The 71,422-nt window shown below is 45.3% G+C and overlaps 2 protein-coding genes across 2 annotated transcripts; both read right to left on the bottom strand.

The window, feature by feature from the left end:
- Positions 1 to 18,470: 18,470 nt before the first annotated feature.
- LOC123170667 (very-long-chain 3-oxoacyl-CoA reductase 1-like) lies at positions 18,471 to 27,361 on the bottom strand. Its single transcript, XM_044588479.1, has 5 exons — positions 27,343 to 27,361; positions 26,916 to 27,204; positions 26,759 to 26,828; positions 21,337 to 21,359; positions 18,471 to 18,582 (listed from the first exon to the last, which is right to left on the bottom strand). The coding sequence occupies exons 1-5, from the start codon at positions 27,359 to 27,361 to the stop codon at positions 18,471 to 18,473; spliced, it is 513 nt and encodes a 170-aa protein (XP_044444414.1).
- A 9,080-nt stretch (positions 27,362 to 36,441) lies between these two features.
- LOC123164097 (bisdemethoxycurcumin synthase-like) lies at positions 36,442 to 37,638 on the bottom strand. The gene is made up of 2 exons (XM_044581509.1): positions 36,898 to 37,638; positions 36,442 to 36,570 (listed from the first exon to the last, which is right to left on the bottom strand). Exons 1-2 carry the CDS (start codon positions 37,636 to 37,638, stop codon positions 36,442 to 36,444), a joined length of 870 nt encoding a protein of 289 aa, XP_044437444.1.
- Positions 37,639 to 71,422: the final 33,784 nt, after the last annotated feature.

The following is a 71,422-nucleotide window of genomic DNA, read 5'->3' as shown; positions in this document are numbered from 1 at the left end:
CTCCTGGCCCCATAATATGATGGAACTTTTTATTACTCGCATTATCCTTATTTTTTTTTATATTTCCTTGAAATGCTCCGATTGCTTTTGCCTCACAAATTCTGGCCAATCATCTTTCAGTTTCTCATGTTGTCCATTGAAATCCGGAGTCTTGCCCTTGTTGACATAGTCACGGGTTAAATTTTTCTTGAAGTTCCGGAATGCTTCGCCCATCTTCTGAAGAGCGAACTCTTTAACTAGCCTCCTCCTCTAACGTCCACCCGGAACCTCGTTACCGAATTCATCGGCTTTGTTGTATTCCGGAGGTAGAATGAAATGTTCCATAAGCTTTCTCCAGCAATCCTTTTTCGTTCTCTTGTCGACAAAACTGAAACCAATACGTGCCTTCTTTGGCTCCTTCCATTCCTGGACGGTGATCGGGACGTTGTCTCTAACAACGACTCCGCATTGGTTGATAAACTTTGAGGTGTGCTGTAGGGGCTTGCCGGTTTCACTGACAAACTCAATGGCATATGTTTCTCCTGTTTTCATCGCCTTGGATTTGCCACGCTTTGTCGTACTCGATCCGGAGGGCTAAAAAAAGAAAGAGAGTTGCGCGCGTTAATACATATGTATTCACATTTCAGTAAGTTTGTATCACGAGAGGCTCAATGTATATATATACCTCGCCGGAGGTGGTTGCTACTTGCAATTCGAGATCGTCGTTTGTTGACGGTTGACCTCCGTCGACAATGTCCGTTCCTTCACCTTCTTGATCATCGACAATCTCTGTTCCACCTTCAAGGTTCAGAAAAGAAAAGACTACATCCTCTTCTTGCTCATATTCTGAGCCCGACACATAAGGAATCTCGTTGTTGATGATGCCCATTAGATAACGTTCAGCCTCCGGATCCCTAAGCGGCTCGGCTCTATCGTCCGCCATATGTCACTCCTGCATGTAGTAAAAATTCTTTAAGTATAAAGGAATTAAAAATAAGATTAAGGGGACATACAGGAGGAGGAATTAAAAAATAAGATTATTGAGCACTGCCAAGTATTTTGTTTTGTTTTCTTTGTTTTTCTTTTTGGTTTTCATTTGGTTTCTTTCTTCTTCCTTTTTTTCTTCTTTTTTTCTTCTTCTTCCTTTCTTCTTCACTTTCTTCTTTCTTTCTTCTTCTTCCTTTTTCTTTCTTCTTTCTTTCTTCTTCTTCATTTCTTCTTCCTTTCTTCTTCTTTTTTTCTTCTTCCTTTTTCTTTCTTCTTTCTTTTGGTTTTCATTTTTTTTCTTCTTCCTTTTTCTTTCTTCTTTTTTTCTTCTTCCTTTTCTTTCTTCTTTTTTCTTCTTCCTTTTCTTTCTTCTTTCTTCTTCTTCTTTTTTCTTCTTCTTTTTCTTCTTTCTTTCTTCTTTCTTTTTTTCTTCTTCCTTTTTTCTTCTTTTTCTTTCTTCTTTCTTTTTCTTCTTCCTTTTTTTCTTCTTTTCTTTCTTCTTTCTTTTTTCTTCTTCCTTTTTTTTCTTCTTTTTCTTTCTTCTTTCTTTTTTTCTTCTTCCTTTTTTTTCTTCTTTTTCTTTCTTTCTTCTTTCTTTCTTCTTTCTTTTTTTCTTCTTCCTTTTTCTTCTTTCTTCTTTCTTTCTTCTTTCTTTTTTTTCTTCTTCCTTTTTTCTTCTTCCTTTTTCTTTCTTCTTTCTTTCTTCTTCTTCCTTTCTTCTTCTTCTTTTTTTCTTCTTCCTTTTTCTTTCTTCTTTCTTTTGGTTTTCATTTTTTTCTTATTCCTTTTTCTTTCTTCTTTTTTTCTTCTTCCTTTTTCTTCTGTTTTCTTTTGTTTCTCTTCTGTTTTTTTCTTCCTTTTTTCCTTTTTCCTTTTTTCTTCTGTTTTTTTCTTCTGTTTGTTTTTCTTTTGTTTTCTTTTTTCTTTCTTCTTCCTTTTTCTTTTGTTTTCTTTTTTTTCTTCCTTTTTCCTTTTTTCTTCCTTTTTCTTGTTTTTCTTCTGTTTTTCTTTTGTTTTCTTCTTCCTTCTTTCTTCTTCTTCCTTTTTTCCTTTTTCTTTCTTCTTCTTCTTCCTTTTCCTTCTTCCTTCTTCTTCTTCTGCCGGCGCGCGGAGGACGGCAGGCAGGGGCAGCGGGCGGCGGGCGGCAGGGCGGCGGGCGGCGGGCAAGGGCAGGGGCTGCGGCGGGCAAGGGCCAGGGGCACGCTGCGGCGGCGGCGGAGCGCTAAGGGCAGGGCACGGGCGGCGGTGGCGCTCACTGGGGACGGGGGCGGCGGCGCGTAGGGCTTCGGCGTCGGCGTCGGGGCAGGGCGTCGGGCGGCGATCGGCGTCGGGGCAGGGCTTCGGCGTCGAGAGAGGAGAATGGGAAGTGGCGGAAACTGCTAAGTGCAGTATATATAGACGTACCTTTAGTCCCGGTTGGGGAGGCGGACCGCGACTAAAGGTACCCTTTAGTCGCGGTTGGCCACACCAACCGCGACTAAAGGGTACCTTTAGTCGCGGTCCGCCTCCCCAATCGGGACTAAAGGGTTTTGGCGCCGCTTTCGTTCCCGCGCAGAAAGAGCCTTTAGTCCTCTCCATTGCAGGCTTACGGGCCTAATTGTGACTGCTATGCCTGATGGGCCTACTGGGCCTTCTGCGGGCCTGAATCCTGGCCCATCGATGGGTTTCTAGTCGTATTCAGGCCGTGGTGGCCCAGTAGGTGGCATATTTTTTATTTTTTGCCTGTTTTTTGTTTTCTTTTTTGCTTTATTTATTTTGTTTTGTTTCTACTTACAACAAAAAACTTATTTATTTTATTTTATTTTATTTTGTTTCTAATTACTTATTTATTTTACTTTATGATAATTATTTTTGCTATTAAAGTTTCTAACAAAAAAAGTTCTTTATGAAAATTCTTTTCGCTTTCAATGATTTTGAACAGAAAATACTTCGATAATTTTAGTTGAATCAATTTTATATAATTTTAGTTTCAAAAATACTAGAGGTTGCTTATAATGTTTTGAACAGAAAATACTTTGATAATTTTAGTTTCATAAATTTTATTTATGTTATTAAAATTTATTTTATTTTGTTTGTACTTATATATTTTATTAAAGTTTATATTATTTTGTTTCTAATCATTTTAAAATCTTAAAAATACAATTATATATCAAAAAAATCAGAAAAATAAAACTAATTCATTTTGTTTGGTACAATAAATTATTACACATCAATTCTTGCCTTGTGTCCCTGCTTGCTTACGATTGTGTCGTATCCATGGAGCATTCTCAACATTTAACTTAATGCTTGGGTCAGTATTCACTTTGAAGGGCGGAATTTCACCAAACATATTATAATTTTCTGACATGTCTGTCTTGTCCTCCACTCCCACGATGTTTCTTTTCCCTGAAAAAACAATGTGGCGCTTTGGATCATCGCATGATGTACTGATCGCTTTCTTATCTTTCCGTTTCCTCGGTTTGCTACTCATGTCCTTCAAATAAAAAACCTGAGCGACATCTTTGGCAAGGACGAATGGTTCGTCAAGGTAACCAAGATTGTTGAAATCCACCATTGTCATTCCGTATTGCTCGTCCACCTTTACCCCACCTCTTGTTAGCTTGAACCATTTGCACCGGAACAAAGGGACCTTAAAGGAGGGTCCATAGTCAAGTTCCCATATCTCCTCTATGTAACCATAATATGTGACCTTTCGCCCATTCTCGGTTGCTGCATCAAAGCGGACACCACTGTTTTGGTTGGTGCTCTTTTTATCTTGGGCGATGGTGTAAAATGTATTCCCATTTATCTCGTACCCTTGGAAAATCGTTATAGTCGAAGATGGTTTCTTGGCCAACATGTACAGCTGATCTCCAACATCATTGTCATTCATTAAATGTTTTCGCAACCAACTGCCGAAAGTCTCCATGTGGGCCTTTCTTGGGTTGTCCGAGCGTAATATATTCTTGTGTTGCTCGAAGTACGGAGCCACAAAGCTGGAATTTTGCAGAACTGTGTGGTGTGCTTCAGTCATAGAATGACCGTCCATACATATCGTGGATTTCCTTCCGATCTTGCCTTTTCCACTTAGTCTCCCCTCGTGCCGCGATTGAGGAATACCAATCGGCTTAAGGTCAGGAACATAGTCAATACGGAACTCAATTACCTCCTCATTTCCATAGCCCTTGACGATGCTTCCTTCTGGCCTAGCACGGTTACGAACATATTTCTTTAATACTCCCATGAACCTCTCAAAGGGGAACATATTGTGTAGAAATACAGGACCGAGAATGGAAATCTCTTCGACTAGGTGGAGCAGGAGGTGCGTCATAATATCGAAGAAGGATGGTGGGAACACCAACTCGAAACTGACAAGGCATTGGACCACATCGTTCTGTAACCGTGGTAGATCTTCCGGATTGATTACCTTCTGAGAGATTGCATTGAGGAATGCACGTAGCTTCACAATGGCTACTCGAACATTTTCCGGTAGGAGCCCCCTCAAAGCAATCGGAAGCAATTGCGTCATAATCATGTGGCAGTCGTGAGACTTCAGGTTTTGGAACTTTTTCTCCGCCATGTTTATTATTCCCTTTATATTCGACGAGAAGCCAGACGGGACCTTCATACTGCTCAGGCATTCAAAAAAATGACCTTCTCTTCTTTGGTAAGAGCGTAGCTGGCACGACCTTGAAACCATTCCGGATGCCGGTCATCTGGGTCTTTCAAAAGTTGTTGGTCCTGCCGTGCTTCCTTTGTATCATTTGTCTTCCCATACACGCCCAAGAAGCTTAGCAGGTTCACGCAAATATTCTTCGTAACATGCATCACGTCGATTGCAGAGCGGACATCTAGGACTTTCCAATATTCTAGCTCCCAAAATATAGATTTCTTCTTCCACATGGGTGCATGCCCGTCAACTCCCCGCGGAATTGATTGTCCGCCAGGACCCTTTCCAAAGATGACTTTCAAATCCTTGACCATATCAAATATCTCAGCACCAGTACGTTCCGCAGGCTTCGGCCGGTGATCTGCCTTGCCGTTGAAATGCTTGCCTTTCTTTCTTACGTTATGATTTCGGGGAAGAAATCGACGATGACCCAGGTACACGTTCTTCTTACAATTAACCAAACGTACACTTTCAGTCTCATGTAAGCAGTGCGTGCATGCATTGTATCCCTTATTTGTCTGTCCCGAAAGGTTACTGAGAGCAGGCCAATCGTTGATGGTTACAAAAAGCAACGCTCGTAGGTCAAATTCCTCTCCTTTGTGCTCATCCCAGACACGTACACCAGGTCTGGCCCACAACTGTAAAAGTTCATCAACTAATGGCCTTAGGTACACATCGATGTCGTTCCCGGGTTGCTTTGGACCTTGGATGAGCACTGGCATCATAATGAACTTCCGCTTCATGCACAACCAAGGAGGAAGGTTGTAGATGCATAGAGTCACGGGCCAGGTGCTATGGCTGGAGCTCTGCTCGCCAAAAGGATTCATGCCATCAGTACTTAGACCAAATCTTATGTTCCTTGCGTCAGCTGCAAAATCTTTGAACACTCTGTCGATCTTTCTCCATTGCGTTCCATCAGCGGGGTGTCTCAACTCCCCGTCGGACTTACGGTCCTCTTTGTGCCATCGCAACGACTTGGCATGCTTTTTGTTCATGAACAGACGTTTCAACCGTGGTATTATAGGAGCATACCACATCACCTTGGCGGGAACCCTCTTCCTGGGTTTCTCGCCCTCAACATCGTCACCAGGGTCATCGCCTCTGATCTTATAACGCAATGCAGTGCATACAGGGCATTCATTCAAATTCTCGTATTCACCGCGGTAGAGGATGCAGTCGTTAATGCATGCATGTATCTTCAGAACCTCTAAACCTAGAGGGCAGACAACCTTCTTTGCTTCGTACGTACTGGCGGGCAACTCGTTATTCTTCGGAAACATATTCTCCAACATTTTCAGCAAATTTTCAAATGATGAGTCACCTACACCTTCCTGTGCCTTCCATTTTAGCAAATCCAGTGTGCAGCCCAGCTTTTTCAGACTATTGTCGCATCCTGGATACAACGACTTTTTGTGATCCTCTAACATGCGATCCAAATTCTCCCTATCCTTGTCAGTTTCGCAGCGTCTCCGTGCATCAGCAATGGTCCGACCAAGATCATCAGCGGGCTCATCATGTGCCTCTTCTTCACCTTCACCTAACCCTTCCCCACCTTCAGCATCATCCTCCATGAAAGTATCACCGAAATGATCATGATAGTTGTCATCGATATCATCCCCTTCTTCATCTTCTTCCATTCTAACCCCTCTTTCTCCATGCTTGGTCCAACAATTATAGCTTGGCATGAAACCGTGCCGAAGCAGGTGCATGTGAACGTCTCTTGAGGAGGAGTAACCCTTCTGATTCTTACAGACAGCACATGGACAGATAATAAAACCTTGCTGCTTGTTCGCATTTGCCACTACGAGGAAATCTTTCAAACCCGTAGTGAACTCGCCGGAGAGTCGGGGACCGTACATCCATTGCCGATTCATCTGCATTATTATTATATAAAGTATATAATTAACCATCATGCATTTGTTAAACTAACTAGCTAGAAATAATACAAATTAAACAATGAACTACACACATGCATATTTTATCAATGACACATGAAAGGTTCAAGTTACTAACCGCGATCGCGGAGGAAAAATAAATGAGAAAGCTCAAGTGTGGCTCGGACACTTCATATCATGTTTGTTTCAGGCTCTCGGGCATTTCATCGAACACCTTGTGTGCATAGGAGGAACCAAAAGCAAACCCACCACCCCCTTCTGAAAATTGTGAAGTGAGCTGAGTGAAGTGAAGTGAGCTGAGTCCTATATATAGGGATGGGCCTTTAGTCCCGGTTGGCCTGGCCAACCGCGACTAAAGCCCCTCCCGTCCGCCAGCTGGATGGGCCTTTAGTCCCGGTTGGCCTGGCCAACCGCGACTAAAGGCCTTCGGGGACCTTTAGTCCCGGTTGGCCAGGCCAACCGGGACTAAAGCCCCTCCCGTCCGCCAGCTGTCGACCGAGCGCGCTGGGCCCAGATAGTTGGTCGCGGGTCTCCTCCCGAACCGCGACTAAAGGCCCCTTTAGTCGCGGTTCGATTGTTTTGGGGACTAATGGGGGCGTATGGAAGCCTCTTTTTCTACTAGTGTCGATTCCATGTCCTGAAACCAGTTACAAATATCTTTTGCCGGTCCGTCTCTAGTTATCGTCTCAGGACATGTACAACGGCATCTAATTAGCAGACTATAACGTATGCCACTCAAAATTTTCATTATGGGGAGGAGAGAGAGCTAGAAGAGAGAAGTAGGGTGTCTGGAATTCGGCACACGGTCGATATTTCAATAATCTCGCTGCTTACCTATAGCCTTGTCCCCGTTGTACGCTCAAGCGTCGTTAATTTGCGGTTCACATGCAGCAGCCTGCCCACGATTTGGCCAAGAAGTGCAGGAGAATGGACGTTCGCATGCAGCGGCCCGTCCACAATCGAACGTGCTACAAATAGCAAAATAGCAGACAATTGTAGATGATGTTTTCATTGCGATCTATAGATGACGTGGATGATAATTACACACTGCAAGTGTCTAAACTGATGTACATGCCCTCATAATCGCCCGCGAGAGCATTGCCTAGATGCCGACACGGATGGCTGACGCTGTGTTAGGTTCCAACTCGCGAATCACTCTATTACAAGGAAATCAAGCTCCGTTGCCGTTTCGTGATCTAAGCCCGGATCCTTTGCTCGTTGCCTCCTCCCAGGCATTTGTAGTCTGTAGCGCTGGGTGGTTCGCAGATGGGCCGGCCCATGTAATGGCCGAAGGTTGCAAGCCCATGTACACAATAGGCTCCTGACACGCTGGCGACGAACGGAGAAACAAGCACCCGGGCCGGCGGCAGCGCAGGTCGTTCACCATACTCGCCAACGACCTCCTCGTCATCATCTATGGCTTGTTGGCCGATGCCCCTAGCAGCCGTGCGCGCTTCGCCGCGGTCTGCAGGTCGTGGCAGGCCGCCGTCACCACGGAGCCGCGGGCGCCCGTCCTGCCATGGCTGCTCCTCTCGCTATGTGAAGTCGGTGGAAACAGGACGAGGCGCGTGCACTGCCCGGAGGATGGCGCTGTAGGGTGGCCTCGTCCAGCCACCACCAATCAGGATCGTCAACCTCTTCTTAGGGCCTGCAGTGGCGCTTTCCAAGAAGCAGATGAAGATTGTATGCCCGCACCGAGGTCATGGCCGTGGTGATACCCGTGGTCCGATAGTCGTCACAAAAGTCACGTTCTCCGAGTCGCCCAGCTCGGAAGGCTGTATCATGGCCGCCATGACCGAGAACTGCGGCGCCACACTATGCAAGGTTGGTTCGAGACATTCATCGACATTGCCTTCTGCAACGGTGAGCTTTATGGCCTCACACACAATGGTGAGAAACTCGTCAAGTTTGCAATCAGCGACAACAAACGTGGCTCTCCAATGGTCATCGCAGACACCCGAGTAGCGTTGCAAATTGTTTGCCATGCTGGATCGAGAAACTCTTGCAAAGAGTATGCCGTTTACATAGTCGATTTGCATGACAAGCTTGCAATAGCGATGATGAACTTGTGGTGGGGCGACCGTGAGCCTTTCTTCAAGGTGTACAACCTTGTTGACCACATGAAAAGTGAGACGACAACGTGTTACATGGATAAATAGGAGGAGGTAACGAGCTTAGGCCACCATGCCTTGTTTTTGGGACATACATTTTCGGAAGCGGTGTACGTGCCTACTAACAGGCGCGGTGATGTGGAGAGAAACTGCATCTACTATGCCAACAATTGTTGTCGAAGTTTAAACACCATAGTCCACAGTGATGCTGTGGTCTTGACGGTCCCAAACCATGATGGTGACCTGAAGTGTGAAAGAAAAGACAAGACGAGCATCACCTATAATGACGAGAAAATCAAGTCGGTAGGGTACTTCATGAAGTGTGCTAGTCATGATATCATGTGGCTTCTTCCCCCCGGTATCTAGCTAGCTAGTTAGTTATGATGATATGCATAAGAAGTTTTGGCTTTCTGTGCTTTGGGGGATGAATCATTCAATGATGATAATAATAATGGTAATAACAATGATAATAATTCTAGTAATACTGATAATAATAATTATTAGGATGATGATATCATATTATGATGTTTCAAAAAACGAAAATTTTATTTTGGTTGGTTATTAAAAATGCCAAATATTTATATCATTCCAAATAATATTGTGAACTTTTGGAAGAGAAAGATCAAAAGGTGTGGTATTTAGAACGTGCATCCACCGCGGACGTAAGACCCTCGGGTGTAAGGCTACTAAACATGGCTTGAACTTTGGTTCTCACAAAAATAAAGGGCCACCCTTTATTTTTAATTTTTTTGCTAAAACATACGAGATTGTGTGTGCGGTAATTTTCAACACACGCCTGTTCCTCGCAAGCCGCCCTAGCGCGGTCCACTCGCTTTTGAGCCAAAATCCCATGTCCGTTGTGGTGTCGTCCATCTCGGCCTGTGGGGATTCTGCCCTTCGCCTGGGAGAATCCTGACGCCGCCGAGGCGGGTCATTACGCCTGCGAGACTGCTCATTATACTTCTCCAATGAATTTATAAATTATAATTTATGAAGTATTCATGATATATTTACATCAATTATATATATTTTCTGAGTTGTCCAGTGTGTAGACAAATAGCTGTGTCCTAGTAGGACACTTGTATCCTAATAGGACATAAAGAATAGCAGACCATAATATCCGAGCAAGCCTTGTATCCTTCATCTAGTGGTAGTGGGGCCTTTCATCTAGTAAATACAAGACGCGAGACCTTCATGCATCAACTTACTTAGTGGTTATGCAACATTCTTGTTTTGAAAATGTTCTGTTGAAGAGAATGAATGATCTGTAGGTTTTCCAAGATGCAAGCGTGAAATCCATTTTCTCCATTCAGATATGGATCATACAAAAGTAGAAAAGACTTTCCAATCACAAACAATTGTTGAAAACAGGCGCATAATCAAACCATGAACTGGATAGCTAGTGCGACAAGGTAGTGAACTCAATAGAACAACAATTAACTCTGTACATAACCATGCGAGGGAATAGAGAACAAGCAAAGCATGCACCCAATGTATGGTAGGTAGCACAGAATACAATAATTAGCTAGGCTTAACCGCTGGCTGATCAAATGGTTGGTTCGGATAACACCGGTGGGAAGCTGAAGTATGGCAGGGCACGCTTGCGATCAAGGAAGCGCTCTGTCTTTGTACAGACTTTGGTAATTTCATAAGTCTTGACCTCCATTGAGTAACAATCCACATTCTGAATAGGAATACCTTGTTGTGGAGCGGCTCGGAAGAACAAGAATCCCTCGGCGGCACCCACCATGGAAATGGAATAGTCACGATACTGCCCAGGCAGCTGTACGATCTTCTCCAGCTTCCACTCGTGGGAATTATTCTGCAGGGAAGTATGGTGGAGAGCAAAGGAGCCGTGTCGACGGACGAGAGAAACCATCTCGATGGCTCCTTCTCGGCCCATAACAACAGCATTTGGGCGACGATGGCCAAGGCTCTGGTGAGCCAGATTATCCCTCAGCTCCTTATGGTAGCCGGTGAGAAGGTTGACGGTGGAGAAGCTCATGGTGCGCGTGTCCAGCACCATCAGATGGTTGCTCAAACCCCAAGGTTCAGTCCAGTAGAAGCAGCTACCCACGCAGTCGAAACAGGACATGTGATCTAGAGAAGGGGAGACGGGAGAGTTGACCATGCACCACTCCCTGGTTGCGGAGGTAAAGATAAAGAGGACGAGCTTTGTCTGGTACCTTGCTATGCATATCACCTTGAAGTGCTGGTCGTCGTTGTCGTCGTCGCCGGTATTGGGAGCGAGCAGGGGCTTGAATGCCCAAAGGAGGTCTTGTGGCTGGGCGGCGAGGTCCTCGGGTATGGTTGGAAGCAGCATGTATCTTCGAAACAAAGGGTCGTAGACGACGAGGTTGAAGTCGGCGACGTTGCAGCAACGCTCCTCCTGTTTGTTGAGCTCCCCGCCGGGGTGGAGGGAGAACCAGTCGAGGAGGACGCCGGCCGCCGCGGACTGTAACGGACCCTCTCTTCTCTCTTGGTCAGATCTGGGGAGGAGGTAGGTGAAGGCAAGGAGGAAGGCGAGGTAGGAGGTAGCAGAGGAGGGTTCGAGGGAGGTCAGTGTTCCGCAACTCCGCCAGCGAGTCCGGTCCGAGGTTGCGGAGCGAGGGCGAGCGTCGTAGACGAAGTAGTCGAAACACGCGAAAGTAAATGACATAGAGAGATGGAGGAGACCAGCTTTATTAATCAATGATCAGAGATTACAATGATGGCTCCTCGTTGCTTTATATAGGGACTAGGGGTCAAGGGATAAGTACCCACTTAACGTAAAGAGGGGAAACGGGAGGGGCTATCCCTAGCGATGCGTACGCTAGCCGCCGCCACCATCGTGGTGGCCCCGGTTTCCCAACACTCCCCCTTGGGTAATTATCCGTATATCCATGCCTCAAAACTCCGAAAAACCCAGTGGGAAAAAATATGAAGAAAGAGCACATGGTATACATTGTTGTATTGCACAAATTGCCTCGTCAAAAACCTCGTGTGAGAAACATCAGGAAAACTCACTCAAGGGAAAAAGAGTACAATCCACTCAACCATCAAGTTGAGTACTCGATCATCAGGATTGAGATTTTAGCGACGAGTTTGTGAAGTTTCTCTCCTGAGCCTTGCATCTCTCTAAGTCTCATCATACCGATTCCACGCACACACCTCTCTAAGGTTGATGCCGGTAATGATTTAGTGAATATATCAGCAAGATTGTCACAGGACTTAGTATGCAAAACTCTCACCTCGTTCAACTGTTGCAGCTCATGTGCATAGAAGAACTTGGGACTAATATGCTTTGTGAGGTTACTCTTCACATAACCCATCTGGACTTGTGCAACACAAGCAGCATTATCTTCATAGATAATAGTAGGGGTTTGTACGGTGTTCAGCCCACATGTCTGCTGAATGTGGCCGATCATCCGCCGAAGCGATACACACTCTTTTGACGCTTCGAATAGTGCCATGATTTCGAGTGGTTCGTGGAAGTCGACACAAGTGTTTGCTTGGACGATTTCCAGGAAAACGCAGTTCCACCACAAAGGAAAACATATCCAGTCTGCGATTTGCAATCATGCGGGTCCGACAGGTACCCAGCATCGGCATAGCCTATAATAGATAGGTCTTGATTCCTCTTATAAAATAGACCAAGATCTTTGGTCCCTTGCAGGTAACGGAAGACGTCCTTGACACCTTTCCAATGTCTTTTGGTAGGTTCAGAACTGTACCGAGCAAGCAAACTGACGGCGAACGCAACGTCTGGCCGTGTACAATTTGCGAGGTACATGAGTGCTCCAACTGCACTCAGGTAAGGAACCTCTGGTCCTAGAGTTTCCTCCCCCTCTTCCTTTGGCCTGAACGGGTCCTTGTCTGGCTGTAAAGATCTTCCGACCATCGGGGTCTTAGAAGGATATGCCTTATCAAATCCAAATCTTTCCAACACCTTCTGGGTGTAGGCCGACTGGTGCACTAGAATCCCATCAGGGGAATGTTCAAGTTGCAGACCTAGACAGAACTTGGTTTTACCCAAATCCTTCATCTCGAATTCCGACATCAGGTAGGAACTCGCTTCCTCAATATCCTCAGGTGTACCGATTATGTTTAAATCGTCCACGTACACCGAGATTATACAGAATCCATCTTGGGATCGCCGTATAAAAACACATGGGCAATCTTTATTGCTCGTGTAGCCCTTCTCATGAAGGAAATCACTTAAGCGATTGTACCACATTCTACCAGACTGTCTGAGTCCGTACAGTGCCTTTTGAAGTTGAACACTGTATAGACCCCTATTTGCTCTATCATGGTTCGGAACAGGGATACCTTCTGGAACCTTCATGTATATGTTCGAATCCAAGTTACCATATAGGTAAGCAGTGACAACATCCATTAGTTTCATTTTCAAGCCCATGTTTACTGCCATCGAGATCAAGTATCTAAAGGTAACTCCATCCATGACTGGGGAATAAGTCTCCTCAAAATCGACACCTGGTCGTTGAGTGAACCCTTGAGCAACGAGCCTTGCTTTGTACCGTACTACCTTATTATTTTCATCTCTCTTTCGAACAAAAACCCACCTATGGCCAACAGGGCGAATGTGGGGAGGAGTTCGACAAACTGGTCCGAACACCTTCCTTTTGTTGAGAGATAATAATTCGGCAGTAATTGCCTGCTGCCAATCTTTCCAATCCGACCTTTTCTTGCAATCAGCGAGCGTGTTAGGCTCAGGGTCAAGATCTATGATTGAGGCAATTTTCGTAGCAAAGTTGATGTCGACAATCACCGTTGCTCGGTTCAGGGACTCCCCCGTATAAATATAATTTATGGCCATTTCGTCATGGAGCGCATCCGGCGCAAACACTTGCTCTACCAAATTTCCCATTATGGGAGCAAGGTCCTTTAGATTTCCCGCGCCGATGTGTGCGCTCACATCTCCGCTGGGTGTTTCCCCTATGGGAAAGTTTAAGTCCGGAATTTCGTGCACTGAATTTTCCGTACTTGTGCCAGGTCTCGACTGGCTCCCCGTTTCAATTTGGGGTACTTTGGCGACAGGCTGTGATAAATCTCTCTTATCCTTTTCGTCGGCGTCCCGAGTACTTGGGATTTGAGAAGCCGGATTTCTCGTCCTTTTAGGCCTTTGGACGGGAGCGGGCATACCATCATTTTTCTTCGGTATTTCAACCCTTTCCGGTGCATTGCGCGCGTGCACATGCGATTTTGTCACAGTCTTTAAGTCACTAAAGTGGTCGGGCAGTTGATTTGCTAAAGACTGCAAATCTATTATCTTTTGGACTTCTCTCTCAGTCTCAGCAGTGCGCGGGTCATGAGCGTGGATCCCCGTGGCTTGCCACGTGATTTCTCGACTTTTAGCATCAAGGGGTTGATTCTCTCCCCCTAAAGTCGGGAAAAGATCCTCATCAAAAATGCAATCAGCAAAACGAGCCGTGTGACAGTCACCTGTCATGGGGTCCAGATACCTGATTATGGACACAGTCTCATAACCAACGTATATCCCCGACTTACGGAGCGGGCCCATCGCCGATCGCTGAGGGGGTGGTATTGGTACATATACCTGGCAACCGAACCTAAGAAGGTGGGAAATTTTCGGTGCCGACCCTTGCGCAAGTGGAATAGGAGAGTGGATGTTGTAGGCCGACGGTCGAAAATTGATGATATTAGCCGCGTGTAACACCGCGTGGCCCCAACATGTAGTTGGTAAATTACAACCCTGAAGGAGCGGTCGGGCAATGAATTTAATTCTTTTAATCAATGCCTCGGCAAGTCCATTTTGTGTATGAACATGTGGTACCGAGTGCTCAACTTTGATTCCCATTGCCATGCAATAATCATCGAACGCCTTTGAGGTAAATTCTCCGGCGTTGTCCATTCGAATAGACTTTATACGATAATCCGGGAAATTATTCCTCATTTGTATGATCTGTGAGATCAATTTTGCAAAGGCATGGTTCCTTGTTGACAGCAGGCAAACATTGGACCATTTAGAGGAAGCATCAATGAGCACCATGAAGTACCGAAACGGCCCCGTGAGGGGCTGAATTGGACCGCATATGTCCCCTTGGATACGTTCCAAGAACGCGGGGATTTCATCCCTCACCTTGAGGGGCGATGGCCTAATGACTAACTTCCCCTTAGCGCATGCGGAGCACACGAAATCATCAGGATTCGGGAAGTTCTTCACGTTAACATTATGGCCATGCGAGTTGTTAATTATATTTCTCATCATCCTAAGTCCGGGGTGGCCTAACCTATCGTGCCAGAGGCAGAAGAGTTCAGAGCTTCTAAAGACGGTCTTGAGGGTAGTGTACACGGGCGGTGCTACTATCTTAGTGTAGTATAGCCCTGTGTCAAACGAAGGAAGCCTTTCGATAACATGTTTACCACCTGCATCCCGCTTTGTGATGAGTAGGCACTCCTTGCCGTTTTCATCATCGGTCTCAACATGGAAACCATTAGCGCGGATGTCTCTAAAGCTCAAAAGAGTACGAGTCGACTCCGGGTACAACAACGCATCATTAATGATCAAAGTTGTTCCCATGGGGAGTATAATAGTGGCTCGTCCGGAGCCAACTATGTGAGAACCGCAGCCGGCGATTGTCATAATACTTCCCGGAGATTTTTTAATGGACTCAAAGTACTTAGTTTCTCGTAAAATGGTATGAGTGGTGGCGCTATCGGCAAGGCACGTTTCCTCCATTCGGGCGCCACACGCGTTCTAAAATATGACATCTAATTAATGTAATGAGGAAGAAAATACATTAAAAATAAATGCACACATCTCAGAACATAACATGCTATCATGTATAAATAATGGAATAAATGAATAAATGTCATCCAATCGCCAAAGTAAAGAATAAGTTTATGCTCTCATAGAGCTTACAACCAAATCGAATTTATTCAATTTTATTGTATCAAATCACGGAATCATGATAACCAAAAAGGTATGCTAAGTGGACTCGGTGAAGAAGCCATTCACTTCCGCCGCAATCTCCATACTAGTGAGCCGATCCTCCTCAGAAATCATCTTGGAGGCAGCATCAATGTCTAGTGGCGGTGCCGCCGAGGCGACCATGTGGTCAACCTCCATGGCGACGTGGGCGTCGGTAGAGACCGCCAAAGCTGCCGCGATGGGCACCACGGGGGTCGCCTCTATGGGCGCAGCAGGGGGAGTAGCAATCATCACGGGTGCCGCCATGGGCGCCGGTGGAGCTCCCTCCTGAACCAAGGCGAGGTGTGTCTCACGCGCCTTCCGAGCCTTATATGCATCAACGACCTCCTGTGGTGCGCGGCACTGGCGGGAGAAATGCTCCACCGAGCCACAACGGAAGCAGTCCTGAGGCCTTTGCCCTCCCTTGCCCGGCTTGTTCTGCTTAGCCGGGGCGGGGGGTGAGGGCCCTTCTTCTTGCCCTTCCGGCCCCTCTTCTTCTGTTGAGGCTTGCAGACTTTGAGAGCGTTCACCTCCTGGCGAGAACTCCCCCCAAGTGGTTGCGCGACAAAGTTCTTTTTGAGAACCTCGTCCTGCGCCTCCGCCACCTGGAGGACGTCAATCAACTCTGAATACCTCGTGTAGTTCCCCTGGCGGTAGTTCCGTGAGGACTGGACCGCGTCGGGGTGGAAAGTGGATAGGGTTTTCTCAATCTTCTGGGAGTCGGTAATCTCAGTACCACACAACCGAAGAGTCGTACAAATCCGGTGCAGAGCCGAATTGTACTCCCCAACCGTCTTGAAGTCCGCAAACCTCAGACGGATCCACTCTGCCTCTGCACGTGGCTTCACAGTGTACTTCAGCCGCTCAAACCGCTGCTTAAGAGCGGTCCAAAGGCCAGAAGCACTGCGCTCAGCCATATACTCATCTTTCAGAGTAGGTGACAGGTGATGACGGAGAAAGTGCAGAGCCTGCGCATTCTCAGTTTCGAACTTGGGATCAGTGACGGCCAGCTGGGCCCCCTTACCGATCGCCCTCAGGAGGGTTTTGCCCTGGAGAAAGATCTCGCAGTCCGAAGACCATGACAGGTAGTTCAGCCCTGTCTGGGCCAGCTCAGGAAACTCCTTGTGGACAATTCCGGCCATCTGCGATTTATGCAAAAAGCATGAGATTACAGCAGGTAATCTTTTGCACAAAGCGATGTTGATAAACTTATTCAATAAAATGGTGTTTCAATATTTAAAACATGCTATTATATGACTTACTAAATGATTAAGAGGGCTAAACAATTAATCTACAGCAGTAAAATCATACAATAATATCATGTTACAAAAGATAGCATGTTAAGCGCATCTAGTATGTGAAAACTAGCCAAAAAATGAATTCCCGAGGTATTTTTTAGCTCAAATACGCATTTTCAGCGAAAACAGACAGTTTCATGGACTTATACGCAAAATATTACAGCAGGAATATAGTCGCATAAATTTACGGTACTGCGGGGGCTAAAATATAAATAACCGCACGCGCGCGCTCTCTGGCCTGGTCCTAGTTCGGCTGCAGGCCGAAAACTGGGCCGTCGGCCCGTGTAGCCAGCCCCACCGCCCTCCTCTTTTTTTTTATGGAGGAAATGAGAGGCCCATTGCACACAGCCCGCTGGGCCGGCCCGCTTGCCAGCTCAGGGTCGCTAGGGTTTCCAACCCTAGCGCCCGAGCGGCGGCAGCCTCGACAGGGCCTGTGCGACGGCGGCCTCGACAGGCCCGAGCTGCGGCGGCCTCGACGTGGCGCGTGCGACGGCGGCCTCGACAGGCCCGAGCTGCGGTGGCCTCGACGGGGCGGGGCGGCGTGGCCCGGCCAGTGGCGCAGCGCGGCCACGCCGCGGCGCGCAGCCATGGCGCGGCGGCGCGGCCAGGACGCGGCCACGGCACGGCCAGGCACGGCACGGCCACGGCATGGTGCGGCCGGCACGGCGCGGCTACGGCCACGGGCTCGCAGCGCGCGCGGCCACGGCCACGGCGGGCGGTGCGCTGCCACGGCTATGGCCAGCACGGCGGCGCCGGCGACCAGCGGGGTCGCGGCCAGCAGGGCAGCGCGTGCAGCAGGCACGCGGGCGCGGCGATGGCAGTCGGGCGCTTGGCGACGGGGACGTCGTCATCTGCCTCGGGATGGCAAGATCGTGCGTCTTCGGGACGTCACGACGCGTGTACGTCGGGTACAACGCGGCGGTACCGTGATCATCTGGATCACGATCTGTACCGACTCCCGTATAGTGTAGTCAACAAGTCTCTCTTGATCCAAAAACATCGACATTGGTCGGCGACGTGTTCGTCCGCTCGGTTTTTGGGAGAGAAATCCACACCATAGGTAGATGTATCCGAAAAATAATCTAATCGCAAAAACGGAATCGTAGTAACGAGAGGAATCCATTTTTGCAAAAGTGGGGATCGGATCTTATACCTCCGCGGGATCGACGAAAGCCTGCGTGATGCAGGCTTGACGCAGCCTTGACGGAGAGTTGATGGAGCGAAGCGTGCTGATAACGTGTTCCGCAACTCCGCCGGCGAGTCCGGTCCGAGGTTGCGGAGCGAGGGCGAGCGTCGTAAACGAAGTAGTCGAAGTAGTCGAAACACGCAAAAGTAAATGACACAGAGAGATGGAGAAGACCAGCTTTATTAATCAATGATCAGAGATTACAATGATGGCTCCTCGTTGCTTTATATAGGGACTAGAGGTCAAGGGATAAGTACCCACTTAACCTAAAGAGGGGAAACGGGAGGGGCCGCCGCCACCATCGTGGTGGCCCCGGTTTCCCAACAGTCAGCTCCTCTCGCCGGTTTACTTCTTCAGATAATTCATGATACTCTCACACGCACACCACCACTACCCTTATAACTGAACCACGCCACCAACTCAGCAAAGACAGATCACACACGCCGTCTAACACACGCTACCAGCGTCCGGATGGCCACCCATGCAACCCTTGCTCGGCTGATCACTGGGCCCCTCCTTGTTGACACTCTGTTCCTGTAGATCAGCCTTGTCAGTCGTGACACGAACGTCGCGGGGGTGCCAGCGGGGGCCCTGCTCGTCGTCGATGCTGCGGTCTTGGACGTTGGGCGGCAGTGGCGAAGCCACGCTATAACTGTGTAGTCGCTTGACTACACATGTTTCTCGTACGACATCGGCCCCCACGTCTGCATACCACGTCGTTGAACCAGGCAACCAGGAATATTTAACTACACAGGCTCATCTATTCTCTTATTTTTCTTCTTGTGTAACAATTAGTTGGGCCACTACTGGGCCATATCGCAAGAAGAAATCCAAAATCCCTTAACTGATCGCACTAGTTGATCTTGATCCCCAAATTACGTGATCTCGTTGGCTCCTTCACGCATGCCTCTCCAATGACCGTGGGCGGCCGCCGCAGCGCATCGCCTTCAGACTTGCTGTCCCGGACTCCCGGCGCCGGTGATCTTTGGCTGGACTCTGAACGTGAGACGTGAGTAACGACCACGTTAGGCCGTCAGGCGAGCCGCGAGCGGCGCACCTGTGGCTGCACACGAATTGTCCGTCTGAAACTCTGAATCAATCGATCAATACTACTGCACTAGTCTGCACTCTGTATCTGATCCAACACAACTACACAAGGCAAGGCCCTCCACTTTTCTACTTCTACTTGTTTGTTTTATGTGCAAAAACAGCAATACAGTTCATTATTTTCCAGATTTTCTCTCACTAGCAATATTAAGATTTAGGATGTAGGAGATTATTTTTATTAAGAATAAGAATTGCATATTTCCCTTTTCTTAGCAATAGATTTATTTTGTCAGGTCATTGGTTTGATAAATGGATAAATTTGTGAAGAAGTGGCAGTCCAACTCAAATGTTGCAAATACCACACAGTAGCAATCACCTGCGAATGAGGAAGAACAGACTCCTATTGATTCTCGAGCCGCTTTGGAACATGTGTTAATTAATAGCAATGCAAGGCCGCGCCCAGCTAAAGAAAAAGAGGAAGTTGATACATCTAATCTTCCGCCAGATCCTGCAAATCGCATACCAATTTTCCAGTACAGTGCCAAAGTACGTGATGATGTGCGAAGAGCATACCTCCTGAGAGGCCCGTTCCAACCAACAGGACATGCTTTCCTTCAAACAGATTTCAGTGGAGTTCAACGTCGTTTTAATGAAGAGTGGTTCAAGGATCACAAGTCTTGGTTGGAGTACAGTACAAAGGAAAATGCAGCATTTTGTCTTTGTTGCTATTTGTTTCAGAATGAAAGTCTAGGCCATGGTGGTGGAGATGTATTTTCAACAAAGGGGTGGAAAAGTTGGAATAATGTAAAGAGATTGGATATTCATGTTGGGGGTCCTTCAAGTACTCATAATCAGAACATGAAGAGATGTGATGATCTAATGAACCAGAAGCAATCCATTGGAGCTGTCTTACACAAGGGAACAAAGAAATCCAATATAGAGTACCAAACTCGGCTGATTGCGTCAATAGATATTGCAAGGTTGCTTCTTGTTTTGGGCTTGCCATTTCGAGGTCATGATGAAAGCGAGTCTTCTTTGAGGAAGGGGAATTTTCTAACTTTTTATGAGTGGTATGTTGCACGTTGTCCTGATGTGGCTGCTGTTGCTTTGAAGAATGCTCCTCAGAATTTAAAGTTGGTTTCTTCGACTATCCAGAAACATATTGTGAAAGCTTGTGCGATAGAAACAGTGAAAGCAATCATAGAAGATCTGGGAGATGAATACTTTGCTATATTGGTTGATGAATCTCGTGATGTATCTCACAAGGAACAAATGGCTCTTGCTATAAGATATGTTGACAAAAGGGGGTTTTCAGTGGAGCGTGTTATTGGCCTTTCTCATGTTACTCAAACAACTTCTCTTGCTCTCCAACAAGCTATTTATGCAGTGCTTAAAAAACATAACCTTAGCCCTTCTCGAATTTGTGGCCAAGGCTATGATGGAGCTAGTAATATGCAAGGGCATTTGAATGGTTTGAAAACTTTAGTAATGGAAGATTCTAGGTCTGCTCATAGCATCCATTGTTTTGCTCATCAACTTCAGCTCACACTAGTTGCAGTCGCAAAAAACCGTGAAGATGTGGTATGGATTTTTGAGTGGATGAGTGTTCTTCTCTCCACAGTGGGAAATTCTTTTAAGAACAGAGATATGCTTAGAGAGAAACAAGCAAAAAGAGTCCAGATGGCACTGCAGAATGGAGAACTGGAAACTGGTAGAGGTTTGAATCAAGAACTTGGACTTAAACGAGCTGGGGATACTCGTTGGGGTTCTCATTTCAGCTCTCTCTTGAATATGATTGTTATGTTCCCCTCGGTAATTGAAGTTGTAGATGATAATGCACAAAACGCCAGCAAAGCTCTCGATAGGATTAAAGCAAAGGGTGTTCTGGACGCTATTCAAACATTTGACTTTGTTTTCATGATGCACTTGATGAAGGCTATACTTGGGATTACTAATGATCTAAGCGTTGCTTTGCAAAGGAAGGATCAGGACATTGTGAATGCTGTGTCGTATCTTCACACAACCAAAAGAAGGCTACAGGAAATGAGAAACCAAGGTTGGGAAGGTATGATTAAAAAGGTTACTGATTTTTGCATTGAACAAGATATTGAACTTTCTGATATGGATGCTATGCATATTCCCCGAGGATCGAAATCAAAGCGTAAGGTTCAGACTGATGGCATATCAAATAAGAATTACTACCAAAGTGTGATGTACGCCATTATTGATATGTTACGTGTAGAGATTGATGACCGCTTTAGTGAAAGCAGCACAACCTTGCTTCTTGGGATGGCTTCTTTGGATCCTTCTGATTTGTTTGCTAATTTTGACAAAGAAAAAGTGTTAGCAATGGCTCGTTTGTATCCAGATGATTTTGGGAGTGAAAGCAAGATTGAAGATCTTAGTGTCCAACTTGATAACTTCCTTGAAAATGTTCGTGATGATTCAAGAATCTCCAATTTGAAAGGGGTTAGTGATCTTTGCAGAAAACTGGTCGAGACAAAGAAGTACAATACCTTTCCTCTAGTATTCCTTTTGGTAAAGCTAGCATTGATCTTGCCGGTGGCGATGGCAACAGTTGAGAGAGCATTTTCCGCAATGAAATATATCAAGTCTGATTTGCGCAATAGAATAGGCGATGATTTCTTGTACCATTGTCTCGTAACTTATGTTGAAACCGATGTATTTCAGTCTATTATTACTGATGCTATTATGCATATATATCAATGTATGCATCTTCGCAAAGTACTACTGCCATAGATATTTTGGTTTGTAATAAAGGTACGATGTTTTTATTCCTGTTTATGATCTATTTTTTTTATTAGTGAAGCTTGACATCACATGGTTTTGATCCTGGCACCGCCACTGTTGGGCGGGATGTAGCAGCCTAGAGAAGAGACGATTGACTGGACGAAGGAGAAATCCGTGGCGCTAGGGGAGAGTGCAGCGGAGGGGTGCGGCGCCTGGGTGGGGTGGAACCCGGCCGCGTCCATGAAGCCGAGGAGGGGAGGCCGGTGCAGCCGCGCGGAAGCGGCGGCGGAATGCGCGGCCTTTGATGACGCGGCGAAATGAGGCACTCGTGATGGCGGCAGCCGCGGCGCGAGCGAGCGCGTCCAGCGTGGGCGGACCGAGGAAGATCTCCTCGAGGAGCTCGTCGGGGATGGTCGCCATGGCTTCCGGATAGGAGCAATGGGACGGTTGGGGATAGGATTTATGCGTAGCCGTATGAGGCTCCCAGTGAATGGCTCGGATTTGTTCGTAGCTAAATGGCTTCGTAGAGCCACAACAGAGCCATCGACGCCCGCTGTCTCATTTTCTTTGGCCTACTGTGGAGCCTCGGACAGTATGAGGGCCATGGATCACATGCAGATCGCAGCTTGCCTGTGTCCTCTCCTCCCGACTTGTGGACCTTCCAGCGTGGGGCATGGAACAGATGTGTGCTCGTCGTCTAGTTGCCGACGCCCGCCTGCTGCCAAGAAAGATCGTTGTCCTGCTTTCTCACTCCGTTCTCCGTCCTCCGTCCTTGGGTGCACTCTGCCTGCTCGCACTAGTTCTCTTTGGCTGAAGAAGATGCTCTTTACCTCTGTAAAACATAACGAGGCAGCTAGAGCACCCGTGTTCTCATGCGGTGCTGCTCGTCCAATCATAATTAAGTCCTAAGTCGCTAACCAATCTATGACACCAAGGTTCAAATCCTGATGTTCGCATTTATTCCTGGATTTATTTCAGGATTTCCGACGATGCGCATTCAGTGGGAGGAGACGTTCCCGTCGACGACGAGGTGCCTATGGTGACTTCGTAAATTTCAAGATGATATGCCGGCTCAGTCTTTTGGAGATGCTCATAAGAGTAGGGTGTGCATGTGTGCGATCATAGGGGTGAGTGTATGCGCGTATATATGAGCGCTTGTGTCTGTACTGATGTTCAAAAAAAATTGAAGTCGCAAGTCTTTTTTTTTGAATGCCATGATTAAGTCGCAAGTCTATGTTTTCACTATCCGATCCATGGTCTGCGTGGTTATCAATGGCCGCAGTCATTTTAAAAGCGTTGACGGTACCTGCCAGTACATCTGCCACGATCCGTAGGGCCCACTGTGGTTCTATTGCACGCCCCATCTTTTTATGCATTTGAGAGTCAAATTACTATGCGGGTCCTATTTCATTTTTTTATATATATTTGAACTCCTTGCGCCAAGTCCTATAGAGCAAGATCAATCTTGGATACATTTAAAACACGTTCAAACTCAAATATGTTGTTTGAAACGAGTGATATCATTTTTTGTATAAATGATCAAAATTATTTGATTGGATTCGGAAAAATTGGTGAAATCTATTTTTGAAACGAGTGAAATATATCACTTTCCAACGAGTGAAATCGTTCTTTCTGAAAATGATTGAAATTATTTGTTTGGATTGGGTGGAATCTGTTTTTTGAAACTAGTGAAATAAACGAGTGAAATATGTTGTTTTAAACAAGTCAAAATATTCTTTTTGAAAACTATTGTGATTATTTGATTGATTGAGTGAAATGAGTGAAATCTCTTTTTTAAAACTAGCGAAGTAAACGAGTGAAATCATTTTTTAAATGATTGACATTATTTGTTTGGATCGAGTAAAATGAGTGAATTCTATTTTCTCAAGTTGGGATCACGAGGTGCACAGGTGGAACGCCTCACAATTTGTTACGGAGAGAGTACGACCCAAATTACTTTATTTTCTTGCCCATCTTTTTCCACTGTCCCACAAACCTAAACATCATTATTTTTCTTTATCGTGCATATTGCCCGCCAAGCCCGACAAATTATGCAGTACCAACACATAGTTCATGCCAATTAGATAACTTCGTTGGCGGTTGAGGCGGCCACTAACGGCGTGTGACGGTTCCCTCCCTCCGCTGACGACCTCAGCCGCTGGAAGACGGCCCGCTGGCGAAGGGTCTCGTGGAGGCGGTGCGCCACGATGAAGCGGTCTGGGATAAAGTGGATGAAGCACCACTGGGGCCGGTGGCTCAGGTTGGGCTTGTAGATCGGGCAGCGGTGCCCGATCCGGTGCGCCGCCGCGACGGCGTAGGCATCCGGCGTCGACATGGTCAGCCACGAGAAGAGGCCTCCCCGGGTTACCATGTTCGTCACCATTCTCGTGTCCACATACAGCGGGGACTGCACCAGACAAATTAATGGCATATCAGCATGATTTGTATGGTTTCTCTGGCACAAGAATTGCATCCCACTCTAAATGATGCCTGAAAAAACTATTCGTATCAGCCATTTTCTTTCCTGTCTTTCCGATCCGCATCCAACCGCTAATAGGTCATCTTCTTCCTCTCATTTGTCTTCTTCCTCAAGGCATCATCCGATCCACCAACGGCCCGCATGCCCCGGCCTATCCGTCTTCCTCCACCCCATGCGCCCGGGGGGCGCTACCGCGCACCGCCTCGCCTTCCCATCAACCTTCCCCACATCCCTGGCCATCCCTCTAAGCCCGACACCACCGATGAAAACCTCAGGCGATCCCATGCATCCCCACCCCTAAGATAGATAATCGGGCGGTGCCTTCCTCCTAATATAGATAAGGGGGCCATGGCTTCACCCTAAGATAGATGCTGTGGCTAGTTCTTCTCCGGCGAGGTCCGGCCAAGAGGGGAGGAAGAAGAAAAAAAGTGATCGAGAGACAGCAAAATTTCAGGCACACTTGAGAAATAGAGAAAAAGCAAAGCCATCAAAGTTATGGTTTGTCCGCACGGTTGCAGATGTACTTTACCTGACTTTGGACAACGATTCCTTTGCCCCTGTACTCAATGTGTAGGCTCCTGGAGAACTGAGCAACGTACCTGCTCCAAAATCCACATGTACTATATGAAAAAAAAAAGTCAATCTCACAGTCTCAGTGTGTGTTCGTGTAACACGACACGTACCGCTTGGTGGCGGCGTAGATGGAGTAGAGGGGGTAGGAGGGTAGCGCCTCCGTGGAGCCAGAGCCGATGTTGATGACGGCGCCCCTCCCTCGCTCCACCATCCCGGGCAGCACGGCCGCCGTCACCTCAGTCACGGCCCACAGGTTCACCCGTATCATTTTGACCCATGCCTCCACGTCGACCTCGTGCAGGTATGCCGCGTGCGGCGTTGCCAAGCCGGCGTTGTTCACCAGCACCCCGACCTCTAGCCCCTCCACGGCCTCCCGGAGCCGCCCCATCGCCTCCTCCCAAATTGTAAATTAGCCACAGGGCAATTGTGTCTTTTCACGTGGAGAAAGAAAGGATAGAAATTCGGCAATGATTATAGTAATTGAATAGGGAAAATCGTCAAAAGAAAAATGAAAAGTGGGGCAAATGATATACTTCTATGTAAAGTGGAGCAAATCATCTAATGCCCAAATATAGTGGGGCAAATAATCTAATCTCCAACTGGACGCTGAGGCGCTCGGCAACGCTGCCTGAGGAAGATGTGTTGGTGTGGGGTGGCAACACGCTGGGCCTGAGGAAGACGCGCTGGTGCAGCGGCATGGCGAGGTGCAAGGCGTCGGGAGGAAGAAGCTGGGATTGTGACAAATTTGATTTTCAAGTTGAGATCACGAGGTACAGGGGTAGAACAGACCAGGAAATCTCAAATGCGTCTTATAATTTGTTACGGAGAGAATATGACCCAAATTACTTCATTTTCTTTCCCATCTTTTTCCAATGTCCCACAAAGCTAAACATCCTTATTTTCTTTATCATGCAGATTGCCGGCCAAGCCCCACAAATTATGCAGTACCAAGACATAGTTCGTGCAAATTAGCTAACTTCATTGACGGTTGAGGCAGCCGCTGACGGCATGCGACGATTCGCACCCTCAGTTGATGCCCTCAGCCGCTGGAAGACAGCCCGCTGCCGTAGAGTCTCGCGGAGGCGGTGCGCCACAATGAAGCGGTCTGGGACAAAGTGGATGAGGCACCACTGGAGCCGGTGGCTCAGGTTGGGCATGCAGATCGGGCTGCGGTGCCCGATCCAGCACGTAGCTGCGTTGGCGTAGGCATCCGACGTCGGCATGGTTAGCCAAGAGAAGAGGCCTTCCCGGGTCACCATGTTCGTCACCATCTTCGTGTCCACATACAATGGGGCTTGCACCGGACAAATTAATGGCATATCAGTGTGATTTCTATGGTTTCTCTGGCACAAGAATTGCATCCCAGTCTAAATGATGGTTGAAAAAACTATTCGTATGAGTCATTTTTTTTCTGTCTTTCCGATCCGCACCCAACCGCTAACAGGTCATCTTCTTCCTCTAATTTGTCTTCTTCCTCAAGGCATCATACGATCCATCAACGGCCCGCATTCCCCGCCCAATCCGTCTTCCTCCATCCCATGCGCCCGGGGGGCACCGCCTCACCTTCACCTCAACCTTTCCCACAGCCTTGGCCATCCCTCTAAGCCCGACATCACCGATGAAAACCTCGGGCGGTCCCCTGCATCCCCACCCCTAAGATAGATAATCGGGCTGTGCCTTCCTCCTAATATAGGTAATAGGGCCATGGCTTCACCCTAAGATAGATGTTGTCCGGCGAGGTCCGGCCAAGAGGGGCGGAAGAAGAAGAAAAGTGACCGAGAGAGAGCACAATTTCAGGCACACTTGAGAAATAGAGAAAAAGCAAAGCCATCGAAGTTATGGTTTGTCCGCACGGTTGCAGATGTACTTTACCTGACATTGGACATCCATTCCTTTGCCCCTATACTCAATGTATAGGCTCCTGGAGAACTGAGCAACGTACCTGCTCCAAAATCCACATGTATATATATATGAAAAAGAAAAGTCAATCTCACAGTCTCAGCGTGTGTTCCTGTAACACGACACGTACCGCTTGGTGGCGGCGTAGACGGAGTAGAGGGGGTAGGAGGGTAGCGCCTCCGTGGAGCCAGAGCCGATGTTGGTGACGGCGCCCCTCCCTCGCTCCACCATCCCGGGCAACACGGCCGCCGTCACCTCAGTCACGGCCCACAGGTTCACCCGTATCATCTTGACCCATGCCTCCACGTCGACCTCGTGCAGGTATGCCGCGTGCGGCGTTGCCAAGCCGGCGTTGTTCACCAGCACCCCGACCTCCAGCCCCTCCACGGCCTCCCGGAGTCGCCCCATCGCCTCCTCCCCTGTCAAAAGTCAAAACACGATACATCAGCACGTACGCGGTGTCGGTGTGTGTGTCTGTCTGTGTGGTGACTGGCCACGAACGAGCTCGGCTGCTCGATCGAGCTTCACGTTGTCGTAGGGGTGGCTAGCAATGTCACCAAACGTCCCTGATTGCATCGCTGAAGACATGAAGTCATGCCGTTGCCGGCTGCGTCGACGAGGGCGACGACCTGGCCTGAGGCTATGCTGAGTACGGTGGTGATGTCTTGGATATATCAAGTGAGAAGATGGACGTAACATGTGGGTCCACTTAGTCAGCGAGAGTAGAAAGTTATCCCAGTGGATTGTCTTTTTCTCGGTGTGCCAAATTGGTCTAAACTGATGCATAGGGTCGGGATAAGACCGGGATGATAAATACAGGGTACAAACTTCAGAGATTTTGAGGTGAGGGTTTATTTCCGACGAGCTCTATAATTTCAAGGTTTAAAACAGACTTCACTCGACCGGCAGTGCTACGTGTGAGAATACTCCTTCGCAGTCACGCTGGATGTTGTGCTATGTGCATCGGACAGGATAGCGACCCTAGTGTACGTGCGCATGCAGTTCCACGCAGGAAGAAAGCACGATCGAAGCTGCTCCTCTCCAATTTTCATACTATCAGTCAATCCGACCCATGTGTGGCTGTTTGTAATCGTCCTATTGGAATGGTACGAATTTGTTCGTACGTATAGCAAGATTCAACAAACAATCGTTGGTGTGTTGTCGCGAGCCATAGCTCTCGTCTGTGGTCACTAGTGCAAAACCGGGCTTTAGTCCCGGTTCGTAATGGTCTTTAGTGCCGGATTCGTAACCGGCACTAAAGGGTGGGGACTAAAGGTCACCCCTTTAGCACCGGTTCGGCATGAACCGGCGCTAACGTGCCACCACGTGGCACGAGCCAGGCCCGGGTGCGTGTAGGACATTAGTACCGGTTGGTAACACCAACCGGTACTAAATGTTTGGGGTGTTTTGGTTTTTTTTTTCCTTTATTTTTGTGTTTTTAATTTAATTTAGTGATTGTTTTACATTATAATGAGTTGTTAAATCATTAGGTGAAAGTACCGCAGATTAGTTTCGACTGGATGCATGTGGATCCTAGCTAAGTGATCAAGTATATGCCGTATCCATATTATACTTGATCATCCAGTTGAAACTAATTTACGATTTCTTTCATAAATAATATAATAACTCATCATCATCATCATCATCATATTAATATAAAAACTCTTGCATCATATCATCACCAACAACAGTATACTAGCTAGCTAAAAATCATCATAGTCGTCATTACCACGATTTAATCATCATAGTCATTACCGCTATCTAATCACCACCAACACTAGCTTAAAGAACAAACATTCACTTGTACCAGAAGCAAAGATATCATCGAGTTCAACATGGTCATGATATTATAAGCGTTCATACCACAAAAGCAAATCACTCTTTGAGATTAAGTTCAGGACGAAGAACACGAACATGAGAGGACAAGTACTAAGAGCATCAACTAGCTAAATCACACCTGCTGCTCTCTCACAGGTAAAATAGCATAGAACATGTATAGCTCTCCTGATTCATCATATTGGAGCATGCAGGCGAACCTGTCTCCTAATCGTGGGCTGCGCTTCTGATTGATGCCCCCTAGTACTTCTCTGCGATCATTAACAATTTTGCTCCAATCTTTCACTATTAAGCATTCATCGCTTTTAGAAATCCTGAATGCACTCATGTGCAATGTAGGATATCTTGGTCGTAAGCTAACCATTGACATGCGACCTTTAGTCTCGATTCACTGAGGCACAACTGTCATCGGGAGTCCCTGTTGAAGAACATCGTATAGTAATTAATATACTTAGCAATGAAAGTTTAGCTTCAAAAATAATGTACGCGAAAGATGCACTGAGGACAAATAGTAAAAATCTTACAATCTTTCCTAAATAGATGTGACTGTAGTTCAATACGATCACTATTGGTCGCACGTTTTGAGTACTAAGATTTTCAAATTCAGGAAAATAATTTCTCTTGACAGCATTAAGATCCTCAAGCCATGAAACATAATGACTTATCTCCTCGCTGTTTAGTTCAGCCCCGGAACAGTGGACGGTCCTGTCTACCAAGAGCCGGACATCTTTGCTTGAATGGAAATAAGCTGTCAATAGAAATTAGTTGTCAATTATTTTTGAATAACCAATATCGAAGACATAAATATGGTTGAGAAACTCACATAATGGTAGAACTGGAGGCGTCTGCACATCGACCCAAATGTCTCTATTACCTTCAATATCATCTTCCGGACGAATATCAAAGATGATAACCATATCAGGCTCAAATGCATAAGCCTTGCGTAGTGCTTGCCAGGTTTTGCATTCAAAATAGGTGTATGTGTCTGCATTGTATAATTTGACGTTCAAAGTATAACCATGCCCGGTCTTCAGGTAAACTCTCTTTACCTCCATAGTTTCCATAGCACTGAAACCTATCTTATCCAAGACAAAAATTCTTGCATGGCAGGGGATGCGCTAGTAGAATAGTAAAAATTTAAAATTATAAGTTGAAGCAAATGAAGCATAAGTCATGCTTAATTATGAAAAAAGACTTGTTGTTGTGACTTACTGTATCCACTTCGAAGGTCTCATCCAGCTTGATGCTGAAGCGCCTATCATCAACAAGGAAATTTCTGTCGCACAGGCCGCGCTGGTCTTCACAGTATTCACACATAATGAAATCTTTTTCGTCGTCAGATGACATTTCCTATGTTCATATAGGTGAAACATTAAACACTTACTAGTTCTATTAATTCAACTAATTCAACTACTTTTATTAATTCAACTAGTTCTATTAATTCAACTAAGCATTTACTAAAAAAACTAGTTCTATTAATTTTCTTGCTAAAATAAAGTAGCTAGTTCTATATACTAATATTTTAATTAGATCATCAAATTTCAGATACCTAAATTTTCTTACTAAAAATAAACTAGTTCTATTAATTCAACTAATTAATTCAACTAAGAATTTACTAAAAATAAACTAGTTATATTAATTTTCTTACAAAAAAATATAAAGTAGCTATATATAGTAATATTTTAATTAGATCATCAAATCTCATATGCATAAATTTTCTTACTAAAAAAAACTAGTTCTATTAATTCAAATAGTTCAACTAAGCATTTACTAAAAATAAACTAGTTATATTAATTCAACTAGTTCAAATAATCTCATATACCTAACTTTTCTTACTAAAAATAAACTAGTTCTATTAATTTTCTTACTAAAAATAAACTAGTTATATTAATTCAACTACTTCAAATCTCATATACCTAATTCATCTAACATTAACATTCTAACATTCTACGTAATTCATCTAATTCGGTCATCTAATTAACAATTTGACATGCATTAATCTAAACAACAGAAAACAGAAAATAAGTAAAAAAAATGTGTGTGTGTGTGTGTGTGTGTGTGTGCGTGTGTGTGTGTGTGTGTGTGTGTGTACGAGCGGGGGGCGGCGGCGTACGGGCGGCGGGCCGGGGGCGACGACGGCGCGAGACGGCGACGTCGTATGGGGCGGCGGCGCGGCGCGGCGACGTACGGCCGGGGCGGCGGCGCGAGACGGCGACGACGGGCGGCAGGGGCGGCGAGGGCAACACGGCAACGACGGGCGCGATGGGCGATGGCGCGGCGGCGGCGACGATGTCGCGCGAAGGCAGTTGAAGAAGAAGTGGGAGATAAAACTGAATTTTTCGTAAGTGCTATATATATAGGAGGGGCCTTTAGTACCAGTTGGAGCCACCAACCGGTACTAAAGGCCAATTTTGGCCAGGCTAAGCGGCGGGAAGCGGCCCCCTTTAGTACCGGTTCGTGGCTTCAACCGGTACTAAAGGGTGGTCTTTAGTACCGGTTGAAGCCACGAACCGGTACTAAAGCTGCGCGCTGCGGTGTGCAAAGTTTAGTCTCACCTCGCCGAGCGAAGGGCAACTCCTCTCTAAAGTAGGCTTCTGGGCCTAACTTTGCCGCGCTGCCCTGTGAGCCTGCCTGGCTTTATGGGCCTGCATATCCACGCCCAAGGCCGAGCAGGCCCACAGGGTAGCGCGCAAATATTTTTTATATAGTATTTTCTTTTATTTATTTCGGAGTAGTTTTTTTGCTGTATTTAGTTTCTTTGTGAATATTTTTGCTTTAGGTACAAACTTTCTGTTAGTGCCAGTAGTTTTCAAATTTGAATAGTTTAAATTTTGTAGTGATTTTCAATTTCATGGTCATTTAGCTCTCTAAACAAATCGGTAAATGAATGACAAACAACAAATGATGTCAGAAAGGGTTAAAAATTGATGACCTCGCTTTGAATGCTGCATACTGAACGCAAAAAAAGTCTGGAGTTCAAATAAGTTAAAAAAATGAAGTAACCATGTAACAGATGAGTTTTCGTCCGAAATCCTGATACTTCGAAAGAGATTGTCCAGTTTGTATACAAAGTGCATCCAGTTTTTGCCGTAACCCTCTCTACTCTTTTGTACATGCTATGTGGGTGAAATGATAATACCATGCCAAGTTTCAACATTTTCAGAGTTCATTTTGTAGTGATTTTCAATTTCACGGTCATTTAGCTCTCTAAATAAATCGGCAAATGAATGAAAACAGCAAATGATGTCAGAACGTGTTGAAAATTGATGACTTCGCTTTGAATGGTGCATACGGAACGCAAAAAAAGTCTGGAGTTCAAATAAGTTAAAAAAATAAAATGCCCTGTAACAGATGCTAAGTCAGCAGAGAGTGAGGGGCGGCCGGCGGGGGAGGACCGGCGCGGGGAGATTGAGGGGGAGACCGAGTGACTGGAGAGAGTGAGGGCGTAAACATGTAAAAATATACATAAAAAATACATTGATTATCAACGATCTTTTTGTGTACAATCTGAATTGTCAACATGAGTCCTCAACGGTTTAGAAACCGGTGAAGACTCATATCGCGACCACAAATTCTACACATAGATTTCAATAAAGACCAAGTGCTTGTGATAGTTTGAGAAGTAACATATTTAAGATGGTAAAAATCTTGCTAGGGGAGCGAGGTGGGCTAAAAACAGCCTGCCACAACCTCTTTACTACCGGTTCATGCCACGAACAGGTACTAAAGGGGGTGGCCGGGCCCCAGCCTGACAACATCCAGCCACTGCCTCTTTAGCATCGGTTCGTGGCATGAACCGGTACTAAAGGTTCGCTCCGAACCGGTACTAAAGATCTCCTCCCGTCTAACCGTTTGAACCGGCACTAATGGACATATTAGTGTCGGCTCAAATTCAAACCGGGACTAATGGGTCTCACATTTGATCCGTTTTTCTACTAGTGGGTAACCGATGAAGATATGTAAGATATGTGAGCCGACACGACGAGCAAGAGGCGAGTCGGTTTTCTTTCAGGGTAGGCGAGTCAATGCTGGTAGGCTATGCGTATGTACAGTGATAGCAGGCAGCACTCACCAAAACCACCAGATACGTACGTGGCCCGCATGAACCAAACGGAATTGTCCAGGCTTCACAAAACTAGTGATTGATAACAAATTAACACGGACATACATACAACCAATCTGTGCCTGGAGGGTTACAAGGACAGTGGTATTGCTAGCCCATTAGAATTCAAGTCCTAAACTTGACATTGGTGCTTGCAATTTCCTAGATTTATTCTAGGCCTTTCGGCGATGTACCTTACGTGGAAAGAAACGTTCTCGTTGACTACGAATACGCCTGTGACGATTTCGTCAATCTCAAGATGATGTGCCGGCGAAATCTTTCGGAGGTACTCATAGGGATAGGTTGTGCGTGCGTGCATTCATACGGGGCCGACCCTGACGCAATTTTTGTTATAGCCCTTGCGGCTGCTGAAGCCGCTATTGCACTATCCATTCTGGAGCGGGGGGTGGCCGCCCCGGGCCCCCAATATCTTCGGAGCCCCCTCCTACCTGCTGGCCTCCTACGCCTTAGAAAGCCGGGCTTGCTGGGTGAGCCGAAGAAAAATGCAAATTGGGCTTAGTGGAACCGTGAAAGTACGTGCTTCGGCAGCCTAACCGTACGAGTATACTATCGATCCATCCGATGGATCTAGGTTTATGTATGGATTGCCTTGGGGACCTCATCTCTATCTTCACTAATCGTGATTTGTAAAGTCGCCTGATCCACCGAGCGCAGGCCTCCGGTCGCCAGCCGACGAAGAACGCCCATCGCGCACATGCTATCTCGGTCCTTGCCATACACATCATCGCTGATTTCAAATAAGGTAGCTTATGTCTTAGTGATTTTGTTTTATCTTTGCCCAAGAATTTTGCCATAAGACCTATGTGTTAAGTTTTTAATTACTTTTTTTTGCGAGTGAAGTTTATAGTTACTACCTGTATCTTTTAAATTACAGAACTACTATATCCAGTGGTGAGAAAAAAGAGATGATAAAATGATTAGATGAGTTCCTAGTATCACAGAGGAGATCCTTGTGGATGAACAAACTAATGCTAATCAAGAGATGATAATCATATAGAAGTCAACGTTGACATCGTAGAATGTTTGAAGAAAATTCTAAGGTAATACTTTCAATGTTTTTGGTAACATTTCATATATGAAGAAACTAATTGTATACTTATTATTTCATCTATCTCTATAATTACTATCTAAAAGGAATGAAGATTCTTTATTACGTTTGTCCTTCGTTCATCCCTTCTACTTGCTCGTGTCTGTTTTTGTTTATCTCTCTCCCATCCTTGATTTCCCCCACTAATTTTGCCCAAAAAATACCTCAATTGTCCCAATTTCTATTAACTTATTATCATCTCTACTATTTATAAAGAACCCAATGTTCAGTCTTAAGTTTGTCCTTAGTCCATCCGCCCTATGATAACCCAATGATCGCAAATGGAAGAAACCCAATCTTTAATTCTCGCCCAACTTGATGATGACAATGTTGTTCTTTCTAACATGATCACTACGCGCTCCGTCTGGCTTTATTGGGCCCTTGAGCCACCAAACGTTGTATCATTTTTATTAGGCCCTTGCCTTAATAACGCATCATTTATACCCTCGATTCCCGATTCCTGTGTCGCTCAGTGGAAATCCAAGGATTGAGATTCCCTCGTTGGACGCGATCGAAACTGCATGCGTGAGGTAGCCAGTGCATGCACAAGACTTGTTAATAGGATTAATTAGTAGGGGCGATTTATTTCCCAATTCTCTACCACTGAGCCCTTCCTTGGTCTCTGCGTTTTGGTTCTTGGGCCCAATAAACCCGGACGGAGGAAGTACTAGAAGTGGTAAAAGTACACAAGACCCTAATGGCCATGACTGGTATGAAGAAGGGCAAGCCATAAAGAAAAGAGATAGTTGGTATCTGGCCCAAAAATATGAAGATCTTCTTAACCCTGACGATGAGAAAGAAGAACCGCTTCATTAAGATCCTCAAGGTAGTGAAGAAGAAGGGTGGATAAATAAACAAGTTGATTCTGATGCACAAAATGTCACTGGAGAAGACAAAGAACATGATGTTCCAGAACCTGAAGTAATCAAAGATACAACGAAAGAAAATATGAGCAAGCCTCCATATCTAAAAAGAACCAAAGTCAAGGAAGTCATTCTCGACAAAAGCATGGAAAAGGAAAAAAGAAAAAGGTAAAACGAAAAAAACTCTACCTCACCCGAAGGCGGTTAGACCTCCTTCGTACAATGAACTTTACTAGATGACCTATTACGGTATTGGCACAAAGACCAACTGATTAACAAATGTTTGTTTTATAAATTATCTGCAAAAGTAGCAGATCCATTGTAAAGCAGGATGTTAACCTATGTGATGGTAGGATGTTTTTCATGCTACATGACATGTTGCGCAAAGGTCGCAAAGTCCAACTGTAGTTTGGAAGCTAATCAAGCTATGATACAATAAGAGATCACACACAACATACACGCTAGCTGATCAAGATGCAACATCGAAAGTCCAGGTAGACATGGGAAAACATGCCACCTGACCACACGCATCAGTCAGTCTGGGCAGATATCCCAAAACACACCATGTGGCCAGACGCCATCGCTCAAAGATTGGGGCAAGGTGCAACAGTAGCATCGCCTTCAAACCTGAGCTGTTCAATCTCGAAACAACGATTCTTCCTCGGAGATGGTCCAATTTCTAAGCTTGCGTGTCACAACTTCTACAAAATCTTTTCAATATTTATCATGACCAATGGCATGCCAACTTTCATGTTTTTCACACTTTGTTTGCCATTTTCAAAACTAAAAAATCTATATATTCCATGTTCGACGTGAGTCTTGTCATCCTGATGTTTGGAATTCCTTTCTTTTTTGGATAGGGTCTAAACATAGACTTTTTAACCCAACTTTAACAATTTTCCATTTACTAGCACTTCATTTTTTATTATATTAACTAAATGCCTAAAATATGCACTTAATGCATATAAAAGAAATAGGGAGGATGAAAAGACAATGAAAAAATTGTAGAAAAGAAGAAAATGTAAAAGGAAAAAAGGAAAATAAATAATGTAAAAGAAAAGAAACAAGAGAAAGACGAAGACAAAAAAGGAAAATAAGTGTTTGTCGAGTGTAAAAGAAAAGATACTCGTGGCACTCAATAAAGAATTGTTTGTCAATGCAAAAAAAAGTTACTCGGCAAGAATTGTGTGCCGAGTGCCCAACTCTATACACTCGGCAAATCGGTCGGTACAATGTCGCGGATTCAGGTAGCGATACGTGTGTGTCTGACACTGTCTGACAATAAAATATGAGGAGAATATGCTTGTGCGATTCCATCTTCGCTTGTACTTCTTCCTCGGATGAAATCAGTTACTATGGTAATTTTGAATTCCAGTGAAATTCAGCTACTAGTTAGGCCTCTATTCCAGAGGAAACATGTCAATTCACAGCAGCAGCATCCCCAAATTAAACAACACATATATTTAGTAATCCACACAATACAGATATCATATCTATATTATGGCCATCTAATGTTGATCGCTCTTACACAACTTTTTTTTTAAACTCACTCTTGCACAACTTACAAGACCACTCTCACACCACACATAGTTCACATCGCTTAATTAAGTGACAGATGGAAATATCAAAGTGACATATTGGATATGGGAATATCAAAGGTTGCATTGCATGCACTTATTGAACATATATATATACTAGTACTACTCTGTATGTGCCATGCATTTTTGGTTCTTTTCTTGGGGTTACCCTAGGTGGCAGCCTGCAGCAGCATCGTCTCGACAGTGAACCCTGGTCCGAATCCAATCATCACCCCCCACTCTTCATTAAGGTCAGCTCCAGCTCCAGCTCCTTCAGGATCTATTCTTCGGCGCCTGACCTCATCGAGCACGAAGATCACCGTGGCGCCCAACATGTTCCCGTACTCTCTCACCACAGTTCTGCTTGCCGCCAGCTTCTCGGGGGCCAGCCGGAGTGCCTTGCCGATGCGCTCCAGCATCCCGCCGCTGCCCGGGTGCACCGCCCAGAAGAGATCATTCCAGTCGACGACACTTCCGACGATGGCGGTAAGCTGGTCGACCAACGCATCCAGCAAGCAACGCTCGATGATGCCCGCCGCCAGCCTTGGCAGTCCGTTTGAAACGTTCCAGTCGATGCCGCCACTCCCGAGCTGCATCTTGGGCACGTGCTCGCTGTCCGGTATCACGGCCTGCGAGGCCGCCACCATGTTGAACAGCGGGCGCTCCCTGGCGTGTGGGTCGGCGCCGACAATGACGGCCCCCGCGCCGTCGCCGAACAGCGCCTGGGAGATGAGGGTGTCGAAGGAGTCCGTCTCGTTGGGCCCGCGGAAAACAGCGACGGTGAGCTCGACGCAGACCACGAGGACGCGGGCGCCACGGTTATTCTCGGCGAAGTCCTTGGCGAGGCGCAGCGCCGCAGACCCAGAGGCGCAGCCGTTGAGCTGGAGCGCCGTGCGGCACACGTTGTGGCGGAGACCGAGGAGGGAGACGAGGCGAACGTCAGTGCCCGGGGCGTGCGCTCCCGCGTTGGTGGTGACGACGAGGTGGGTGATGTCGGCCGCGGGACGGCCCCACTCGGCGATGGCCTTGGCCGCGGCAGACGCGGCGAGCTCCGGGGCCGCAGCGGCCACGATCTCGAGCCGGGCCTCCAGGGACATGTCCGGCTGGGCCGCGAGCAGCTCCTCTGTGTGGTGGAAGAAACGCCTCTCGACGCCTGTGATGCGGCATAGCTTGGCGAAGGTGGGCTTGAGGTGGGTGAGGTGGTCGCTGTGGGTGACGCGGAAGTAGTAGTCGGGATAGTCGCCCTGCGGCACGTAGTGGAGCGGGTTCGCGGTGCCGATGGCCAGCACCGCCGCTAGCCCGTCCGTAGGCTGGGCAGCACGGATCTTGCCCATGGTGGTGGCTGGGATGATGCTGCTGCTTGCCATGGTCGCCTTCCTGCATGCAATATTAAAGAGAGGAGGAATGTTAGAGCTAGCTATATATACTAGTACCCCCTTTCTCTCAGTTTACAAGGCGTGTGTGTACCTTTAGGTTGTCAATTTGTCCAACCTAATAGAAGTCATATATTACAAAAAACATACAGTTATAAACTTCAGATGTTCTATTTTCAAAAGGTATAATTTTTTTGTTATATAGTTTATATTACGGTGATAAAATTGGCAACCTAGATATACGCGCAGGACTTGTAAACTGAAACGAAGGTAGTAATCAGTTTCCTTGAAAAGCGATGGATCTTAGGTTGGGAAAAATCCTTACCTTCTTCTCCTTTCCTACTCGAGAGATAGCTGAACCCGAGAGAAGAACAAAGCAACGGGGCTTGTGAAGAAGAAAGCAAACGGGGCGAGAGGCTGATCAAATGATTTATGTGCGTTGGGAGATGGGAGGCGGCGGCAAGTATTTAAAGACGTGCGGAGAAGGGCTCATGCTCCCCGCAAAAAAAAGGAAAAAAAAGAAAAAGAAAAAAAGGGAGCAGGGTGATAGACTTACTGGATCGACTAGGAGTAGATCAGTGGGATATTGTCTGTATTCAGGTGTTTACCTTAGCGTTCCGGCCATTGCTGGTTCGTCGATGGAGGACTGCGCACGGGTAGCGACGGTCGGTGTAGAGGTCGACGGTGAAGTGCATGAGTGGCAGCGGTGGAGCTTTCCATCGCTTCAGTGCCTCCCTCTGGATCGGATAGGGTTAGGAGTGGGGAACAGTGGCGGTGACGAACCTCGTACCCCGTGCCCCTGGTCCCCACCTCCTCTTTATAGCACTGCGCGACAGGGGCACACCAGCCTTGCTTGGGCTGGACGCCCCCGATCAAGGCATGGGTCAAGGGCCCAATGAGCCGTTGGTCCCATTGGTGGAGAGATCAACCTAACATTCTCCCCCTTGATCTCATCATTATACTTTTAACTTTATACTTTGAAATAACTCTTTTCAAAGTACTCGTTCCATCACAGATTTGCATGTAGAGCATGTCTCATCATCACGGTTCATTCCCGATAGAATCAACACCTACAACACACTCCTCCGTTTTGAAACAGATTATTTAACCTTGGGCCCTTTTATTGTCCGGAAATCTTAGACTATACCATAAAACCCATGTCGACTGAGTGTTCTCCGAACACACTGGGCGGCAAGCCTTTAATAAGCAGATCTGCAAACACTTGTCTGTTGCTTTTATGCTTCAAGCATTTCTACATGATTCCGGACTTTCTCCTTTACAACGCATAACTCTATGTCAGTGTGTTTGGCATCAACACTTGACTCGTTGTCATAGGAGCGAAAAACTTAAAATGGTTATCGCTGTTGTCAACCAATATCAATTCCGGGTACTTGTTTCTTTAACCTTTTTGCCTGTCCCTCAGCCTCATATCATGTTGTACATTTTCTTTACATCATATTAATGATAATTGATTCATTCTTTAGAGTTTTTCCACACAAAAACTCCAAGTGTGAAAGTCAGCGACAATTGTGGATTTCGCTGTATATTTCACGAGTCCTGTCTTTGTACTCACAATCTTTTGAGAGCACTTATTTCTTTCAGCATGAGGCCGATATCCTTGACTCCATTCCAGTGATCTATATCTGGACTGGACATTACCAAAACAACCCGGTTACGTGAACTGTGTCACGGTAATGTTATACTTTTGCATTCTTTAAGCTTCCAACAGCTGAAGCATATGGTACCATATTCATTTGGTCTATTTCGTATTGACTTTTGGAACACTAAAGTTCCCAAAATTATTACCCTTTACTATAAGAACATGCGTAGGTTTTCTCGCATGCATACTTTAGAAACTTTCCTTAGCATGCCCATGCGACACACCTAATACCCCTTTTATTCTTTTCTCCGTGAATCTCGATCCTTATAACGAGTCTTTTAAACTTTGAGGACAAGAACTTCTTTTCCTCCTGCAGTCGAATTAACATCACTACTAACAAGCAGAATGTTATACGCATGTACAAGATATAGGAAATGAAATTCCCATTCTATAACTTTATGCAAACACAATTGTCCTCTCATTTTCTTTAACCCAAAACAACATTTGATTGCTTTAGTCCCTAAAAGACTTCTTCAGGCAGTATCCCCTGTGTTCTTTACTTTCATCTGATGTAACTCAGATCATAATATCTTTCATCTGATGTAACTCAGATCATGATGTGCTACCAACACTCATTGTAATCTATTCAGTGTAAAATGCGCAAAAAACCTTTCGATTTTAGTCGTGTTTTACACCTTTACATATTTCCTTTGGAGTCACATTGTCCTTGTAGACTCTTTACAGCCTACTGTTTTGGCTCCATTGAAAATTACTCATGAGTCCCGAACATCGTCAGAATTCACCAATTTCATTTCATCTCACATAGTCTCTTATCATTTAGATAAGCAGACACTTCTCAAAACTCGATTGAGCGCTTAAAATGAGGTGGGATCAACCTCCTATTTGAATTTCACTAACATAGACTTTATAGTAATCAGAAGTATCTGATTTTCTCATTCCTTGAGACCATCAGTGTCTCAGGTACTGGCACTTCTTTCATATGGGGCTGTTGTTGCTCTGTCATTGCCAAGAGGCAAATTAATTGTAGTCTTTCACTTCCAAGAGGCAATAGGTTTTACAGGACCTGTATCACAAGATCCATGTTTACTCATTCCTCCTTTATGGAGCTAACAACAGGTGTTGTATAAGTCATACAACATGCTCCCCCAGATACAATCTATTCGAGTCTTAGGTATTTTCATACCATGCTCCCCCAGATTACTCCATCTTTACTAAAAAATGGCGTATCTTTAAACTTTATTATTTGGGTTTAATCTGTTAAAACTTTCTTCTTTATGGCACTTTAAGCACCGTCTTAGTATTCCTTAGTCTGCTTTCGGAACTGTAAAAGATCCAGGAATACATCTATTTCTTTTCTTTAGGGGTATTATTATGATCGTCGTACTCCCCCAGATGATCACATTCTTCATTAATGGATATCTCATATTTGTTTCTCCCCCTCGAAATGTGGCAAGAACTTTTCTGCCACAATTTCGAAAAACCATTCACAACTCTTGTGAATTGAGGAAACTTTGAGTATCTACTTCATGTATCTGTTTACTTCATATGTAATGAAGTTATCTGTTAACGGTATGGGAGTACTTTTTCCTTATTCCTCATTCCATTTCGGAAACTCAAAATAGTTCTTTATCATTAGTACTTTTGCAAGTCACACTTGCATATCATTCTTATCTTTAGGTTCGTCTGTAACTTTTATTCTCTTTGGATTTATTGAGTGCTTAATGATCGTTACACATAAGGTGTACGGTCGATACTAGGAAAGCATAATAGCTACTCTGTACTTTCCTCCCAGAGTGGGACACATCAAACGCACATGAGTCATCATATCTTTCTCCTGTCATACAGGATAAGTTCTTTGCCAAAAGTTCTCCTGACGTATAGGATTTTTGACATAATACTATGTCAACTTTACCCAGTTACGCAAGTATTTTCCCAGACTTTCCCCGCCATGCGGGTTTTATCATAATCCTCTTTTCCCGCTATGCGGGTAATTCCCTGTAAGGAACATAAATGCCAGAATTGGCTCTTTTGACTGCATATGCAATCATGAAATTCAGAAATAAATCCGAACGCTCTTTGACACACATGCTTAATCCGACGTTGGTCAAATTAAACACGCATGTTGCTTGTTTCATCTCAAATCGTGTTGACTGAAAAATCTTCTTCATATAGAATACATGAAAGACATTCATCAACCAAGACTCTCAATGATCTATTTGTTTTCTTTTCTTGGATTAATATCCAAGAATTCTTTTCTTTTGAAGCCATTCTTTAGAGAGAACATACTCCCTCACGTTATGACCTTTCTTGGTCATCTTTCGGGTAACAAGTACCCAACCATTCGCTTTTACGAATGAAAGCATGGAAAACTTTTAGTCTGAGAAAACTTAGCCGATAATCAACAATAATGAGCATAAAAAAAATAACCCTACATTGGTCTGGTTAAAAAATATGCACATTAAACTTTTTAAAACTTTCTTTTTATACTCTAAATCACCGTTGTGGTAGAATTAGAATAAAACTCATTCTTCTACATTAATTCCATAAACAATGTTTTGATAGTATTTCTATTAAACACTTTGCTAAGAAATAATCATCGTCATCAACTTTATTGCAGCGGAAATAAGAAATATGCATTTCTCTAGTTCAAGAGCATTTCTTGATCTTTAAATGTTCTCTGAAAATTGATCACTTTGATACAAAATTTATCAGAGATTTAAGCTTTGAACATGAGACTCATAGAATTATAGTACTGTTATCATCAACGTTGGTCAGAAAATAACAATACCAAATTTTAACTTTAAAACAAATATCTTTCTTTTGTCTTAGCGGAAACTATCTGCATCTTTTTTTTCACCCACAGGGTAAAAAAATTGCTAAGAACAATTCTTCCAATTAAATTTTCCCGTTGGTTCCAATTTAATCAAGGAATAAAACTTTTACTTTGCAGCGGAAACTTTACAATATTCTATTCAGAAATAATTATGTACTCTTTTACTCTCTAAGCAATTTTAACCGGTTGGTTCAAAAATGCATTAGAGAAGCAACAATTTAATCTTTTACTTTAGTTCTATTCACTTTTAAAAGAGCACTTTTATTTTTATTTGCAGCGGAAAAACATGAATAAAAAATTCATGAACTTTTTACTTTTCAGAAGTATTTCTTTTACTTTTCTGTTTTCTAATCAATTATCTCGATGGTTCAAATTGACTAGAGATTCAAACTATACAAAACTGTACAAAAAAACAAAAATAACAGCCCACCGCTTCTGGGCCCAAAAGGTCCCGTAGGCGGGCGCGCTCAGCTGCGCGGCTTCACCTCCGCCCTATTGGGCCCAACGGCCCACCGGGGCAGCGCGGCTGCGGCCTGGCGCTCTATGCTTTCGGCCCAAAAGGCCCGAGCGAGACTAGGTTTTACATCTAGGCCGTTCAAGGCGATCGGACGGTCCTGCGATCTTTTCGCTAGACCAAAACTGGGAAAGAGCAATCCCCCGACAGAAACCCTAGCCACATTCGCCCTTTCCCCTCGCGCGCCCCCGCTCTATTTCTCGCTTCGCTGCGGCGGCCCCTGTCCAGGTCGACGGGCCACCGCGCTGTGCCGGGTCGCCGGCGACGGCGACGAGCGGCACCGCGCGGCGCTGGCCTCTTCTCTTTCTCACCTCCTTCAATTTCTCCCTTGTCCTGCAACAGAGATCGAGAGAGAGAGCAGAGAGGCGCAACGGCTTTCCTGATGCGGCGGGTGGGGGCCACGCCGGCCACCGGCGACGGCGTCGAGCCGTGCCGCGCGAGCCCGCATTTCCTTTTGGCCCTCCCCGTTCTTTCCTCCTCCTCCTGTTTCGCTTGGAGGCGACGACGGTGGCGCCGTTGCCATCCCCTTCGCCGGCTACGCATTCGCCTTGCCGTGAGCACGTCGCCGTCGAACGGTTTGGCCGCGGTGCCCTTTTCCCCGGTCGGGGTAGAGTTCTTCTTCCCGAAACCTCGGCATGCCGATGCGAGTCGGAATCGAGAGGAACGGCGCGGCCGTTACGGCGGCGCAACTTTTCCGAGAGGAGTTCTTTTCCCTCTTTCTAATTCGATTCGAGATCAAAATCGTATCTGTGTTTGTTTTCTTTTCTCTTTTGATTCGTTTCCGAATCTTTCTTTCCCAACTTGATATACTCACTAGACAGGCTCTAGATACCATTGATAGACTTACTGGATCGACTAGGAGTAGATCAGTGGGATATTGTCTGTATTCGGGTGTTTACCTTAGCGTTCCGGCCATTGCTGGTTCGTCGATGGAGGACTACGCACGGGCAGCGACGGTCGGTGTAGAGGTCGACGGTGAAGTGCATGAGTGGCAGCGGTGGAGCTTCCCATCGGTTCAGTGCCTCCCTCTGGATCGGATAGGGTTAGGAGTGGGGAACAGTGGCGGTGATGAACCTCGTACCCCGTGCCCCTGGTCCCCACCTCCTCTTTATAGCACTGCGCGACAGGGGCCCACCAACCTTGCTTGGGCTGGACGCCCCCGATCAGGGCGTGGGTCAAGGGCCCAATGAGCCGTTGGGCCCATTGGTGGAGAGATCAACCTAACACAGGGCTCATGCGGCTTATGTCTCGTCACGTGCAAATATCTCGCCAAGACATATGATTGAAGGCTAGAGGTGAGCACATCAAGTACTCCCTTTCCTCCAAAATAGACCATGCTTTTTTTGCCAAAAAACAAATAGACGATGTATTATTAAGTCTACGAATTATATGTGTTTACTAACCTTCCAAAGTTGAATGACCCGCATCGGTACTCAAAGGTACTCAAAGGGCATAAGAAATTCACGTCCTATGATGTTATTGGCCCCACTTGAGATCTGGTACTCAAAGAACTTGTACTACTCAAAGAGCATTGAAAAGTCTCAAAGTGTATTGAGCGTTGTCCGCAGTATTGCAATGGGTAATTACTTCATCGAGGCAGGTCCTTGTAACTATTGCGTTGACTTTGTGTTCCTCTTGGGCTTCTTGTGTTTGGTAATCTACTGGAGGCCCTGACAGCAAGCCGATGTTGTCAACAAAGTTCGGAAGAGAGGTGCCGGCAGTGTCACCAGCGATAGCAGCACCCGGTTGTTCCGACTGGTGGTTGAACTATATGTGAAGACGGGCGGGACCCCGGGGGCTGGTGAATCCACAAACATTTGGGCCCATAATTGGATCCCAAGGGAGAGTTACAAATGGCCTATCACTTTTCTAATTAAAGCTCCCCCACAAACAGTCTCCGAGCTTATTGAGCCGACTAGTGCGTTGGAAGAGCTAGTCCGTTCAGTTCTCACGCCGTTTGTTGCTGAAGCAATACTTAAGATCCCATTGTGTACTAGGAGGATCGAGGATTTCTGGGCATGGAGTGAAGAACCTCAAGGCAACTTTACTGTGGGATCAGCATACCGCACGTTGGTCCGGACTCCGGACTAAGCAAAATAGAGAGAGCTGGCTAGAAGCCCGCGAGGGATCATCAAACCTCCAGGAAGAAAGTAAGGAGTAGAAGTCAATATGGAAAACTTCATGTTTCGTCGAAGCTCATGGTATTTATTTAGCGGTTGGCTAGGAACCCAATCCCATCAGGAGAGGTTCTCCACCGTCGTCACTTGGCCACTACCGGAGCCTATAACTTGTGGGGCGTACATGATACATGGAGTACGAAAGCTATCCAAGATCAGTGTCGCGGATTACATGGGCGTTATCTTCTGAATCTATCCTAGTTCGGTTGAGTATACACCGGGAGGAGAACACGAAGGACTGGATCTCCGCTATGCAGGGAGAGCAGTCATTGAAAGATTTTACCAAGTTTGTAGTGACCATGTGGATGATCTGGGGTGCCCGTAGGAAAGCAATACATTGAGGTATTTTTAAGACCCTGCATGCTATAGACGACTTCATCACCTCGTACATCACGGAGCTACAAGTGATCACTCCGAACAGGGTGTCCCATGGGAGTGCAATTCTTCATCCGACTGGCTAGCTGGCACCTCTTGAACATCACACAAAGCTGAACGTGGATGTAGCAGTTGGCCAGAGGGGGCAGAACGGAGTGGTCGATGCCATTTGCAGGGATCATGCAGGAAGATTTATGGGAGCTTCAGCTTTTATTTTCACCAATATTGGTGACCTAGGTACTATATAAATCCTGCCTATCAAAGAGGGGCTAGCTCTAGCCGAGGATCTGAATCAGAACCGTATTCATGTTGCATCGGATTGTAAGGGGGTGGTAGAAGAAGTTCACAACAGAAGTGGTTCTGCATACAGAGCAATCATCCAGGAGATCAAACTACACTTATCAACTTTTATTTCATGTTACTCGAAAAAAAATTCGTTTTATTTCATGTAACATAGTTCACGAATTTAGGAGCTCAAATGTTGAGTCTCAAAATTTATCAAAGCACACTTTGACTTTGGGAGTTGGCCGCCATGTTTGGTTAGGTCAGCCCGGTGGTATTCCTTTCATCGCTGTAAATATTGTGGTGGTTGAATAAAAGCTTCGCGAAATTGCCTAAAAAAAGAAGCTAAATAATCCGAAATCAGCGCTTTATTTTAACTATTATTGCATGGATCACTACGCTCCCTATCCAGCCCTAGGATCACGCATCAGCCGCACTATGCGCGGGTTAGTCAACTTGCCTTTTTACAAAGGATGGAAAGGAGGGCATGCATGCTAGTACTCCCTCCGTTCCTAAATATAAGTCTTTGTGCAGATTCTACTATGAACCACATACAGATGTATATAGATTCATTTTAGAGTGTAGATTCATTCATTTTGATCCTTTGTAGTTCATAGTGAAATGTCTAAAAAGACTTATATTTTGGAACAGAGGGAGTAGTACTATAGTAGAAAGGTGGGACATGCAGGTTTGAGGTTTCTAATTTTTTTTCCATATATATATGCAGGTTTGAATAAATGCCCAACAAGTAACCGCTTCGTGTGGAAACAAAAAAAAGGGTGCGGGCGACTTGCAAAATCTGACATTGGTGCGTCCGGGAGATACGTAATACATAATTATGTAAAACTGAATGTCCTTTCAATAGGCCACTATTCCTTGGGAGAACATGGTGTCCTTTAATAATTCTGCAGGTCCAGTAAATGGATGTACGTATCAAGTCTGACGTGAAAAAGAAATTAATAAAAAAAGACTTGTGCGTACGTGTATAGGACATGGATAGCTACCATAGCGTACGTGCACATGCAGGAAGATCGTTGGTCCGTCGTCGCGAGCAATAGCTATCGTACTTCCAACGATTATTTGAACGCACATGGTGGACGCAGCGAGCGAGAGGTGAGTCAATTCTGCATGTGCACCATCCAACAAAGCCACCACGTACGTACGTGGCTACATGAGATACATGTGAGCTTGCATCTACAAATGCCAACAGGACCCATTGGAATTGTCAAGGCTTCACAGAACCAGTGTTTGGCAGTACTAACAAATTAACACGGACGTATCTGGTCACGAACGACGAACCAGTGTGCAAAGGACCCACCCCGTGTGTGGCTGCACCCTCCCCTTGAATTCAACAAGTGAGCCCAGCAGAGGATCCCACGCAAGTAAAGAAAGACTTGTGAGGCCAGCACATGCAGATGCTGTCCCCTACGTACCACGATCGATCAATCCAAGGGCCCTCGCCCAGTCAATCTGACGCATGTTTTCGGTCCCTACGTGTGGCAAGATTCAACAAACAATCCATGGTTGTAGTACGAATTTGTCGTTACCTATGGCAAGATTCAACAAAACAATCCATGGTGTGTTGCCTCAAGATAACTATCATCGTACTACGTCCAGCAATGAGCTGCCTACTTGATGGGATGTGTATGTATATTCATATCATATGTGAGCCGACGGAGTGTGTACCCAGCTAGTCAATGCTGGTAGGCGCTACATACGTATGCACACGACGTAACAAAGCCAGCATTACATGCATGTGTACTTGCATCTAGAGTATGGTAACAAATTCACACGGACGTACCTAGTTTCGAACGATGACAAACCCCGACAGTGCCACATGTGACTGTGAGAAGATCCTTTCGCAGTCGCACGTTGAACATGTTAGACACTGTTGGTCAAGTCGCCCCAATGTAAACCGGTGGGGCCTGGCGTGTCCTTCAGTGTCTCTCACCCTATCTATTATATTATTAAATTGATAGGAAACGAACGGTGAGGATTAACCATCACGGGGAGTCTGCTACAAAACGGCCATGACATGTGGCTCCTATTTGCCGGTGCCTTCTACAGGGCTAGTCAACGGAGTGTGTACGCAGCTAGTCAATGCGGGTAGGCGCTACGTACGTACGCACATGACGCAACAAAGCCAGCATGACATGCATGTGTACTTGCATCTCCAAGTGCCAACAGAACCCAACGTACGAGAATTGTCAAGCTTCACAAATCTGTAGTGTTCGGTACAAATTAACACGGACGTACCTGGTTACGAACGATGCCAAAGACCAGCAGTGCTACATGTGACCGTGCATGGGAAGATCCTTTCGCAGTCGCGTGTTGAACGTGCGGTCTAGCTTCACATGTTAGACGATGTCGGTCAAGTCGCCCCATAGGTAATCTCTTTCCCATGAATATAAATCGGTGTGTCCCGACGTGTCCTTCAGTTTTTCTCGCCCTATTTTCGTTAAAAAGAAAAACTTGAGTTTGTAACCTTCTGTCAGAAATCGAGCACCTCAAGATATTCAGTACGTGCTACTCCATAAATAACTAAGCTAATGTTGCTATTACCTCCCACGAGGTAAGATGTTGTTAATGATTGTGTATTGGTAATGTGGAACTTTCAGTTCCACAAACAAGAAAGTACCAAATCACCACCAGAATCACGACTAAGGCTGTGAGCCAACCTATAGTCATGTCGGCCCCGCATAGACACCCAGGAAAAAAAACGTTTTACTATGGGCCAGGCTCTGGCTGACAGGTTTTTGCTATATATTGATGTGGGCTCTAGCTAAACTCAAAGGAAAAATATATCCCTGTGCGTCGCGGCCCACAGGAATCGCGTTTGGTCCTTCGCGCCCGCGGGCTGTTGTTTCGCGCCACCAGATTTCCATTGCGCGCACATTTTAAGCAGAGGCCCACCCTTTTGGTCTATTTTCCTGTGTGTTTCGGCTCACAGGGTTCGGCCCAGTACAAACGAGAGGGCAAACAGAACCCTCTCGATCCCTAATTCAGTCCTTGGTTTCCAGAACCCTCGATCCCCAAATCAATTCTCAGTCTCCTGCCACACCATCCTCCGGTCCACCGCCACCGCCGCCGCCCCACCATCCTCAGGTCCATCGCTGCAGCCTTTGCCACACCATCCTTCGATCAACCGCCGCGGCTAGCTCCCCTCCCGTGGAAGGCCGTCCTTCAGCCCGCATCTACCTCACTACCTGCGTAGTGCCAGTCTCCCCCTTTACACCCGCCGGAGCACCACCATCCCCACCCCCGCCCCACCGAGCTCCTGTACTTGTCCCCGGCTGCCCGTACTCCTCTTCTCGCACAAGCCCCCTGTCTTCATATCCCTGGTAATATTATCACCTTCTTTTCCTGGATCTATGATTTGCTTGCTTTATTTCTTGTATGGCGTTCAAGCTTAGTTGGAACTAATTGAGGGACCTCTGATTAGTATACAGTTGATTTGGACAGATTAGTTTTGGTTGTTCTTAGATGTATGTTGTAGCATCTGTGGCAACCTCAGTGAGCAGCTAACATGTTGTAGCTTCTGTAGATGGCCATCTAAATTGTTTATCTTTTCTAGTTTGTAGCTTCTATGAAACCTACCTGCTATCTATTTTATTTCTTGTAAAGTGAATTTAACACGTACAAATCACAGAATAATATTATCTCTTCATTTTCCAGAAACATCAGTGAACAGCTAGGGGAGTTGGTCGGCCATCCTTTTCGACGCCATAATTTTTGCAGCTTGAACAAGTATGTTCGTAAGTTATGGCTTTGAGCTGTTAAATTTATGTTTGACACAGTTCTCTTTGTGTGAATCGTCATTTGTGCTGCTGCCCTTTAGTATGTTATTATTTTTCTGAAATAGCCCCATTTCTGTGAATTGTTATTTCAGTATGAATTCTTGGTTAAATAATGGAGATCCGTGATTGGATATATAGTGGCTGGGTGTTTGGTCAAGTCCCTTCTAATATATGGTTTCAAGAAACTGCACGATTTATAGACTCGGCCTTCTCTTTGCCTTCTGTAGCTAAAGGTGGTAAAATTAAGTGTCCGTGCGGCAAATGTCGGAATTATTTTCTGCAAGAAAGGCACATTGTAGAGGAACACTTGTATAAACATGGGTATAAGCCAAATTACAAAACCTGGACAGAACATGGTGAGAGTTTTGTAGCTACCGCTGATGTATCTGTACCTTTAGTACATCAAGAGGGCTATAATGAACTGATCGAATGGACAAAAGCAGATGAACCTTATATTTTAATTCATGTGTTGGATACAACTGAAACTTGATATTATTTGTATTGAATGTTTCTGAAAGTTTCTTCCTTTCTTGCAAATATGTGATTGGTGACATGTAGCCCACATGGTTATCCTCTCATTCTATTCAAATATATATTCTAATTCTAATAGGTTGCCTCTTTAATATATTTGTCTAACATCTGAGTTTATCTTTACACTAGTAGAAAACAGGGCTTTAGTTGAGGCCTGGGTAAGGGCATTAATCCCTGTTCACTCACGAACCGGGACCAAAGGGTGCATCATTCCCGGTTTGTGAGGCCAGGGCGCCGGCCGAGCCTCAGGGGCCATTGGTCCCGGTTCGTCTGACCCCTTTGGTCCCGGTTCCTGACACGAATCGGGACCAATGAGCCTCGCTCCTGGCCCACAACCTTTAGTCCCGGTTGGTGGCTAGAACCGGGACCAAAGGTTGTTATTTAGTCCCGGTTTTAGCCACAAACCGAGACTAAAGAGAGGTCTATATATACCCCCGCCCTTGCCCGTGAACAGAGCCACTGCTCTGTTTTTTTGGCCGGCCATGGGAGAGGTTTGTGGTGCTCTAGCTCACCTCCTATGCACATGAGGTGTTCGATGAAATGCCCGAGCCACACTTAAGCTTTCTCCTCTCGAGGCTCCTTGTACAAGCTCCATTTTCCTCAAGATTTGTCTAAGTTTGGCGGTCTGTCCTGTCCCGTCCCCGTCCTCATCGCGGTCGATCGTCTGCGCCGATCTTGTTGCCGGCACCACCGTGGTGAGCCTCTTGTTCTTATCTTCTTTCTAAAATAAAAAAATTCTTACTTGTATGATTTAGATAGATATTTGTATAATTTTCTTACTTTTGTTATTGTTTGTTATTATATAGTGTGATGGTTTTGGTCACCTCCGTCGGCCCTCGTCCTGTCTATGATTCGGATGTGGTATATATTATCTTTTATAACTATTTGTTTCATTTAGTGTTTATGACAATTATGCTGACCAACGTGACATTAATATTTTTATTTAGGAGGTATGTGAACCAGAAATTCCAACTGACCCTATTGTCGAGAGGTTAAATTTAGTTGAAAAAGAAGACAATTACTTGAAGAAAAAATTGAAAAGAATTGAGGAGGAGAAGATCAGATTGGAGTTGCATGTCCCGGATGTCGTTGATGATCACCAGATCAAGATGGATGCAATGCGCTTGAATATTAGAAAGATTAGAAAATATGCCATTCATACTGAGGGTTGGTATCATTATGCCGTTAGATCAATTGCTACCTTAGTTGCGATTATGATCGCATTTGTTGTTGCATTGAAATGTTCTACATAGTTTCAATGTATGGTTTAATTGGATGTTCTAGAGAGCTATTATATGTTGTTCAATAAGAACAATATATGTATGAACTTTATGTATTTATTTTTCAGTAATAAAATTTGATCACTACTGTACTTTGGTTTTAATGTGATGATGAACTTCTATTAATTCGGTCACTTCTGTATTCATGATCTTCTATAATGGTTTTTGACACACTTAATTATATATAATGCACGCAGATGAACCGCCAATGAGTGTACGGTGATAGACACACCTTCGAGTACATTAAGGGCGTGCATAATTTTCTCGACGTGGCTGAGGCATACAAGCAGAATGGTTTTATGTGTTGTCCATGCCTTGATGTGAGAATACGAAGTCTTACTCTGACTCGAGAACCCTTCACATCCACCTGATTGAGAAGGGTTTCGTGCCACACTATAATGTTTGGACCAAGCACGGAGAAAGAGGGGTTATGATGGAAGACAACGAAGAACAAGAGGATGATGAAAACTATCTGCCCCCGAATACGGTGATGCTGCAACGGGGGAAGCTGAAGATCAAGAAGGACCAGACGATGTGCCCGATGATGATCTTCGCCGGGTCATTGTTGATGCAAAAAGAGAAAGCCAAAGTGAAAAGGAGAAGTTGAAGTTCGATCACATGTTAGAGGATCACAAAAAAGGTTTGTACCCAAATTGCGAAGATGGCAACACAAAGCTCGGTACCACACTGGAATTGCTGCAATGGAAGACACACGATGGTGTATCTGACAACGGATTTGAGAAGCTACTGAATATATTGAAGAAGAAGCTTCGAAAGGATAGCGAATTGCCCGACATTACGTGTCGTGGAATTGTCACGACAGATGTCCTAGCAGAAGGACTTAGTCGTGGAGCCATCGCAACTAGGTTAGCTTAAAGGGGTTAATTGGGACAAAGGACACAGAGGGTTTATACTGGTTCGGCCCCTCGCGGTGGAGGTAACAAGGCCTACTCTAGTTTGGGATTGTATTGCTTGGGGTTCGATTACCAGGGTGCGAATACGCTTGACCTAGTTCTCGATCTCTTGTTTCTTGCCCTAAACCGCCGCCGGGTCATCCCTTTATATACAATGGTTGACACCCGGCGGCTCACAGAGTCCCGGCCGGCACATACACAACGTGTCCGGCAGTGACTAACTACGCTTGCCTTACAAAACAAGTCATACACATATGGCGGATCATCCTCTTGGGCCTCAAGTCGCCTCTGGGTCTTGGGCCGTCCACAGGCTTGTATGATCCGCCATCTTCGTTGATGAGTCGTCAATGGCATGACCCGGCCCCTCCTGGGCGGTTCATACCCAGTAGTTATATCCCTACCATTAGGCCCCAGGTTGATTTGAACTTGTTCACATCAATCTTCAATACCTGACTTTTCAAAAATCTTGTATCGCCTTGTTTAATAAACCTTGCTATAACCCGCCATGACGTCAGGTCACAGAATTTTCTTAAACCGCCATGACGTCACTTCGCATTAACTTCGCACGAGGCCCAGAACATCTTAACTAATCCTTATCTTAATAACCATCCCAAAAATCGAGGCATCCATATAACCACATGATGGTTTTCGACCTCCTCGATTCCTGCGCATGCCTTGTATCCGCCCCCTTATAAATAGGGACAGGGGTCTTTATCATTTTCACCCCTTCCTTCGTCTTCCTCTCGCGTCTCCTCTGCCGCTCGAACGCTGCACCGACCCAGGCTGCTGGATCGACCTAATTGGATCAGAATCTCCGGCGCGCCACCGTTGCTCCTCATCTTCTGTAAGTGCACCTTTCTTTCTATCTCAGATCTGTGTTAAGGGTTTGGGTAGTTCATCGGCGTTCTTGATGTTCTTCGCTGTTTCCTTCAACTCCAGTGGCTTTTAATCTGGATAGGCTACGAACCTTGCGCAGAAGTAGTTTTAGCATTCATTTTTATCATTAGAGTAATATCTCCCCGTAGAAGATCTCATTGAAACATCCTCACTTTCCACTGCCGCCACCTTAGGTTTAGAATTTTACTGCCTTTTCTGAACTGCCATAGATCCAAAATTATAACTTCAGCTTGTGAAATCTGTTTGTCCACCACTTAGCAAATTTTTCATTTGATAGATCTGAATCACCAAAAACTGCCATGGCGGCTCATGACATAAACCCTGACCCATTATATATCATTAGGCCCCGTTTAAGCCGCTATCATTTACCTCATAGTCAATAACTCTGCAATATCCTTCTGGTTTAACAACTGCATACTTTGAACTGTATCTCCATAACCATTAGCCTTGCACAGCGATTTAAACGATAATTTGTAAATCGCCAGATATCTGCCGGTTTAATAAATTCTTGAACCGCCTTATGTAGGCTGTGCACCCAACCATGACTAAGACAGTCACATCATGCGACTGGGTCCCATCCATTGTTACCGAGGCAATGCTCCAGGAGTATGTCAAAATTGGCTTCTTACTAGCAAAAAACATCATTCAGTGGCGTATTCCAAAACCAAATGAAGTCAGACCTCAACCACAGGATGGTGAAATTATTGTGTTTACTAATCATATGATCCGGGGCTTCTCACCGCCCGGTTCAAAGTTCCTCCGTGACATTCTGCATGTTTTCCAGCTTCATCCTCAAGACATTGCACCCAATTCTGTGTCGAATATCTGCAATTTCCAAGTCTTCTGTGAAGTATATCTTCAAAAGGAACCTAGCGTTGAACTCTTTAGAGAGTACTTTTACTTGAACCGCCAAAATGAATTCACCGACGGGCCCAGTCGGGAGCTTGGAGGAATTTCAATTCAACGATGCAGAGATGCCATTTTTCCTTATGCTAAACTTCCAAGCTATCCCAAGGATTGGAATAAACTTGGTTCTACTGCAAAGATACTTCTCCTGCCGATGAGAACTCCATGCCCGGCTTCCATGACCAACGGCTCAATCCAAAGCATACTCTCCCTGACCGGGTTACCACTGCTAAATGGGCCAAACTTGCGCCTACGTTTTCAAAGGTTAGAGCACTATTGGGCAATGGATTGACCGGGGTTGATCTAGTTCGATGCATGGTAGCTTGGAGGATCATACCTTTAAGCCGCCGGTCTGGTTTAATGTGTACACATACCGGTGATACATCTCCAACGTATCTATAATTTTTGATTGTTCCATGCTATTATATTATCCATCTAGGATGCTTTATATGCATTTATATGCTATTTTATATGATTTTTGGGACTAACCTATTAACCTAGAGCCTAGTGCTAGTTTCTGTTTTTTCCTTGTTTTTGAGTATCGCAGAAAAGGAAAACCAAACGGAGTCCAATTGAGCTGAAATTTGACGGAGATCATTTTTGGACCAGAAGAAGCCCACGGAGTACCGGAAGTGGGCCAGAGTGTCCCCAGGCCACCACGAGGGTGGGGGTCGCACCCTACCCCCTGGGCACGCCCCCCCTGCCTCGTCGCCGCCTCGGGGACCCCCCTGACTTGTTCCCGACTCCAACACCTCTTATATAACCCCAAACTTCCAGAAAGAAACCTAGATCGGGAGTTCCGCCGCCGCAAGCCTCTGTAGCCACCGAAAACCAATCTAGACCCGTTCCGACACCCTGCCGGAGGGGGGAACCCTCACCGGTGGCCATCTTCATCATCCCGGCGCTCTCCATGACGAGGAGGGAGTAGTTCACCCTCGGGGCTGAGGGTATGTACCAATAGCTATGTGTTTGATCTCTCTCTCTCTCTCTCGTGTTCTTGAGGTGGTACGATCTTGATGTATCGCGAGCTTTTCTATTATAGTTGGATCTTATGATGTTTCTCCCCCTCTACTCTCTTGTGATGGATTGAGTTTTCCCTTTGGAGTTATCTTATCGGATTGAGTCTTTAAGGCTTTGAGAACACTTGATGTATGTCTTGCATGTGCTTATCTGTGGTGACAACGGGATATTCACGTGATCTACTTGATGTATGTTTTGGTGATCAACTTGCGGGTTCCGTGACCTCGTGAACTTATGCATAGGGGTTGGCACACGTTTTCGTCTTCACTCTCCGGTAGAAACTTTGGGGCACTCCTTGAAGTTCTTTGTGTTGGTTGAATAGATGAATCTGAGATTGTGTGATGCATATCGTATAATCATACCCACGGATACTTGAGGTGACATTGGAGTATCTAGGTGACATTAGGGTTTTGGTTGATTTGTGTCTTAAGGTGTTATTCTAGTACGAACTCTATGATAGATCGAACGGAAAGAATAGCTTCGTGTTATTTTACTACGGACTCTTGAATAGATCGACTAGAAAGGATAACTTTGAGGTGGTTTCATACCCTACAATAATCTCTTCGTTTGTTCTCCGCTATTAGTGACTTCGCAGTGACTCTTTGTTGCATGTTGAGGGATAGTTATATGATCCAATTATGTTATTATTGTTGAGAGAACTTGCACTAGTTAAAGTATGAGCCCTAGGCCTTGTTTCCTAGCATTTCAATACCGTTTACGCTCACTTTTATCACTTTCTACCTTGCTGTTTTTATATTTTCAGAATACAAAAACCTATATCTACCATCCATATTGCACTTGTATCACAATCTCTTCGCCAAACTAGTGCACCTATACAATTTACCATTGTATTGGGTGTGTTGGGGACACAAGAGACTCTCTATTATTTGGTTGCAGGGTTGCTTGAGAGAGACCATCTTCATCCTACACCTCCCACGGATTGATAAACCTTAGGTCATCCACTTGAGGGAAATTTGCTACTGTCCTACAAACCTCTGCACTTGGAGGCCCAACAACGTCTACAAGAAGAAGGTTGTGTAGTAGACATCAAGCAGTTTCTGGCGCCGTTGCCGGGGAGGTGAGTGCTTGAAGGTATATCTTTAGATCTTGCAATCGAATCTTTTTGTTTGTTGTTTTATCACTAGTTTAGTCTATAAAAGAAAACAAAAAATGGAATTGCTTCATCTTTTTAATATCTTTCATGAAAATAAGGATTCCGATAATTGTGCCAAAATGTTAGAAGAAGAATGCATTAGAATGTTTGGCACTAAATATTTGAATGATGAGCATGATTGCAATGTTGTTAGTATGAGTTCTTTGAATATCCATAGTACTAATGATGATTGCACTAGTAATGATGAAAATGTCTCTTATAAGAATGTCAACTTTATTGGAATAGATAGAGCTTGCAAGTTCACACCAAATAGGGAAGATAGATTTTGCAAGAGGCATAAGTATTTTGAAACTAAATGGTTGCAAGAAAGGCTAGATGATTGTGCTGAAAGATTCAATATTTATCGCCATCCTTGTAAACTTTGCAATGAACATTGTCACTTAAAGCTCCAATGCATTTGTTTCATGATCAAATCGTGTCCAAAAATTGTGATAACTTGATTACCCTTGAGCATCATAAAGAGCTTAGTCTTCTTTTGGGGTATGAAGAAATGAAACGTATAACTGAGGGTATTCCAAAATTTAGTCTTCTTGATTTTGATCTAGAAGAAATTTTTATGTATTGTGCGGTGAATTGCATTGTAAATCCTTATATTGCCAATTACATAAAGACAAGAAAACAAATAGAAGATGAAATATCCTCCTATTATTTCTTATGATGAATCAGGTAACGAGGAGGAGCTTTCTATCCAACCAATCTCATTAATAAGGAGCTCAAAAAAGAGGGTTAAACCCACACATGATGTGAAGAAGAAAAAGAAAAGACAGAGAAGCAAAGGTGAAAAGGTATCCCTCCCAAATGATGTTGCTTCTATTACTCATTGTGATGATGATAATTGCTATACTATTGGTGCTATCCATACTATTAATGATGAGAGTGATTATGCTTATGATATGAAAAGGCCCAAGCTTGGGGATGCTATGTTTGATGAGAATGACATGTTTGAGAATTTATTTTCTGCAATTAATGTTTGTCCCAAGCTTGGGAATGCCATGTCTAATGAAGATGATATTTTTAGCCTCCCAAGTTTTGATGAGCAAATTTATTATGATGATAGCATGCCTCCTACTTATGATGATTATATTGATGAAAGTGGGTTTGGAAGAGTGTCAATTTTAGCAAGTAATGATCCCACTATTTTGGAGGATGTTGAATCTTATTGTGATAAATATGAAAGTGGATTTGGAGAGGTCATGACTTTATTTAGTGATGATTCCACTATCTTGGAAGAGGTTTCAATCGATTATGATGAGAACAAAGTTGCTACTTACGATGATTATTGCGATGACACTTATGCTACAAAAATTAGTGATTATTATATTTATAAAACTTGTCATGATTATGATTACCCTTTCTCTGAACTTTATTCTTTCAATGTGGAAACAATTTATAGTATTCGAGCTTCTTATGATACTCCCACTATTCTGAATGAGAAGAATTTTGGTTATGTGGAGAGTAATAAAATTTCTATCACTAGTAGAAAAGAGGGCTTTGGTTCAGGCCGGGTCAGCCCATTAGTCCCGGTTCAGCCCAGAACCGAGACCAATGGGGGCACTGGTCCCGGTTCGTGAGGCCAGGGGCCTGCCGGGCCTCGTGGGGGCATTGGTCCCGGTCCGTCTGGCCCCTTTGGTCCCGGTTGGTGGGACGAACCGGGACCAATGGGCCTCGCTCCTGGCCCACCACCATTGGTCCCGGTTGGTGGCTCGAACCGGGACCACAGGCTTCCCTTTAGTCTCGGTTCATGCCACGAACCGGGACCAATGAGGTGCCTATATATACCCATTGCCCGCGAGCAGAGCACTCCAGTGCTCTATTTTTCTCTGGCCGGCGAGGGGAGGGCTTTGTGGTGCTCTAGCTCACCTCCTATGCACATGAGGTGTTCGATGAAATGCCCGAGCCACACTAGTTAAGCTTTCTCCTCTCGAAGCTCGACCTCAAAACTCCATTTTCCTCGAGATTTGTCTAGATTTAGCGGCCCGTCATGTCCCATTCCCGTCTTCACCGCCGTCGATCGCCCGCGTCGATCTCGTCGCCGGCACCACCGTGGTGAGCCTCTTGTTCTTATCTTCTTTCTGCAAGAAAAAAATTCTTACTTTAGATAGATACTTGCCTAATTTTCTTACTATTGTATTGCTTGTTATTATATAGTGCGATGGTTTTGGTATCCGCCCCCGTCAGCCCTCGTCCTGTCTATGATTCGGATGTGGTATATATTATCTTTATAACTATTGGTTCATTTATTGTTTATGAAAATTATGCCGACCAACGTGACATAGATTTTATTTATCTAGGAGGTATGTGAACCGGAAATTCCAACCGACCCTATTGCCGAGAGGTTAAATTTAGTTGAAGAAGAAAAAAATTTCTTGAAGGAAAAAATAAAAAAAATTGAGGAGGAGAAGATGATATTGGAGTTGCATGTCGCGGATGTCGTCGATGATCACAAGATCAAGATGGATGCAATGCGCTTGAAGATTAGAAAATATGCCATTCATACCGAGGCTTGGTATCATTATGCCGTTGGATCAATTGTTACCTTGGTTGCGATTATGATCGCATTTGTTTTCGCATTGAAATGTTTTACATAGTTTCAATGTATGGTTTATTTAATTAGATGCTCTGGAGAGCTATATGTTGTTAGATGAGAACTATGTATGTACTTTGGTTTTAATGTGATGATGAACTTCTATTAATTTGGTCACTTAATTATCTATTCATGATGTTCTGTAATGGGTTTTGACACACTTAATTATATATAATGCACGCAGATGAACCGGCAATGGATGTACGGTGACAGACACACCTCCGAGTACATTAAGGGCGTGCATGATTTTCTCGAAGTGGCTGAGGCAAACAAGCAGAATGGTTTTATGTGTTGTCCATGCCCTACATGTGGGAATACGAAGTCTTACTCTGACGGGAAAATCCTTCACACCCACCTGCTTTACAAGGGTTTCATGCCACACTATAATGTTTGGACGAGGCACGGAGAAATAGGGGTTATGATGGAAGACGGCGAAGAAGAAGAGGACGATGACAACTATGTGCCCCTGAATACGGTGATGCTGCAACGGGGGAAGCTGCTGAAGATCAAGAGGAACCAGACGATGTGCCCTATGATGCTGCAACGGGGGAAGCTGCTGAAGATCAAGAGGAACCAGTGCCCGATGATGATGATCTCCGCCGGGTCATTGTCGATGCAAGGACGCAATGCGAAAGTCAAAAGGAGAAGCTGAAGTTTGATCGGATGTTAGAGGATCACAAAAAAGGGTTGTACCCCAATTGCGAAGATGGCAACACAAAGCTCGGTACCGTACTGGAATTGCTGCAGTGGAAGGCAGAGAATGCTGTGCCTGACAAAGGATTTGAGAAGCTATTGAAAATATTGAAGAAGAAGCTTCCAAATGATAACAAATTGCCCGACAGTACATACGCAACAAAGAAGGTCGTATGCCCTCTAGGATTGGAGGTGCAGAAGATACATGCATGCCCTAATGACTGCATCCTCTACCGCGGTGCGTAAGATCTGAACGCATGCCCGGTATGCGGTGCATTGCGGTATAAGATAAGACGAGATGACCCTGGTGATGTTGACGGCGAGCCCCCCAGGAAGAGGGTTCCTGCGAAGGTGATGTGGTATGCTCCTATAATACCACAGTTGAAACGTCTGTTCAGAAACGAAGAGCATGCCAAGTTGATGCGATGGCACAGTGAGGACCATAAGAAAGACGGGAAGTTGAGAGCACCCGCTGACGGGTCGCAGTGGAGAAAAGTCGAGAGCATTGGTACCGGTTGGTGGCACCAACTGGGACCAATGCCCCCCTTTAGTCCCGGTTGGTGCCACCAACCGGGACCAAAGGCCGCCGCTTCCCGCCCTTTGGGCTGCTGAAAAGAGGCCTTTGGTCCCGGTTGGTGGCACCAACCGGGACTAATGGTAGCATTGGTCCCGGTTGGTGCCACCAACCGGTACCAATGCTCTGTGTATATAAGCTGGACTTGTGAAATTTCACAACTTCACCGTCAGTTCGTTCCCGACGCTCCAGCGCTGCTCCTCGTCGCCGTCTCCGACGCCGTCGCCGCGCCGCCCCTGCCTCTGACGCCGTCGCCGCGCCGCCCTGCCTCCGACGCCATCGCCGCGCCGCCCCTGCCTCCGACGCCGCCGCCGCGCCGCCCCTGCCTCCGACGCCGTCGCCGCGCCGCCCCTGCCTCCGAATCCGTCGCCGCGCCGCCCCTGTCCCCGACCACGCCGTCGCCGCGCCGGCCCCTGCCCCGCGCCCGAGCCCCTTCCCGCGCCCTGCCCCCGCGCGCCGGCGCCCTCGCCTCCCCCGCCGTCGCCATCGCCAGACGCCCCCGCCGTGAGACGCCGCGCCGGTCCGTCTATGTTTTTATTTTGTATTAGATTAAATTTTTGTTCATATATATAAAATGTATATTTGTATGTATGTGGCTATATGTAAGTTCAGAGCATGTTTTTTATTAGATTAATTTCTTATTAGATTTATTACATTAATTTTTTGTTCACAACATGTTTTTGTTCATATGTGTATTAATGTTTTTGTTGTATATATGTAATTTTTTTCAATGTATATATGTATGTGGTAGCTATATATGCATGATGAGGGGGTGGGGGTCGATATACCCCCTCCCCGATAATTTCAACATGAGGGGAGGTCGATACCCCCTCCCCGACAACATTTTATCGGGAACTCCATTCCAAAATAACTTCGACATGATGTGCGGTCGATATATATACCCCCTCTCGACCGTGATAACTTATACCACGGGAGCACCCCCCGGCCCTCTTGCTCGACCAAAACTCTCGAGGACACCCAAACCGTAGAAAAAAACGATGTCGGTCTCCTACCCCCTCCCGCCGCGCCCCTACCCTTGAAGCATTGCCGAGGCCACCCCAAACCCGGAATAAGCTAGGTCTATGTTTGCACTAATATATCCACCTACTGTCATGTTTGTGTAATAATTTCCATGTTGTAATATTTGCAGAAACAATGGAGCACGGACGAGACGAGGAAGCAGAAGAGGTGTTGGGGGACATAATCTTAGCCGGAGGTGATGTCTTGTCGTGTCTTAACGACAATGATGGTCTGGAAGAACAGGGTGAAGAAGCAGGCTACGGTGATCGAAGAGTGGAGGAGGAAAGACATGATTATGATGGCTCCGGTGACCCAATGCTGGTGCAAGAAGGAGCTCGTGGTGACGGCTCCGGTGACCGAACAGAGTCCGGCCAGGTAAATATATTAGTTAAGCATGTGCTGACTAGCTAATTGATGCATTCATTGTTTTGGTATGTACACACATTAATTAACTCTCGTCTTTCTTCTTTTTTCTAGCCCTCCGGATCGAGCACAACTTCGGTAAAGAGACGAGGACCGAAGAGAAAGTTGCGCTCGGATGAAAGGTTTGAGATCACAGCAACCGCGCGCGACGGCCAACCGATTGAACCCATCCGGACAAAGGAAGCGTTTGTTGCTCAGTGCGGGGTTCTTGTTAGGGTCAAGATCCCGACCAGCATCCACCAATGGTATAAGCCTAAGAAGGAAAACCCTGAGGTGTCTTATGTCAATGAAATGCAGAAATATGATCTTTGGACTGAGCTGAAGGAAAATTTCACCCTACCGCCAGAGGAGGATCCGGAGAAGCCAGTTAAAGAGAAATTAATCATGTCTCATGCTCTTAAGAAGATGGCAGACCTATTCAGGAGGTGGAAGAATGAGCTGAAAACGTTTGTCGACAAAGAAGAGACACCAAAATTCATCGGCCGGTATGAGAAGATCAGAGATCACTGGCCCGCATTTGTTGCCCACAAGACATCGGAAAAGAGTAAGAAGATGTCAGCGACAAACAAGAAGAATGCTGCGAAGAAGAAGCTTCACCATCGCATGGGGTCAGGTGGCTACCTCAAAGCCCGGCCTAAGTGGGCCAAGGCTGAGAATTATCTGCTTGATAAAGGGATCGAACCACAGACAATGTACTGGCCAGACCATTGCCGGACTTAGTTCTTCAGGGCTGGCGGAAAATTGGACCCTGTATTAGGGAAGTGCCTTTGGACGGACGAGCTTTTGAGAATACTAGTCAAGAGGCTTCAGCACTATATCGATGCAGCGCAGCAAGGGACGTTCGTTCCAGACAGAGAGAACGACGAGCTCACAATGGCCCTTGGGAATCCTGAGCACCCTGGACGGACACGAGGCACGCCAGGATCCGTTCCCTGGAAGGCTGGTTTTCCGGACGCAGGCGGTTACAAAAGCCAGGAGAGGAGGAAAAAAGTGGAGCAGACCCAAATTCAGAAGCTGCACGAAAGGGTTCAAGCGCTAGAGGAACGAGACGGCAATCGACATGCCGAAACTACCCCCAAAGCTACCCCGCCATCTCAGCGGAGAAGCAGCGTGGCTTCCACCGAGCTGCTTCAGCCGGAGCATGTCTTGACGGCTCCTGCTAGCTACCCCGTGGATGCTATCACGGAGTCTCAACATTGCCACCTTATGACGCAATGGCAGAACTTCAAAGTCAAGGCTGCTGTTGGCTCTGCTTTACCTCCTGAACCCGGCGCAACATACCACTGCCGGCCGATTCCAGAAGGATATGCTAGGGTGATGGTGGATGAAATAACAGAGGGATTTGAGGACCTCCAGCTTGACCACCCTACCGGTGAAGGGGAGACTCGGCTGGGTTCTGCTCTGAAGACTCCATGCCTATGGCGGAAGGAGCTCATTAACCTTCCGAACTAGACGCCTCCATCGAGTAAGGGCACTCCGCCTCCTCCTCCGGCGAGTGATCAGGGCACTCAGCCTCCTTCTCCGGCGCGTGGCGGCACTCCGCCTCCTCCTCCGGCGAGTGATCAGGGCACTCAGCCTCCTTCTCCGGCGTGTGGCGGCACTCCGCCTCCTTCTCTGCCTGCGTCGGCGCACTAGAGCAGCCAGCCTCCTCCTTCTCCGCCTCGTCCGCAAGGGCCGAAGAGACCCGCCGCCGCTCCGGCTGCTCCGGCGCGTCGTAGTCCTTCTCCTCCACCTCGTAAGCAAGGAAAGAAGACAGCCGCAGCCACTCCATCTGCTCTGCCGGTGTCTAGCAGTACAGCCAGAGGCGGGAGGCAATACAGATTCGGTCCTTCTCTGAAGACTCCAGAGAAGTTACCATACGAGAGGACCGAGGAGGAAACCACGAAGATCGTGCGAGCCGAAGTGACGAACTTCTTTGAAGGGGTGAAAGCAAAGAAACATCCACCTCTGGAGGAGAAGGTAGATCCGGTGAAAGCGAAGCACACTCTGGCTGCCCTGACAAAACCACCAAAGTCTCCGCCGAGAGGCAACTATGAGCGCATTATTGCAAAGACATTTGCCGAAGCGGAGCGGTTCGGAAGTACTGTCAATGATCAAAGGTTAAAAGAATGACGAGCTGGGAAAAAAATTGCCCAGCTCGGCGAACAAGCGAACCAATCGTGCCCCCCGCTCAAGGTGTCTAGCGACATCGTCGCTGCAGATCCGAGGATGGTGCCCGGTTATAGCAATCTTGGAGATTACCTGCCCGATGATGTACATTATGAAATCTTGGAGGTGGACGAACACAAATACCATTACGGGAAGCCTCTCGTCAAAGATGAAAGATATTTAACAACGATGATGCGAAGATTACATGATTGGTACATGAAAACCTGCAGAGAGTCTAGGGGGAGGAATACTTTGACGCTGAGAGTTAAACCGGAGCATGACCTCGTTGGAATTGAACTGTTGAATGTTCCATTTGAGGAGTTCTTCCAGTTTTTCAATCAAAAGGCCCTCGATAAATCAACGATCACTTGCTACTGTCTGTAAGTAGTACTACTTCTGTCATTAAGTCTCTCTATATAGGTCAGCTCTTTCATTGCATGTATTTATAATTATCCTCACTATATTATGCAGATTGAAGATCGCTGAATTGAAGAAAAGACAAATCGGTGATATTGGGTTCATTAACGCAAATCTCATAGATGCAACCGAGGTTAAATATCATGCCGAAAATACCGAGGCCAACTTGCTACGATCGTTGGTAATAAATGAAAACAAAGATATAATACTCTTTCCTTACAACTTCAAGTGAGTGTTACTGTCTTGTGCATATTCGGTTTCCCTTATTAGTCCAGGTTATAGTAATGTAATTGATGACTTATGCATGCATGCGCAGCTTCCACTATATTCTCGTAGAGATTAAGCTTGAGCAGGGAGTAGTAACCGTCTTAGACTCGAGACGAAAAGATCCCCAGGACTATGCAGACATGACTCAAATGCTCAAGAAGTAAGTTAAATCGATCATTATCCACCATATCAGCAACTTTGTTCATTTCCTGATATCAAGTAATTGTTTTCTTTGTCTGGCAGGGTTTGGAGAAAATTCACCAAAAAAGCTCCGGGACTGCCGAAGAAGCTGCAATTTAGACACCCGAAAGTAAGTACTATAGTAGCATGTTCCGCACATCTCCTAGTGATTCAAGCGCTAGTTTCATCAATACCATTTAGCATGCTTGCTTATCAGTTTGATTGACCTCTATTTCTTGTAAAGTGGTTGTGGCAGGAACCCGGGAATAATTACTGTGGATACTACGTTTGCGAGTCCATCCGCTACACGACCTGTGAGCGGGGCTTCTAACGAATAATATGAAATGCGTAAGCAATAATATTCACAATTTTATTTTATTACCATCATTTGTGTCGAGTTTCATTTATTCATATATATATGTATTGACACCCTTCTTCAAATTAGATCTTTCGGATGAGGGATGAACTCCTAGCACTAGATCGTATGCGAGCAATTCAAGAGGAATTGGCGGCATTCTTCCTTGACCACGTGATCGCTGAAAACGGAGAATACTATGTGGACCCTATGTTCTTACAATTTAATTAGGAGATTATATTGTAAGAGATAATTATTGTATATATGTAGCCGGTAGTGTAAGATAGATATACGAGAACTTGTTGTTCGACCAATCTCTCGGAGAAGGAGAGGTGGTCGATATCACTTCTCTCTGTATGCATATGTTCATGACGATCTTCTGTTTCCTTCATTTGCTTACTAGCTAGCGTGTCTAGTCCTCTCCATACGTATATAGTATGTAGCGTCGACCAAGCACGGAGATAAGAGAGGACACTTCTCTCTATTAATTAGCTAGCTAACACAATATATGAAACACCTAAATTAACCCCCCAAAACCCCCAACCCCCCCCCCCCCCTTCAAAAAAACCCCAGCCACTGAAATGCTCACGCGTGGATGCCTATTGGTCCCGGTTAGTGCCAGCAACCGGGACCAAAGGCCCTCCTGCCTGGGCTTGCCGCACCGGCCACGTGGAGGCCCATCTGTCCCGGTTCGTGTAAGAACCAGGACTAAAGGGTTATGGCATTAGTAACGACCCTTTAGTCCCGGTTCAAAAACCGGGACAAAAGGCCCTTACCAACCGGGACAATAGGCCCTTTTTCTACTAGTGTATGCTTGTAGATCATGAAAAGAATGCTTTAGGTGCTGGTTATATTGTTGAGTTCATTCATGATGCTACTGAAAATTATTATGAGGGAGGAATATATGCTTGTAGGAATTGCAATAATATCAAGTTTCCTCTCTATGTGCTTAAAGTTTTGAAGTTATGCTTATTTTGCCTTCCTATGCTAGTTGATTATTGTTCCCATAAGTTGTTTGCTCACAAATCCCTATGCATAGGAAGTGGGTTAGACTTAAATGTGCTAGTCATATTCTTCATGATGCTCTCTTTATGTTTCAATTCTTATCTTTTATGTGAGCATCATTGAAATCATCATGCCTAGCTAGGGGCGTTAAACGTTAGCGCTTGTTGGGAGGCAACCCAATCTTATTTTTGTTCCTTGCTTTTTGCTACTGTTTAGTCATAATAATTCATATAACATCTAGTTAGATTTGGTTTTATGTTTAATTAGTGTTTGTGCCAAGTAGAACCTTTGGGAAGACTTGGGTGAAGTCTTTATGATCTTGCTGTCATTTTTAGGTTGATTCTTTAGCGCGCACGATATTAGCTGCCATTTTTTACTGGAGAGTGCTTTTAGGTTGATTCTTTTTGAAGATGATTTACAGACAAATTCCTCACGTCCACCAATTTATTTAAGAATTTTTGGAGTTCCAGAAGTATACGTTTGATACAGATTACTACAGACTTTTCTGTTTTTGACAGATTCTGTTTTCATTGTGTTGTTTGCTTATTTTGATGAATCTATGAGTAGTATCGGAGGGTATGAACCATAGAGAAGTTGAAATACAGTAGATATTACACAAATATGAATTTAGAATGAGTTCACAACAGTACCTAAGTGGTGATTTATTTTCTTATACTAACGGAGCTTACGAGTTTTCTGTTAAGTTTTGTGTTGTGAAGTTTTCAAGTTTTGGGTAAAGATTCGATGAACTATGGAATAAGGAGTGGCAAGAGCCGAAGATTGGGGATGCCCAAGGCACCCCAAGGTAATATTCAAGGACAACCAAGAGCCTAAGCTTGGGGATGCCCCGGATGGCATCACCTCTTTCGTCTTCGTTCATCGGTAACTTTACTTGGAGCTATATTTTTATCCACCACATGATATGTGTTTTGCTTGGAGCGTCATTTTATTTTATTTTGTTTTGCTTGCTGTTTGAATAAAATACCAAGATCTGAAATTCTTAAATATTAGAGATTCTTCACATAGTTACATAATTATTCGACTACTCAGATCTTCACTTATATCTTTCGGAGTAGTTTGTTGTTTGCTCTAGTGCTTCACTTATATTATTTTGAGAGTCTTTAGAACAGCATGGTAATTTGCTTTGGTTATCAAATTAGTCCTAATATGATAGGCATCCAAGATGGGTATAATAAAAACTTCCATATAGAGTGCATTGAATACTATGAGAAGTTTGATACTTGATGATTGTTTTGAGATATGAAGATGGTAATATTAGAGTTGTGCTAGTTGAGTAATTGTGAAATTGAGAAATACTTGTGTTGAGGTTTGCAAGTCCCGTAGCATGCACATATGGTAACCGTTGTGTGACAAATTTGAAGCATGAGGTGTTCTTTGATTGCCTTCCTTATGAGTGGCGGTCGGGGACGAGCGATGGTCTTTTCCTACCAATCTATCCCCCTAGGAGCATTCGCGTAGTGCTTGGTTTTTGATGACTTGTAGATTTTTGCAATAAGTATGTGATATCTTTATGACTAATGTTGAGTCCATGGATTATACTCACTCTCAACCTTCCATCATTGCTAGCCTCTTCGGTACCGTGCATTGCCCTTTCTCACCTCGAGAGTTGTTGCAAACTTCGCCGGTGCATCCAAACCCCGTGATATGATACGCTCTATCACACATAGTTCTCCTTATATCTTCCTCAAAACAGCCACCATACCTACCATTATGGCATTTCCATAGCCATTCCGAGATATATTGCCATGCAACTTTCCACCGTTCCATTTATTATGACACGCATCATCATTGTCATATTGCCTTGCATGATCATGTAGTTGACATCGTATTTGTGGCAAAGCCACCGTTCATAATTCTTTCATACATGTCACTCATGAGTTAATGCTCATCCCGGTACACCACCGGAGGCATTCATATAGAGTCATACTTTGTTCTAGTATCGAGTTGTAATCTTTGAGTTGTAAATAAAAAGAAGTGTGATGATCATCATTAATAGAGCATTGTCCTGAAAAAAGGCGAAAAAGGCAAAAAAAGAGAAAGGCCAAATAAAAAAAGGGGAAGGCCCCCCCAAAAAAGGGACAATGCTACTATCCTTTTTCCACACTTGTGCTTCAAAGTAGCACCATGATCTTTATGATAGAGAGTCTCTTATATTGTCACCTTCATATACTAGTGGGAATGTTTCATTATCGAACTTGGCTTGTATATTCCAACAATGGGCTTCCTCAAATACCCTAGGTCTTCATGAGCAAGCAAGTTGGATGCACACCCACTTAGTTTCTTTTGCTGAGCTTTCATATATTTATAGCTCTATTGCATCCGTTGCATGGCAATCCCTACTCCTCGCATTGACATCAATTGATGGGCATCTCCATAGCCTGTTGATTAGCCGCGTCAATGTGAGACTTTCTCCCTTTTTGTTTTCTCCACACAACCTCCATCATCATATTCTATTCCACCCATAGTGCTATGTCCATGGCTCACGCTCATGTATTGCGTGAAAGTTGAAAAAGTTTGAGAATACTAAAGTATGAAACAATTGCTTGGCTTGTCATCGGGGTTGTGCATGATGAGAGCATTTTTGTGTGACGAAAATGAAGCATAGCCAAACTATATGATTTTGTAAGGATAAGCTTTCTTTGGCCATGTTATTTTGAGAAGACATAATTGCTTGGTTAGTATGCTTGAAGTATTATTATTTTTATGTCAATATTAAACTTTTGTCATGAATCTTATGGATCTGAATATTCTTGCCACAATAAAGAAGATTACATTGATAAATATGTTAGGTAGCATTCCACATCAAAAATTCTGTTTTTATCATTTACCTACTCGAGGACGAGCAGGAATTAAGCTTGGGGATGCTTGATACGTCTCCAACGTATCTGTAATTTTTGATTGTTCCATGCTATTATATTATCCATCTAGGATGTTTTATATGCATTTATATGCTATTTTATATGATTTTTGGGACTGACCTATTAACCTAGAGCCCAATGCCAGTTTCTGTTTTTTCCTTGTTTTTGAGTATCGCAGAAAAGGAAAACCAAACGGAGTCCAATTGAGCTGAAATTTGACGGAGATCATTTTTGGACCAGAAGAAGCCCACGGAGTACCGGAAGTGGGCCAGAAGAGTCCCGAGGCCACCACGAGGGTGGGGGCGCGCCCTACCCCCTGGGCGCGCCCCCTGCCTCGTGGCCGCCTCGGGGACCCCCTGACTTGTTCCCGACTCCAACACCTCTTATATAACCCCAAACTTCCAGAAAGAAACCTGGATCGGGAGTTCCGCCGCCGCAAGCCTCTGTAGCCACCGAAAACCAATCTAGACCCGTTCCGGCACCCTGCCGGAGGGGGGAACCCTCACCGGTGGCCATCTTCATCATCCCGGCGCTCTCCATGACGAGGAGGGAGTAGTTCACCCTCGGGGATGAGGGTATGTACCAATAGCTATGTGTTTGATCTCTCTCTCTCTCTCTCTCTCTCTCTCTCGTGTTCTTGAGGTGGTACGATCTTGATGTATCGCGAGCTTTTCTATTATAGTTGGATCTTATGATATTTGTCCCCCTCTACTCTCTTGTGATGGATTGAGTTTTCCCTTTGGAGTTATCTTATCGGATTGAGGCTTTAAGGATTTGAGAACACTTGATGTATGTCTTGCATGTGCTTATCTGTGGTGACAATGGGATATTCACGTGATCTACTTGTTGTATGTTTTGGTGATCAACTTGTGGGTTCCGTGACCTCGTGAACTTATGCATAGGGGTTGGCACACGTTTTCGTCTTGACTCTCCGGTAGAAACTTTGGGGCACTCTTTGAAGTTCTTTGTGTTGGTTGAATAGATGAATCTAAGATTGTGTGATGCATATCGTATAATCATACCCACTGATACTTGAGGTGACATTGGAGTATCTAGGTGACATTAGGGTTTTGGTTGATTTGTGTCTTAAGGTGTTATTCTAGTACGAACTCTATGATAGATCGAACGGAAAGAATAGCTTCGTGTTATTTTACTACGGACCCTTGAATAGATCGATCAGAAAGGATAACTTTGAGGTGGTTTCGTACCATACAATAATCTCTTCATTTGTTCTCCGTTATTAGTGACTTTGGAGTGACTCTTTGTTGCATGTTGAGGGATAGTTATATGATCCAATTATGTTGTTATTGTTGAGAGAACTTGCACTAGTGAAAGTATGAGCCCTAGGCCTTATTTCCTAGCAGTGCAATACCGTTTACGCTCACTTTTATCACTTGCTACCTTGCTGTTTTTATTTTTTCAAATTACAAAAACCTATATCTACCATCCATATTGCACTTGTATCACCATCTCTTCGCCGAACTAGTGCACCTATACAATTTACCATTGTATTGGGTGTGTTGGGGACACAAGAGACTCTCTGTTATTTGGTTGCAGGGTTGCTTGAGAGAGACCATCTTCATCCTACACCTCCCACGGATTGATAAACCTTAGGTCATCCACTTGAGGGAAATTTGCTACTGTCCTACAAACCTCCGCACTTGGAGGCCCAACAACGTCTACAAGAAGAAGGTTGTGTAGTAGACATCAACCGGCGACACTAAAGACTCACTACGTTACATTTCAACGTGTTTGACTGACAATGCGATCAATGAGATGACCAAGACTCTTGTCAATGAAAGTTTGGAGAGCTGCAGCCAAGTGGGGTTAAATCCCTTCTGCACACTCAACCCGGCACCGGATGTAAGTCTGTCCGATTTATATAATTTACTTCATTGTTCATTGAACCTTGAAATCCCCAACCTTTATTGTAATTTATTGCAGGCTAAATAGGCCTTTTGGGATAAAAAGTGTGATGAAAAAGCTGCCAAGAGGGCCAGGGCTAAGACCAATGCCATGAAGAAGAACAAGAAGAAATCCACTGCTTCTGATCTGTTCAATTTGGACGAAGATGATGACGATTCATAGGTAGACCTTGATTCCCTTGGCTATTTTTTCATCCATCTTATTGACACTGATTTCTATTAGGATGATGGGGAAACCAGCCAGGCAGGTGAGGACGAGGTAACTATTATTTCCTCCGACTCAGAGCCCTTGGCGAGCCAGAAAATTCGACGAGTGATCCGGAAAGTAAGGTTTTCTAACCCTTTAGCTTACTTGGATCCCGACTTTATTTTGAAGCAACAACAGCATGAGAACCGGCGCAGAACCCTGACCAGTGGAGGTGGATAACTTTCCTCCGGCTTGCCCAACACGCCAGCCCCACGCAAGCGCCGGAATGAGGTACTTCCAAAAATTCCAACTCTTATTTATTCTCAGGAAGATTTTATTCATCAAACGCTTAGTCCTCCTGACTCAAATTACCAGGGAAACTCTCACTCTTCGTCTGGCAATTCATCTCAGACTCTGCTTCCGGCTTTCAAGACTGCTCCTGGGTACCAACTTTATATGATCTTTTCAACATATCTAAACTCATACTGACTTTTTTAATCCTCTTGCAGTGGGAAAGCAAAGCCTAGTAAAAAGGCTAAGATAAACAAGCCAACAGAGGATCCCAAGACTTATGAACCAGAAAAGCAAGCACCCATTTCTGAGGCCTCCGTGCAACAACCGGAAGAACCTGCCTATGACCCGCCACCAGAAAATCGTGGTACATCTGCTGATCATATAGTTGTTGACCCCTTGGGCACTGAACCGCCGATTCCAGTCAAGCCTTCAGAACCAGACACTGATGAGGTTGTGATCACTGGCACTGGTTTCCAAGAACCGGGGAATCCTATTGCTCTAGCAAG

Source organism: Triticum aestivum, chromosome 7D (assembly GCF_018294505.1).
Source record: "Triticum aestivum cultivar Chinese Spring chromosome 7D, IWGSC CS RefSeq v2.1, whole genome shotgun sequence".
Taxonomy (NCBI): domain Eukaryota; kingdom Viridiplantae; phylum Streptophyta; class Magnoliopsida; order Poales; family Poaceae; genus Triticum; species Triticum aestivum.
Note: the sequence above shows the minus strand (reverse complement) of the source record. Positions and strands in the feature narration are given on the sequence as shown.

What these genes read in the sequence shown, in the direction of transcription:
- LOC123164097 (XM_044581509.1), bottom strand. Translation starts at nt 37,638, where the DNA reads ATGGCAAGCAGCAGCATCATCCCAGCCACCACCATGGGCAAGATCCGT. An exon ending in TGGTGGCGGCCTCGCAGGCC is followed by an intron (nt 36,571 to 36,897) that starts GTGATACCGGAC and finishes GTGCTCGATGAG; the next exon opens with GTCAGGCGCCGAAGAATAGA.
- LOC123170667 (XM_044588479.1), bottom strand. An exon ending in GAATGGATGTCCAATGTCAG is followed by an intron (nt 21,360 to 26,758) that starts GTAAAGTACATC and finishes CCAAGAAGCAAG; the next exon opens with GTTGTGCTGCTTTCACTAAA. An exon ending in GTGCTGCTTTCACTAAAGCG is followed by an intron (nt 18,583 to 21,336) that starts GTCATCAATCTC and finishes ACGACTGACAAG; the next exon opens with GCTGATCTACAGGAACAGAG.